Consider the following 72,089-nt stretch of genomic DNA (forward strand, 5'->3'; position numbering starts at 1 on the left):
AGTCCAGCACAACCTGAGCCAGGAATGTCACAAGAGGTGAGCCAGGAGGGTGAGGGACAGAAGGCAGACCACTTGAGGTCTTTGGCTGTACATGTCTTTTCTTTAGGCCCCTTGAGCACGTCATCTAACCTGTCTAGGCCTCAGTTTCCCCTTCTTTAAAGTAAAGGGGATAGAACTATCTCCTAGGCTTGCTTGCGAAGATTTAGTGTGTTAATCGATGTTAGGTGCTTGGAAGAATGTCTGTCACTTAGTAAGAACTATATGTGTTATCTATTATTATTATGTATTTATGTACTTTCCCCCTAGCTAACAATTTATTGCTCTGATAGATTTTTAAAGCTAGACTAGGTCTTGGACATCATATTAAATCTTGACATTTTACAGACGACACTTTAGCTCAGCGAGGTCAAATGGTTGATACAAGTTCCCAAAACTGGGGAGTAAATGTTTAGACTAGAATCTTGGTTTCTTGACTCTCAGGCCAAGAGCTTTCTACTATTAAATAGTGTTGGCCTTTAGCTATCAACCTTATGGCTTAGAATTGTTTTCCTTAGTATTTGCCTTATATAATTATATTGACGATGGTATTATTGAAGCTGTATTTTTTGGTAGAGACTGAGATAGTTACCACACTAGTAGTGAATTTACAAGCTAATGACTTACTGATAACTGAAAGATATTTGGAAATAATTAGGATCTTGCCATGAGGTTTATAACAGCTTTTGCCCATAGTAAAATAGTAATATAGGCTATTATTTAAGATTATTCTATTTTATCTAATGAATTAACCACAGATTCAAATATCCCATTAGTAGCTTTAACTTTTGCACCTTTTGAATAAGATGAATATAGGAAAATTATTTTATTACATTTTTTCATTCATCTGTTACCTCAACAACTACTCTGTACCCTGTACTAATCTAGAGACTAAAGATACCATTGTAAACAATATAGAAGAGTATCCTCTCATGGAACTTATACTCTAGTTAGGGGAAGCAGACAATAAACACATGAGTGAATTAATAAATAATGAAAAGGGTAATTTTAGGGTAGTCCCTAAACACTTTAAAATTGGGAAATCAGGCAATCAGTGTTTTGTCAGTCTAATAAATAATCATGGTAAAACTAAAATCAGAAGTGTTAATCACACTTTAAGTGATTAGCCCATTTAAACAACTTATTTTTCCAAGCCTCAGTTCTCTAGCCTTACTACCCACCAATAAATGAGTTAATAGGTTACATAAATTAAAATGTAATTATGCACATAGTGTTATTAAACAGTGGGGTTAAATTAATATGTGGCCAAAAGAATGCTAAAATTACTTTACCTAAGAGGTATGATGTGGTGTCTCAGGTTAGTTTTCAATTTTAACTTGTCTCTTTCTACAACCTTATAGATTTTCCCAGATGTAGGAAAATTGGTTCCTGGGATAATCTTTATTTATTTATTTTTCATTTGCTTCTCTATAGAAAGTCTCTTACCTACAAAAGGTTTTGTTCCCAAAGTTAATTTGTACACCATTCTGAACTCGTTTACCATAGAAGCGGTGCTTAGCATAGTTGTTAGGTTCAAATGTTGGTTTACAGAAGTTTATTTCACTGTTCTTGAAGCTGAAAAGTTGCACTTAATGGTGCTCCCTTGAGTACTGGCCCAATTTGGTTGCAAGGAGTAAACAAAGGAGGTGTATTTTTCTCTTTCCCTGAGCACAGACCTGGACCCAGTCCATCCTGGGAAGCAGATGAGATTTCCTCATGGCCCCCTCTGGTCTTGCCTCTCACACCCCTGACTGCTCATGGCACTGTTCTCTTTAGGCGTCAGGACAGACTTTTTTTTTTTTTTTTTTTTCTGGTAAGAGCTATGTGTCCTCTATTTACTTTTTTCCATCTTATTGGAAGAATACCAAAGTTGATAATTGAGTAAACAATATGGATATTTGATTTTTCTAAATGCCAAATAGATGTATCATAGTGTCAAAATGATTTCCTTCATCTTTTGTTCAAGTATCTGTTTTTAGGGGCCAAGAACCTCCTCAGAGTTACCTTCTTTTGCTTCTGAACAATACCCTCTTCTTGGTTAGAGCTGTCACTGACTGGCCCCCAGATGTTCATAGAATATTCTTGCTTCTAACTTTGAGATGGTACGCGGAGTTAAAATCTATGTGATTTAACCCAAGGTAAGCTTAGTCCTGTTAAAAGAGAAAAAAAAAAAAGGCTGAAAAAGTATAGCAGTGTTAATTGATTAGTTTGGGTTCACCCTGCTGTGGGCATTTACTTTATTCTCTATATTGTCCTTGTATACTTTGTTGTCACTTTAGAGAAATATGCTATATGAAATCCCAGCATAAGCAAAAAGCAAACGGAAGCAGTGAGCTTGTCCCATACCACTGTCAAGACAGTGCATAGGTCTGCAGCCTGCCAAAAATAGATGTGGTTTATAGTATGTTCAACTCCATTGCTCATATTTTTTCATTTCCTCTTCCCAGCTGAGTAAATGGAGGGGGGAAGAGAAAAAAATTACTGCCATAAAAAGTACATTTTCCCCTCTATGTTCGATTATGGAGGGACATCTATAAACGTGGGCATAAAGCCCAGAGGAAAGGAGATATTTCCGAAATATTGTCTGATAGTCACTTTAGTTTCCAAATAAATATAGTTTGAAAATACATTGAGGACGTCTAAGTAGAAATATTGACATATGGCATGTAATATTTGGCTGAGTTTGTGGATGAGAAATGAGCTTGCGTCCAGGAGCTTTGCTGGTAATTGTATAACCCAGGAAGGGACTGACAATCAGTCAAGAAACACAGAAATTTAGGAAACTGTGGAACCTTAATGATCATGTAGAAGAATTTATCTGGTAATTAAAACACCGAAATAAAACTACTGTAAAATATGAACAAAATTAATGTGATCATTTAGAAATAGCTAAACTATTCAGTTTCAGCTTTTGCAATTTCCAAAAGGTGTTATTTGCTGGGCTCCAGGGTGCCATGGCAAAAACGGGATCTTTCTTTGGTGAGTACCTACAATTGAAATCTCATCTCCAGGCTGGCTGCTTAGGGTGTGGCATTTGTTTGTTCATTGTGATTTTACCGTCAAAGCATATGTCACATATGCTTAAGTATGTTTAACATTATAAGGCACATATACTTAATATGGAGAGCAGAATTTGCAGCAGTACATGCTCGAAGTAGCATTTACTTGAAAAACCAGTTTCGAGGAGAGAGCATGGTTTATTAGATGCACATTAGATTGGAATTTGGAAACTTAATCTTTGTTTCTACTTTTGGCATCTGGCTTTATGAGTTTAGATAAGTGACATTCATTTTCAGATTTCGTTGTGTAGCTCTCTAAAATGGGAAGACTAGTTGATTTCTAGGGTTATTTTATAAATATCCAATAAATTCCTTTGAACAATTTTCTCTAAGGAACTCATTTTTTTAATGCCAAGGGAATTGGCCAAAATTTATACAAAATAATATAAAAAGTAAAGAAAAATATTGGAATCTTTTTTTGTACTTATGTTTAGCTGATCCTGTGATACCTGTGGATGTTTTTGTGTTTATGATTTTGTGGTCAGGAAGAAAGATGCCACCCTCCTACTGAAGGCACATTAGTGACGGTTCTCTGAGGGGCCATCACCATTTAGTAGTTCTGTAGCCATCTACACCATCAAAAACAAGATGGCACCCATTCCAATGAAGAAAATAAAGAGAGCTAGAGCTCAAAGGGCTAGTTAGAAACTATAGTCAGAGTTCGGGGTAACCCATAAGGAATGGCAAAGATTCCTTTGGGACCAGTAAGAGCAGGGAGATCTTAGCACCTTTGGGCCTGCAGGAGCAAAGGGAACAGCAGATATTGGAATCTGTAAAGAGATCACTAGTTTGTTTGTAGCTATGGGAGAGGGTCTCCAACCAGAGCTCTGGGCTTTAGTGTGGAAGAAGCTTGGCCACTTTCCAGTAGGAAGGGAATCAGAAGAGAGAATAAATATATGAATCTCTTTCTCTCCTGACTCTGTGATCTTTTGCTAGTGCCAACCATTGACTAAACTCAAGTGGAAGCCAGAGGCCAGGGGAGCCAGGTGGATCTAGTCTGGTAAGTTCAGCCTGTAAAAGCCCAAATCTTGATAGAAAAGAGTTGGATGGTTCTGGAAGGGCAAATAGAAAGCATCAAATACATTCATAATTTTATGCTATAGAAATGTTTTTCTGTCCTATAAAAAGTAGTCATGAATTTTTGATAGACATTTAGAATGACTCTTGGCATGATTAACTTTAATGGAAAAGGTAAACTCAAAACATTGCTTTGATCTAGACTTTGGTATCTGTTATCATATTGCTGCAATGATAATATTTTTACTAGACCCCCTACTGACTCTATCACTGACTTAGTTAAACTTTTTGAATTGATACATAGTGTGACCAGACCTCTATGTTCAGGGTCTATGTGTATGCATTTTTGGATTCCGTTTGCTGTGTGTGAGACTGAAAACATTTGTATCTAAATTTACGAGAGATATTGGTGTGTAGTTTTGTTTTCTTTTTTTTTTACTACTTTTGTTTGTTTTTAGTATCAGAACAATACTAGCCTCACCAAATTAGTTAGAAAGTGTTCCCTTTACTTCCATTTTCTGAAAGAGAGGTATAAAATTGACATTAGTCTGGGTGCAGTGGTTCCTGCTTGTAATCCCAGCACTTTGGGAGGCTGAGATGGGTGAATTACTTGAGGTCAGGAGTTTAAGAATAGCCTGGCCAATGTGGCAAAAGCCGTCTCTACAAAAAAAAAAAAAAAATATATATATATATATATAAAGTTAGCTGGGTATGGTGGTGCATGCCTGTAATCCCAGCTACTAGGGAGGCTGAGGCAGGAGAATACCTTGAGCCTGGGAGGCAGAGGTTGCAGTGAGCCGAGATCATGCCACTGCACTCCAGCCTGGGCAAAAGAATGAGACTCTGCCTCAGGAGAAAAAAAAAAAAAAAGACATTAGTACTTCTTTAAATGTTTCGTAGAATTCTCCAGTAAAAGCATCTGGAACTGCATATTTTTTTTCCAGGAAATTTTGTATCATAACTTCAATTTCATCAATGGTTAAAGGACTATTCAGATTATCTATTTCTTCTTGGAGTTGTGGTAATTTGCAAATTTTGAGGAACTATTTCTTTTTGTTTCTCATTTGTCTAACATATGAGTATAACATTGTTTGTCATATTTTCTTGATAACTTTTTAAATGGCAGTGAGATCTATAGTGATATCCTGTTTCCTTCCTAAGATTGGTGACTTGTGTCTTCTCCGTTTATGTTTTGTCAGTCTTGCTAAAGATTTGTGAATTTTGTTGATTTATTTGAAGAACCAGGTTTTCGTTTTAATTATTTTCTGTATTTTCCTAATTTCAAATTTATTGATCTCTACTCTTGTTTTTATTATTATTTTTTGTCCTTTTCAACTTTTATTGTAGATTCAGGAGGTAGATATGCAAGCTGGTTACCTGGGTATATTGCATGATTCTGAGGTTTGGGGTACAAATGATCCCATCATCCAAGTACTGAGAATAACACCCAACAGTTAGTTATCTAACCCTCGCCCTCCTCTGTTTTCCCCCCTCTAGTAGTCCCCAGTGACTATTGTTGCCATCTTTATCTCCATGAGTACCCAATATTCAGCTCCCTCTTACAAATGAGAACACACAGTATTTAGGTTTCTATTCCTGTGTTAGTTTGCTTCATACAGTGGCCACTAGCTGCATCCATGTTGCTTCAAAGAACGTGATTTTGTTCTTTCTTCATGGCTCTATAGTATTCCATGGTGTATATGCACCACCTTTTCTTTATCCAATCCACTGTTGATGGGCACTTAGGTTGATTCCACGCCTCTGCTATTGTAAATAGTGCTACAGTGAACACATGAGTGCATGTGTATTTTTGGTAGAACAATGTATTTTCTTTTGGATATATACCCTGTAATGGGATTTCTGGGTCAAATGGTAGTTCCGTTTTGAGTTTTTTTTAGAAATCTCCAAACTACTTTCCATAGTGGCTGAACTAATTTACATTCCCCACAACATCGTATAAGTGTTCCCTTATCTCTGCAACCTTGTTGTTTTTCGGCTTTTCAGTAGTAGCCATTCTGGTGTGAGATAGTATCTCATTGTGGTTTTGATTTGCATTTCTCTGATGATTAGTGATGATGAGTATGTTTTCATCTGTTTGTTGGCTACTTGTATGTCTTCTTTTAAGAAGTGTCTGTTCATGTCTACTGCCCATTTTTTAAATGCGGTTGTTTGTTTTTTGCTTGTTAATGTAAACTTCTTATACATTCTGGATATTAGACCTTTGTCAGATGCATAATTTGCATATATTTTCTTCCATTCTGTAGGTCATCTGTTCACTCTGTTGATAGTTTTTTTTTTTTTTTTTTTTTTTTTGCTGTGCAGAAGCTACTTAGTTTAATTGGGTCCCACTTATGAATTTTTTGTTTCTGTTATAATTGCTTTTGATGACTTATAAATTCTTCCCCAAGGCCCATGTTCATAATTTTTGTAGGATTCTTATAGCTTGAGGTCTGACATTTAAATCTTTAATCCATCTTGAGTTAATTTTTGCATATGGTATATGTATATGTAAATTTTGTGTATGGTAAAAAGTAGGGGTCCCGTTTCATTCTTTTGCATATGGGTAGCCAGCTATCTCAGCACCATTTATTGAATAGAGACTCCTTTCCCCGTTGCTTTTTAAAAATCAACTTTGTCAAAGACTAGATGGCTGTAGGTGTGTGCCTTTATTTCTGGGTTCTCTATGCTCTTCCATTTGTCTATGTGTCCATTTTTGTAGTAGTATTGTGCTGTTTTGGTTACTATAGCCTTACGGCAGGGATCCTCAACCTGTGGACAGGTATCCATCCATGGCCTGTTGGGAATCAGGCTGCACAGCAGGAGGTGAGCGGCAGGCAAGCATTATCACCTGAGCTCCACCTCCTGTCAAATCAGCAGGGGCATTAGATTCTCACAGGAGGGCAAACCCTATCGTGAACTGCACGTGAGAGGAATCTAGGCTGCGCACTCCTTATGAGAATTTAACTAATGCCTGATGATCTGAGGTGGAACAGTATCATCCTGAAGCCATCCCCACCCACTTGTCTTCTGCACAACCAGTCACTGGTGCCAAAAAGTTGGGGATCTGCTGCCTTATAGTGGAGTTTGAAGTTAGGTAATGTGATGTCTCTAGCTTTGTTCTTTTTGCTTAGGATTGCTTTGGCTATTCTTTTTCTCTTCTCTTTCTAGTTTCTCATTTTTTTTCTAGTTTCTTGAGAAAGGAATTTTGACTATTGATTTCAGACCTTTCCTTGTTTCCATTTAGTGCTATGAAATTCCTTTTCAGCACTGCTTTAGCTGCATTCCACAAATTTTGATATGTTGTGTTCTAATTTTTATTTAGCTTTATGCATTTTTTACTTCTTTTGAGAACTCCTTTTTGACCCATGGATTTTTTTTTTTTTTTTTTTTTTTTTTTTTGAGACTGAGTCTCACTCTGTTGTCCAGGCTGGCACCCACACCACACCAGACTAATTTTTGTATTTTTAGTAGAGACGGGGTTTCACCGTGTTGGCCAGGCTGGCCTCGAACTCCTGACCTCAAGTGATCCACCCACTTCGGCCTCTCAAAGTGCTGGGATTACAGGCGTGAGCTGCCATTTAGAATGTATTGTTTAATTTACATATATTTAGATATTTTCTTGTTTTTATATTGTTGATTTCTGGTTTCCTTCTGTTATAGTCAGAGAACACACTATGTATAATTTCAGTACTTTTACATTTGTTGAGCTTTGTTCTATGGATTGGGATATGCTGTATCCTTGTGAATGCTCCATGGGCACTTGAAAAAAACATGTATTTTGCCGTTGTGTTCTGTACGTGTCATTTAGGCCCTGTTGTTTTGTTATTCAGACCCTCTATATTGTTGCTGATTTTCTGCCAAGTGATTCCATCAGTTTCTGAGAGAGGGTGTTGAAGACTACAATTGTGGATTTGTTTATTTCTCCTTTCAGCTCAGAGTTTTTTGCTTCATGTATTTGGAGGCTCTGTGGTTGGTGTGCACCTATTTAGGAAGATATGTCTTCCTGATTCATTGACCATTTTATCCTTATGTAATGTCCTATGTCTCTATCTCTGGTAATTTTCTTTGCTTTGAGGTCTACTTTATCAGATAATAATATAGCTACTCCTGCTTTAAAACAAATGTTTGCATGGTATACCATTTTTAAAATCCTTTTATTGTCAATCTACCTATGTTATTAAATTTGTGATGAGTTTCTGTGAAACAATATATAATTGTCTTGTATTTTTAAATTCACTCTGCTAATCTCTGTGTTAAATACACAATTGATTTAATTGGTTTAATTGTGTTTTAATTAGATCATTTCTATTTCACATAACTAATGATATATGTTAATGCTTAAGTCTTCCATTTTTATTATTTGTTTTCGGTTTGTTCTTCTGGTTCTTGTTTCCATGTTTCTCTTTTCTTTACTTCCTGGGTTACTTGAATTTTTTTTTTTTTTAGGATTCCATCTTGATTTATTTATAGTGCTTTTGAGTCTCTACCTTTGCATATTACAATATACATATATGCCTTTTCACAGCCTACTGATATCAACAATTTGCCACCTTTAGAGGAGTGTGAAATCTTCATTTCCATGGAGCGCTCTTTCTCTTCCCCAGATTTAAATATAGTTATTGTATCATATGGTATTCTAATTTTTATTTCAATCATTAAACATGATTTATAAAACTCACGAAGAAACTTCATAGTCTATTATATGTACTCATATTTTGGCATTTTCTATTATTTTCTTTTCTCCTAATGTTCCAAGGTTCTTTGTTTTATCATCTCCTTTCTGTTCGAAGAATCTATTTGGCCAATTTTAAGACTGGGATCTGCTAGCAACAAAGTCTTTTATTTTTTCCTTCATCCGAGAATGCTTTTATTTTTCCTTCATTCTTGAAGGAGAGTTTGTGTATAGAATTTGTGATAGTTCTTCTCTTTGAGCATTTGTCACTTTCTTAGCGCCTCCATGGTTTCAGAAGAAAAATCTACTAACATTTGAATTTGCATTCTCCTGTAGGCAAATCACCATTTCTCTGTGGCTGCTTTCAGGACTTTTTTCTGCACCTTTCATTTCCTGAAATTTAATTATGTTCTGTCTTGGTGTGGATTTCTTTGGGTTTATCCTACTTGAAATGTTGAGCTTGTTGAATCTGCAGGTTTGTGTCTTTTTCCAAATTTAGAAAGTTTTCAGTCATTATTTCTTGGAGTAGTCTTTTAGCCCCATTCTTTCTCCTCTTTTCATTTTGGAATGGGATAATGTAATTGTTGAACTTTTTCTTGCTGTCCCATAGGTCCCTGTGACTCTGTTCATTTTTCTAAGTCTATATTTTTCCTGTTGTTCAGATTGAATGAATTCTGTTGATCTGTCCTAAAGTTCACTTATTCTGTGCTCCATGATCTCCACTCTAAAATTATGCCCATCCAACAAGTGCTTTTTGTTGTATTTTTTCATTTATATAATTTCCATTCAGTTCTCTTTTAAACATCTATTTTTTTTTTTTTAATTTAATTTTAAGTCCTGGGATACATGTGCAGGATGTGCAGGTTTGTTATATAGGTAAATGTGTGCTGTGGTGACACACTTACCAATCTATCACCCAGGCATTAAGCCCCTCATGCATTAGTTATTTATCCTGATGCTTTCTCTCCCTTGAAGCAAACCCCCAGTATATGTTGTTCCCCTCCCTGTATCCGTATGTCCTCATTGTTCAGTACCCACTTATAAGTGAGAACATGCTTGGTTTTCTATTCCTGTGTTAGTTTGCTGAGGATAATGGCCTCCAGTTCCATCCACATCCCTGCAAAGGACGTGATCTCATTCCTTTTTATGGCTGCATAGTATTCCATGATGTATATGTACCACATTTTCTTTATCCAATTTATCATTGATGGGCATTTGGTTGATCCCATGTCTTTGCTATTTAAACATCTATTTCTTTAATGAAATTTTTCAATTGTTTCCAGAGAATTTGTAATTTTGTTGAAGTTTTTTTTTTTTTTATTATAGCTGCTTTAAAATCCTTGTCCGATAATTACAACATCTGATTAATTTTAGTGTTGACATCAGTTGGTTGTCTTTTCTCAGTCAAGTTTTAGATTTGGTTCCAATATAACAAGTCATTTTACTTGTTGCCTGAATATTTTGTGTTATATTAAAAGTCTCTGGGATCTTACCTAAATCTTTTATTTTAGCAGGAACTCATCCCATCTATACTTAGCATGTGGTTCTTAGGCTACTATGTGGGTTGTGGTTCCAATGGCAGTTTCATTTTTAAAGACTTTCTTGTGTTATTTTGGTCTGTTTGACTTATCTGATGTTTCTTGGGCTCACACTGGTTCCTGCAGAAGGGATTTCTCCAGACTGGGTCACTGGGTGTCCCTAGGTGAGAGAAGGCAGTCCCAGGCCTACAGGTAGAAAGAGGCTCCCTGACCGGATCTTACAGCCTGATCTCTCTACTGTGCCTCTAGTTGCCCCAGGATCTCTGGGCAGAGGAGGGGAGTATTAGGCCTAGGAGAGGAAGAGACTTTGCAGGTCCTGCTGCCTCCTGCGTCTGGGTCCCTCGTCCTGGTTTCACCCACTCATCCTGGTATCCCAGTATGGATGGGAATTCCAGGCTTGTGGCAGCTTCCCTAGAAAATACTTGTTCTGACAAGTTCTTCTCTTCTTTGAGGGCTAGAGTATTTCCCAGGCTGGGCTACTTGGTGTGACCCCCTTGAAGGCACCCTCTGGAGGACGTCACAGGCCCTCAGAGACAAAGAGGCTCCAGGAGGAGACCGCGTGTGTAGTTTCTTGCAGGCGCTATGGGGCAACCTTGGTGTCTCCCCACTGGAAGGAGAGTGCTTCTCCTCATTCATCCCCTTTGATGATTCTTCCTGGCTTGCCTTGTGCTTTCTCAGGGGTTCCAGTTCCATCGGGGAAGGTGTGGACTTACCCAGGCTGCTTTCTGGTGCTGGGTTGAAGGAAAATGCTGGCCCTGGGTCACTTTCTTCTACTGGGTCACTTTGTTCTACAGGGTGTTTCTCCTTTAGTCTTTGGGTCCTAAACCAGCTCACCTTCTTCTTCTTCTTTTTTTTTTTTTTTGAGACGGAGTCTCGCTCTGTCGCCCGGGCTGGAGTGCAGTGGCCAGTTCTCAGCTCACTGCAAGCTCCGCCTCCCGGGTTTACGCCATTCTCCTGCCTCAGCCTCCGAGTAGCTGGGACTACAGGCGCCCGCCACCTCGCCCGGCTAGTTTTTCGTATTTTTCAGTAGAGACGGGGTTTCACGGTGTTAGCCAGGATGGTCTCGATCTCCTGACCTCGTGATCCGCCCGTCTCAGCCTCCCAAAGTGCTGGGATTACAGGCTTGAGCCACCGCGCCCGGCCAAAGTTCTCCTTCATTTGCTTCTTGCTATTTTCAGGGTGAGGAGTGGGTACAAATACTACGTACACCATCTTGCCTGGAATGGAAGCCCAGGGTCTGTTTTAAACCAAGGGAAGACGTTTCAGGGAAGAAAGATGTGGAGGAAAATGAGAAAGACTGCACAGCAGGCAGAAGGAGATGGAAGCTGTGAAGCCCCCTTTCATTGGAGGCCAAGGAAAGCTGAGAAACTACTCTAGACAGCATGCGTATCTATCTCTGAGTTAGTATGCTTTCTTCTCCCCTCCCCAAATTTCAGTCTTTTGTATTTCTTCATTAATTCTCTATACAAATGGATATGTGTAATGACAACCACACTAACTTTTGTTTTTGTTTGTAGGCCATTGCTTTGCTTTCAGTGTGCCTTGAGGTTTAAACCCCTGAAGAAAAGGAATCTATTGTGAAATTTGGGATTATTATCTAGCAGTAGATGAATTGATGATGGACTAATAAAAAGGTTAATGACGATTACTTAATTGAGCCTACAAAATTTTATATATGCATATGAAGAGATATATTCATGTATAATTTTATTTATAGCCCCTTGTGGTATTATGAGAGCTTCGATTTAAATTATACATAAAATAAATTGTTTTATTATGGTTGCTAAACAAGCGTGCTGCAAGTATGTGTATGGATACCTAATCCATTAGCCCAGAGGCCCTAAAAGTGAGTGTTCTCAATCCTTTGGAAAGAAAATATTAGCATTTCTATTTCTAGTTATTTTTTAATCTCAGTGTCCTTTCACTTATATTTTGTGTGTATTTTAAATGCTGTAACATATTATACAGCAATACATATATAAAATTTTTAAATTATATAAATTTGGGCACTGATAGGGTGCTGTAAAATCAAAATCATTTGGAGATTAATGCTTCAGGCAACAGAAGATTTTCAAAATTCACTGCATAAAAGAGTACTTAATTTGGGGGCATTCTTCCCAGAACAATTTATAAAATCTTAAATTCAACTGAGGAGAGGCAGAATGTTCACAATATTCATGTATGGATATGTTTGAATAACACATTTCAATCTCAGAACCTCAGAGGAAGAAATGTTTTTGAAAGTGTGTGGAAGAGAGAGAAATCTGGCAGCTCAGGACAAAACTTGGATCTGGGATGCAAGGGAGCACAGGTTTGCATGATTTAATGGAGGAAAGCCAGCTGCTACTGCTCTGAGTAGGTTCTAACCTATCTTTTAAAATCTCTTCTCTTTCTCCACCTGTGCGCCTAGAGCTCCTTATCCTACTTTCTTTTTTCTATAGTGTGATTCACCTGCTAACATACTATACAACAAACTAGTATTAATGTTTATTGTGGGTTGCCTGTCTTCTCCCAGCTAGAATGTAAATTCCATGAGGTCATGTGTCTTCGTCGGCTCATTGATGTAAACCAAGCACCTGCAACAGTGCCTGGATAAAGTGATGATTAACTATGTATTTGTTAAATGACAAATAGTAGGGTCCTGGGCTGGCTTACAACTTTTAGGCCTTAGTGGTTTTTATTAGCATTACAGCTAAACTGCTCTGTGGTTAATGTCCCAAGGTTAAGATATTCTGTTCTCTGTCAGCATAAACATAAACTACATTTGGAGATTTTTTTTTAGACGCAATGTGCTAACTAGAACGTGCCTTTAAGAACATAGTATTCTTGTTTTTTTATATATAAAATACATTACTTTTTTGACTTAGTGCAATTAAATAAGTCTTACAATCAGAGAGTTATTTTTAACAGTTGAGTTGAATAAGACTTCTCAGTGCTAATTCATATAGAGCCTTCCTCAAAGAAGCCACTCCTGATTAGGCTCACCTGGTTCCCATCACAGTTGTATGTCATGCAATCGTGCATGTGTCTTTAAAATATGGATCATTCATTGCTTTCTAAATGTCTTTCGTGGCTTCATTTGTGTTTCCTGTCTTTACTATCCAAGAAAATGATAATCATTGCAGAAGATGTCGAAGTAGAAAAGTTGTACTTGACTGCTCCTGAGCATTTTGGAAAGATGTTGAAGAGAAGTCATTTCACTATTAGGGATTTGTGTTCAGGGGATGAGAAAGCTTTTCAGCTTCAATGGCCCCTAAGTATGAATTTACTTTGGAAGTGGACTTTTAAAATATGTATTTAGTTAGTGACTAATTGACCATCTGCTAAGAGCAAGGCAATGAAGGAACAATAAGCAAGGATGGATTCAGAAGAAAAGAAATAAGCAAGGATGGACGGATTCAGAAGAAAGAAATGAGAAATTCTTGGAGAAAGTAGACAAATGTAAGGGGAGCATTATTCATATTTTGTTTAGGGTTAGCTCTGTAAATAAATAGATTGCTTTGATTTTATTTTGATTCATCCATCCTGCTTTACAAAGTATGTCTTATTTAACTGTTAAAGGAGACAAGTGACTTACAACTTATTATTACTAGGAAGTATACATTCTTTTGTTCTTCTATCTTATATAATCTTGTAGAGGTTCTTGAATATAATCATTTCTCTGGTTTGCTTAAATAATTTTTGATGATTTTTTTCTGGTCCAAATTCAATGAAATACAGGAAAACAAAGTTTATATGCATTTGGAAAGAACATTTACCTCATCCTGTCTTCTCTCTGACTTTCACATCATTTGTTGTTCTTGGGTGTCTGTTTGACTCTTCTGTCTGTATCATTTCCTCCATATAGTCCAGGCCTATTGATGTTTCTATACATCCCATGTCCTTTACTTTTTTTTTAGATGGAGTTTTGCTCTTGTTGCCCAGGCTGGAGTGCAATGGTGAGATCTTGGCTCACTGTAACCTCCGCCTCCAAGGTTGAAGCGATTCTCCTGCCTCAGCCTTCTGAGTAGCTGGGATTACAGGCACATGCCACCACACCTGGCTAATTTTGTATTTTTAGTAGAGATGGGGTTTCTCCATGTTGGTCAGGCTGGTCTCAAACTCCCGCCCTCAGGTAATTCACTTGCCTCAGCCTCCCAAAGTGTTGTGATTACGGGCGTGAGCCACTGGCTTTACTTCTTTCCTCTTGGCAGAGCCCTTTTTGATTTTCTCTTAGAGTATACTGATATTATTTCAACTTGTTTCTGGACCTCTTATTTTTTCTCTACCTGTCTCACACTCCCACAACCTCCCAAACTAGATTAATATTTCTGTTTTCCAATTCTGCACATATTGCTCTCTCGTACTAAAATTTGCTATTTTATTGTTGTCTAGTAGAAATAGTACAAACTCTCCAAATTGGCATGAATGATTCTCCTCAAAGCATAAACAATCCTACTAGGTTTTCCCGCGTTATTACCCTATAGCAGTGCGTCTAGCACATAATAATGAGAGCTATTAAAAAAGTTTGTTTAAAAATGAACATTTCTTATGTTTCAGCCAAAGTTAATTATTATTAGTGATACTTATAATGCTATATGTACTAACATCTCAGTTCCTTTGTTCGGGCTATAGGGAAATCTACATCATAAAATGCATAAGCTAATTGGCAGATAGGCTGTCTTCCTATTTTTGCCTTTTAGTATCCCATCAAGCCTTCAAAACTTCATTGTAAAGCCGTCACAACCATGCCACTTTAGAAACACTTCCTTGTGGCCAGGCACAGTGGCTCACACCTGTAATCCCAGCACTTTGGGAGGCTGAGGTGGGAGGATCACTTGAGGTCAGGAGTTCGAGACCATCCTGGCCAACATGGTGAAACCCTGTCTCTACTAAAAATATAAAATTTAGCCAGGCATAGTGGCAGGTGCCTGTAATCCCAGCTACCTGGGGGGCTGAGGCAGGAGAATTGCTTGAACCTGGGAGGCAGAGGTTGCAGTGAGCCAAGATCACGCCACTGTACTCTAGCTTGGGAGATAGAGCAAGACTCCGTCTCAAAAAAAAACCAAAAAACAAAACAAAAAAACCTTCCTCGTTCTCACATCCATGTCTCTCAGCTGTTCTTTGAGTCACTGTAGCAGTTTGTTTAGCATCACCTATCATACCATTTCCTCTACCATGTAGCATAGTAATTTACATTTAGATAACCATCTTTCTCCACAACTTGAGAGCAAACTCCGGGAAGACAGATTTTTCTTACTTCTCTGTTAGACCTTGTAGTACCCGTGACGAGTGATTTATTAATCTATGAGATCAATACCTTTCAAGGGTTTTTGGTGTTTTCTTTTTGTTTTTTTTTTAACCACTGCTCTTTTTGCCATAGCAGGGCCATTTCATCAAATGTAATCTTGCATGGAATTCCACAGAAGAAGAAAAAAATAAATTCCCTCTAGTTGGAAGAGACGTGATTGTTATATTCTTCCCAAATATCCTCTTCCTGCTACTCTTTGCTGACTGTACAGAACACCCATCGCTGTGCTCAATCTTATCTGAAAACTACAGTATTTAGTTGATATGTCACAGCGAAACAGGGAGAGGCCTTTTACTGTCACCCCCTCAGTGGTTTACCAGAACTCTAAATTTGTGCTTGGAATAAACACTTAAATAGGGAGGAGCACCTGAAGTCACGTATGGTTAGTGGTTACCTTATATTTCTTATAATTGCATGTCCATTTATTGCCAAATTTTACCCCGATAAAACCCACCCTACCTGTTGGAAATAGCTAGAAATTGAAGAGAAAGAACTTAAGTGAGTAACATAATAGGATTAGATATTTTCAACAAATGACTTAGAAATAAAGTATATGCAGGTTTTCCTGTGCTCTTTTGCTTTTTGCAAGAAAAAGGCTGAAATATGAGCAAGCTGACATTTTGCATGATTTAGGAGGAAAGGGAGGGGTTGATAGGATTGGTTTGGGGCAGAGTATTCTGTTGTATTCTGAAAGGTTTGGTTCATCACAGCTAGAAGCAGGGGCAGGAAGGATTCTGATAAAAACAACCCTGGCTATGGGGAAAGATAACTTTTGTGGGGTGGAGGGGTTGGGGTAATGTTCCAATGAGCACGGGAAAGTTTTCTCTGAAGAGAGGTGGAAAATTGCCTTGAATTCTGATCTGAAGACGTGCCAAGTTCTGCTTGTCTCTAGAGTTACAGCCACTCACATTGGTAAGGGCAAAGAATGCTCCTAATACAAACTAGAGTTTCAGGAAAGGAAGAAAGAAAAGGGAAGTGAAAGGAGTATATGAGATCATATTTGCTTTTAGGGTGTAAAAATTAAGGGAGATTTAGGTCTTCACCAAGGGCAGTATTCTAATAACGTCTTAAAGACCCAAGCCTTTTGTTCATTTTTCTTCTTCTTATCTTTCCTCCCTTCTCTCTCCCTTCCCCTTTGTTCTGCCCCCTCACCTTTTTATTTAATGTCTATCAGAAAGTTGAAAGTGATGTTTTCCATTGTCTGTTTTCTAGAAATCCCTGCTAAAGCCCAGAAGCTGCTGCAAAACCAGCCTGATAATACCGCTGCCTTCTAAGGGGAGCTTGCAATGACGTTAGCCTCATTTTAGGTTCTTTAGAGGTCACTAAACAAGCTTAGGGACCCTCATCCAGTCACCTCCCTCCATATTCAATAAATAGAAGATTAGGTGTTTGAGGAGGGTGTTATAATTCAGTGACCTAGTAGAGAATGTTCGTGAGGTTGACTCTCCAAGATAATTGCTGATAGAAATAATTACTCACTATGTTTTAAAGAAGGAAAGACTAGCATCTCATTCCTGAGGTGAATGTCTGCTAATGAATCCAGCTTCTGATCTACTCTGTGTCTATGTCAATGAGAGAAGGGAACTGGTAGAGACCCCGGGAAGGAGTCAGCCATGACCTAGTCCTATTGCTACTCCATTGCTTGGAGAGGTTATGATGCATGAGTTTCCTGTGGGGTGGTTGACACATAGCTGACCTCATGCCAGTTTTCTTCAACAGAGTTCCTGCAGGATAAGGGGAACAATAGCAGAGGCCGTGGAGAATGCTACAGATGGCAGAGCTATGGGGCGAATAGGAGAATCAAGCCAGAGCATTTCCCCTGGGAAAGAAACTATACTGTGTGGTGTCCCTACTAGTTGGTATCTTGGAAATTACAAATCAACTCCACTAGAAAGACACCCACTACTCAGAGAAAATCCAAGGTCAGTCCCTGTCAGCAAGGGGAAGGGCACAATAGTACTAACTAAGTCAGTGATGTTTGAACTTTTTCATCTCTCCTAATCCTCTATCCCATTCCAACACAGGTAAAGGAATCCAGAATAGAGAGGGGGAAGAAAAGTTGCAGGAACTGACCACATCTGCTTTCTCTGTTAGGTCCTTTGATCCATCACAGCAGGAGAGAAAAGCATTAAATAATTTAAATATAGAGCGCGGTGGCTCACACCTGTAATCCCAGCACTCTGGGAGGCCGAGGCTGGTGAATCATGAGGTCAAGAGATCAAGACCATCCTGGCTAACACAGTGAAACCCCATCTCTACTAAAAAATACAAAAAATTAGCTGGGCATGGTGGCGGGCACCTGTAGTCCCAGCTACTCGGGAGACTGAGTCAGGAGAATGGCGTGAACCCGGGAGGCAGAGCTTGCAGTGAGTGGAGATCGTGCCACTGCACTCCAGCCTAGGGGACAGAGTGAGACTCCGTCTAAAAAAATAATAATAATAAATAATAAATAAATAAATAAACAAGGAGTTGAAACCTGACTGGACTGGACTTGTTAGACCCAGAATTGCTAGAACATAAAATGTGTGTAAGATAATGCGAAAGAGATGGGAATTTAGTAGAGAATGATTGAATACAGCTATTAGAAAAAGAGAAAGCTATGTCATGTTTATATCCGAACAGTTTTTAGACTGCTCAGTAAACTTCATGCTATTTGGAGGCACTGCAGTTGCACAGCTGTTATACTGTCTGTCATAACACTGAAAGTGAACTCACAGAACAGGCCTGCTTTCATAAAGAACCCCGAGAATTCAATCTTCTTTGTAGAATGACTGCATGATTAACAATCTAACTCGAAGATTCTAATCACTTGACCCACAGTAATCTACTGTGATTTTAAAGTAAGCTGTTAATTGTCTTATGTGCAAGGCTAGATTCTGTTTTTTGTGACACATTCTGATAAGAACTTCTCAATGGGAGTGATAGATTTTCTTTGGATTTTCTATTAAATGAAGTGAAGAAACTTTGACAAATCGGCATTTTAGATGTTGATGTCTCTAAGGAGTCAGTTTTTATTTTTTAAGAGGAGACTTGTTACACCCAAGCATGCATTCAAAAGAGATAAAACTAAAAGAAGCTTGCAATGGGATGGATCATTAAGGACCTTCTCAGAAATAGATGAAATGGATGTGGGCTTTAGCAGTTGTTGTTGTGGATGATTCGGCACTTCAGGAGCTTGAGATAATTGTCGATCTTATGTGAATCCCTGCGTAGGCAGTGGAGCAGGTTATAATAAGCAGAAAGGCGAGACTCTTCATCAGCCATCTGCAGGGATGGAAGTCCCGACCAGACAGGGTAGATCTCATTTTCTTTGGTTTCAGGATGAACCTAATCACAAAAAAACAGTGACTTATTCTTCATATTATTAGCATTTGTATGTCCTTGTTCTTTCTAACTGTTGGATTAAGAATTGAGAATGAGATATGAATGTAAAGTTTTAGACAAAGGCAATGATGTTTGTATATCTGGGCCAGTGTATCAGAAACCTATTCATCTAAAAACTAGAAGCAGAATACACGTTTAGGTTTTCTGACGTCTATGTGATCACAGATGAAGTATGTTTTTGCAGGAGTAGACAGATGAAGAACTGGAAAGGTACTATGTAAATATCGACAAAGATTTGACCAAGAGACAATGGAGTAGCTCGCTTCGGTGCTCTCACTCGAGGAACTATTTCATTTCCCCATTTCCCCAGTCTTGTCCCTGATGTATCCTTTGTGCTTTATTCTTCCTGACATCCTTTATTTTCTTCCTGCTTTGAACTCAATCTATTCCCTATCTAGTGTATGTTCCAAAAACTTTAAAAAAGATGTACTTGTACTTGATGCTTTGGGGTACAGATAATTTAGTGATGATCATGACTAAGAAAAGCTGCTAAGCAGTCAGGAGATTTTCATTTCCTCAAATTTCTAGGGGAAACAATTGCTTTCTTTTGAGGTCCCTGGGCTGGGAGGTGCTGGGAAAAGCACCTACAAGAAAGGGGTACAGGCCGGGCAGGGTGGTTTACTCTGGTTCACGCACTTTGGGAGGCTTGAGGTCAGGAGTTCAAGAACAGCCTGGCCAACATGGTGAAACCCCATCTCTACAAAAAAAACACAAAAATTAGCGAAGCCTATTGGTGCACACCTGTTGTCCCCGCTACTTGGGAGGCTGAGGCATGAGGATCGCTTGAACCCGGGAGACAGAGATTGCAATGATCAAGCCACTGCACTCCAGCATGGGTGACACAGTGAGACCTTGTCTAAAAAAAACAAAAGGTCAGGGGGTTGCTGGCAGCAACCCTTCAGTGGTGAGGGCTGTGTGGTAGGGTTGGGGGCATGGCTGTGATAACAAAAGGAGGCTGAACAGCACAACAGAGGGCATGCTATGTTTCTTCACACTCTGTAAGCCTTTGCAAACCAGGAAAGCCCAGAGTTCTTAGAGACCAAGTAACCATTTTAGCAACTTTAGGGATGTCAGCTAGTTTGGAGAGCTATTAGGTATAAATCTGGATGTAGACACGGATCTACTAAACCTTTTTCTACAGAGTGAGAATATTTTTCAAATCTGGGATTCCCTGTTGGAATTAAAGTGTGTGTGTGTGTGCACGCCTGTGTGTGTGTGCATGTGTGTGTGTGTATTCATTGACTGGCTTTATGTTTTTAGTTTTAATTTTTGGTACTTGAGCCCTAAGACAAAATTTACTGTGTAAGGGATAATGATATGAACAAGAATAAATAAATAAGTGGTAGAGAAAAAAGAACAGAAAATGGAGTACTATAGAACAAATTAGTGACCTCAGAAATTAGGTTTACAGTAATCATACATTCCAAGGTTAATATGTACTTTGTGTTTGTTTTAGATATATTTTCTCCCATGAAAATAACAAAAATGATACATGATAACATGTACTTAGTACACAAAAAGAGAAATACAAAATTGTTCCTGTTATTATTCCTATAATCATATATTTTTCTTTAGATGGTACATTATCCCTGAAAACCTCAGAAGCTGTTTAGGTATTATCTCACTAATGTTGAAATTATCCCATCTGAATGGAGATATCTACTGCAAATACTAACACAATCTAAATATGACAGATTATTTGGGGAAGATTAAGTACAATGACATGAGTTTTGATTTTGGAGTCCCAAGAAAAAACAAAATTTAGAATGAGGCAACTTTCTATAAATTACAAAACAAAGACATTCCAGAAAAGATATATCCCCTTCTTTTGTGGCTCCCTGCCATCTAGTGCTTGTGGGATCCCCTGAAATCAATGCAACCTGTGTGCACTGATGTCATTGTCTTGTCATGTTAATATCTGCTCCTCCCTGACAAGTCTGTGCAGCAGATCGGGGTGAGTGGCTGAGGGCCCATCTAATCTGATTTTGGTTTTCTTCTTTCTCCCTTCCCACTCTCATCCTCTGGTAAGGGGAGAAAAGAGAAAGCATCTGACCAGAATTTTCAATAGTGGGTGTCCTGGGATACTCTGCAGAAAACATGTATCTTGCAGATTCTATTCTCTAGTTTTCTCTCCCTTGAAAACACGTAACTTCCTGTCCTCAGGAAGGGGCAAGTCTTTTGTGGTTTTGCATATAGAGTAGGGAAAGTGACATTCGTCAAATAGCATTCTAAGATTCATTTACATTAGAATCTATGACTATGAACGACTAGGCTCTTGCTTTATTTAATAGCGGTCTAGCATATGGAATGCTGAAATTTTCTTCTTTCAAAGGGAAATATTTCTTATCACAGAGGTCACCGCTTATATTAATGAGAAAAACAAAGAAGCACCAGGAGGCTACTCACCTGGCTGACTATCAGCTCCATGCCCTCTAGAAGCCGTTTGGTTTGCTCCTCAATCTCTACGGCTTTGGATAAGATAGCCTCCGGGGCTTCTTGCATACCACGTACCTCTGTGACTAGATGATACAGGGGCTCATTCCAGGATCGCAAAATGCTGACTATCAGGCTCAGAAAGTCTTTTTGCTACGAAACCATATAGAATAATTGCATTAAAATAGGTAAAATACAATGGGGTTAGTTACATGTGATTTTTGCTTAGACAGGCTGGACGAAAATATCTCTTTTTATTTCTATGTGTAGGTATATTTTTCTTTAGGTGATAGAAGTTTAGAAATGTAAAATTTAAACTATTGGCCTAAACTTTGCTAAAATTAAAAAAAAAAGTCTGGCTTATTTCAATAACCACTTTTTCTAATGAGAGTTCTAATTGATAAAATGAAGAATTTTGTCTTTCCTCTGAAATTCTACCATCTGTCCACTTAGCAAGATCTTTTGTATTTGATTGATTTGCTTGTCCTTGGGGAGAAACTAAAGTTTTGCCGGAACTCAGTAGGTGCCCAGAGTATCTGACTTGTGAGAAATATATTCCACTGGGGTCCATGTCAAGGGGCCCAAATCACGCTCATCCAAGCATTCATTCATACTAATGAATCAAATTGTTCATCGAACTATTCATAATTTTTGATTTGTAGTTTTATTTGGGGATCCTAGAACGAAGAGACAATGAAGGTGACATGGAATTCATCAACATGCTTTCCTTGATCTATGCAACCCCTGCCCCATGCTGCTGGCAGAGCAGTCTGTTCTCTTGGCTTATGCAGGTGAGTAAGATGGAACCAATGTTATCTTGAATAACCATGGAATTCACAATGGAGTTCTGGCTGCCTAGTTTTTGCTTACTACCAGGATCGTGTAGGAGACTCCAAGTAGCTGATTATCTCTGATGTAAAATGCTTACTTTGTAGAAGTACGTGAACTAGTCTAGTGGTAACAAAAAGAATAAAGAAGAAATAAATGGACATTGCAATGGAAACATGTATGAGGATATGAAAGAAAGGAGCTATAAAGAGGTACAGGCCATAAAGTGAGTATCAGTGTAGTTTTTCTAGGAGCATTGCAACACAATGATTAAGAGTAAGGGTTTTGAATTGAATGAAGCCCAGGTTCACTGCTTATTAGCCATGTGACTGGTATAAATTCCATAGCCTTTCTGAGCCTCAGTTTCCTTATCTCAGTAAGTGTAATAACAGTACCTCATGTTATAGGATTTTTATGAGGATTAAATACAGTAATGCCCATAAAGTGCCTGGCAATGTAGTACAATTTAAGCATTCCTAATTTAAAAATCTGAAATCTGAAATACTCCAATGAGCATTTTATTTTTTTAGCATCATGTAGGTGTTCAAAAAACTTAGGATTCTGGAGTATTTGGGATTTCTGATTAGTGATAACTCAACCTGTAGATCTCAATAAATATTTCCTCTTCCTCCTCCTTCTCCCCTTTCTCTTTCTCCTCCTTCTCTTATTATCATAATTATTATTAATGAACATAGCAGACAGAAATGTTGGTGCCATTCCTAAAATTGTAAATGGAGAATACATTGAATTTGTAGGGGGCATGTATATAAAGATGTTTGTTTTAAATCATGTTAAGGCTGTGATTATGGTAGACAACCAAAAGGGAGAAATTACAGCAACAGAAGATTGAAGCTGAGATACATGATTGGGGCTGATACACAGACTTGGTAGTCATTAGAACAGTGGCAATTGTTGTAGCTGTGAAAAGCAAAATATTATGTTTTACAGGATCTGTTTTTTGTGTGTGTGTGTGTGAGGGGAGTGGTGACTTTTAACTAAGAAGTAAGAGAGGGCAGAAGAGTCAGTGAAGAATGAAAAAGTAGGTGTCAGAGAAGCAGAAATAGAACCAGAGTAGAGTCTTGAAAGTCCAGAAAAGATGGCTCCAATAGTGCAGGGGTCAGTAATGTAGCATGCTGTTGATATAGGAGTCACGAGTAACATGTAATAAATACAACTGCATTTGTTTTTCTTACATATGCATAAATGTATATTTACCCACAGAAGTTGAATTCAGTTCAAACTTTCATATAGTATATATACAATCCTAGCAACAAGGCATTGGTTAAAATAATTTTATCTGCAAGGACAATGTACGGATCTGCTATTTAGATTGCCGCTACCATCTTTACTTAGCATTTGATTTGACTCATATTTCATCAACCACATAATGTAATTTTTCGATTTCTTATTCTTCCTATATTTTTCTCTGCGTGTACAATTACCACTGTATTACAGCACCTCTAATAACCTATCACCATGATAATACGGTGTACTGCCTTGGTTGTTTTGGTGCAAAGCCTGGATGAAGGACTCACATTGATCTGTTGGGCTTGCTCCTTGTCTTCAGGGGTGGGAAGGGAAGAAGTGTGGCAGCTGTTGATGGTCCTGGTAATGAATCCCCGGCCATGGGTATACCGTTTATCCTGGAAATGATGAGACGAATTCAATTAGTTGGGGTTGTTTGGGCATTGAATAAATGAATCCATTACCAGAATACTAATACATTTGACAGATGTGTAATTTTTAAAAATTAGAGCTACATAAAAATGAAAACTAAAGAATTAAGAAAGTAACCCTTTTGCCTACTTCTCCCCCATTATCTCTGTAAACTCATTTTTTCATCTAGCTTTCATAAATCTCAATCTTTCCCTTCTTTGCAATTCCCTTGTTGTTTACTTTTACCATTCACACAAATCACACAAGTTACTATTTGGAAAGCAAATGCTAAAAATACCAAAAATATGAAACAATACATTTTGTATTGAGAATCATCTTTCTTCAGCATTTGAGCCAAATGACATAGTGCAAATGTATTTACATGTATTCACTTAATCTCTTATTTACTGTGGGCCTAAACTGATAGACTTCTCTTAATAGGCATTATAAAATTATAACTTTTCTCTAAAAAGTTTCTCAGAGTCCACACACCTGTACCTTACTAAGTTCATGATAGACATGGAATACAACTTTTTTTTTATTATGACAAAATAAGTCAGAAACACAGGGCACACAATTTTAGGAAATATAAACAATGGACTGAGGATAAGAGCAAAATAAAAAATGAGCTAACAAATTGACAGGAAAGACTAGTCTTTAGCAAAACTTATAAAAGTCCAAAGGAATTACTAGGAAGATTTGGAAGACAAAAGATGGCCAGTCAAAAATGGAGGATGAAAGAGAAATCAGAGAGTAAAAATAATTTTATAAATGTACATTTATTCTCTATGGAGGCCCCTGATTTATTAAAGCAGTAATCTATTGTCTGCTCCTTGATTGACCTAGAAGAGTTAACCTATGATTTCCAAAATAGGTTATTCAGACATAGAGTACATATTTCTGAAAAAGAAAAGAAAGAGGGGGAGGAAGGAAGGAAGGAAGGAAGGAAGGAAGGAAGGAAAGAAGGAAGGACGGAAGGAAAGAAGGAAGGAAGGAAAGAAGGAAGGAAGGAAGGAGGAAGGGAACTAGGGAGGGAGGGAAGTAAGGAAGGGGAAGGGAAGGGAGGAAGGAAGGAATGAGGGAAGGAAGGAAGGGAGGAAAAGAAAGAAAAAAGCACTGGTTTCCAATTCTAAACTAGCCCTTTATTGTAATTATAAACCCATACAATGAAAATCCCAGAAAAATGATTTCTAGCATTTTGGGGTTTTTGAAGTTATTAATTGTTTATTTTCTCCAGCATGGATTCAGCTCAGTTTAACTCTATTCAATCCACCCAATTTGCTGCAGTGCAGTTCTTCATTATTGGATATCTATTCTGTGCTAAGTGAAGAATGCCTGTGGAGTCTGACCCCTACATTCAAGAATAAGAAATCAACACTCTTCCTTCTCCTCAGCCCCAGCTAAGCATGCTTTAGGTCAGGTGTTTAAATTTTGTTTATTTTTTAAAAATAAAGTGAATTAAAGAAAAAATTTAAAAGTCATTACATTCTTTGAGAATCTTTGCGATTTCATGGCACTGTCCCTTTCTTCTTGTTCCACATCTTATGAGCTGGTGTCTTCTTTCACATGTTGAAGTGTAACATTTGAAATTTGGCTTGGGAGGTTTTCTAGGTTAACATGTAGTAGAGCCCAATAGATCATGGGAAGTCTCCTTCAGGGAGGAAGCCAGAAGCATGGTACTTACGAATTCGCTGAACATTTCTGAGGAGAGGTTATGGATGTAGTGGGACAGGACGACTGCGCGGTCAAACAGGTCTCGAAGGGTCACCTGGCATCTGGCAGCCCCACCAGGACAGACGGGCAAGGGGGCCACGTTCTGGCACAGGAGCAGGTTTGACACCAGCAGCAGCAGGAGGGACCCTGCTTAAATAAGAATGCGAACCACTCTGAGATGATCTATTCCACGGAGGTTTTCAAAAGTAATCCTGCCGAGGAAAGCCTTATTGCTCCCCACTGCCCTGAGCTGCCTGATTTGGTACTGTAATGGCTGGGATGGGGGAAGAACTAATGCCTTCCACTGTGTAAATGTAGATATATATATATATAATTATGTTTGCACAGATATATAGTTTGAGAAGTGGGTTACTTCTGCATTTTTGTATGGTTCCCAGAAGTGCTTCTGTACTTTGCAAATATTTGGAGCTTAAATTAATTCTGAGCTAGGGTGTTCGGGTCATTCTCTTAAGATAGTTTAATGTCTTGTGAGTTTCTGCAGATTTTCCGCAGTCAGGCTGTCCAGGAGTTTGTCATTTTTTTTTAACTAGGTGTGTCTGATAATTTACATTTTAGACACTGATATAACAAAAACAGCACTGTTGATCCTTTCAATTTATCATCCTGCTTGATAAGAATAAACACATGATTGTTTGATTGCTAATACTGAGTATGAAGAGAATTCTGACATAAAAATAATGCTGTAGCTTAGATCTGCTAACTCACCGTAATAATCCCATGTATTTGTTTGACACTGCCAAAAGCATTAAATTTTTTTGTATATTTGAGCTTCATAATAACCTTGTGAGATACACTGGGCCTTTGTAATTATCAAATTATATTGATGAAACAGATGGCTTAGGGAAGTTAAATGATTTTTCCCCAAGTCGTATTATTAGTGGGTGAGAGAGGCATGATGCCAATACTGTGGTCTTTGCACATCGTCTTGTCACGTCACGTACACCTGTGGGCTCTCAGTCTGCATCTGTGTAATGGGGGCCGCATGAGTAGCTGTGATGGCTCAGTGTTTACGTAGGTTGTTGCCATCGCTTATAAAGAACAACAAGTTCTTTGCCTTTGATTGATTGCATCGCAACAGAGGCCCCAGAAAGCTTGATTTTTTCCACTTTTCCTGCTCTAATTACAAAACACTCTGATCATTGTCGAAGGTTTTCAAAGCTTTGCCATCAATTTGCTATCTCAGCAAATGGACAGTTACAGTCCTGTAACATATCAATAACTTATACTTTCAAAAGGAAAGAAATGATATATAGCTACCAAATTTAAATCACTTGTTAACTTCAGTGACACTACCCCAAAAGAATGCCCAATATAAAACCGTGTTTATCACAAAACTTAAGTCCGTCAAAACCTTTAATAAATGCAATCGGAAATATCCAAGATAAAACTACGCAAATGCTAAAGATTAGTTTGTGAAAAAGTACCTAAACCTAAACACTTAAAAATACCTGAAAAATTGTTTAGTGTAGGAAGTGACCTTTTAGTTGTAAAATAAAATTTTTGTTTGAGATGATTCCTATTATAGACTTTTAATTTTTCAAAAACATGATGCTTCCAAAAAGTTTATTTTATGCATACTATAATCATATGATGAAACCAAATGTATATTTTATCTGTATGTGTAAATAAAATGTGCTTTGTGGATACAGAAATTGGAATAGCAGGTCTAGGAAATTCACAACTGGATAGATGTTCTGTATCTCTGAGTACATTTATCTGCACATTTAGCATGGAAGGGATTTTTAAAGCCCAAGATGAGATAAAATAGACACATGCTTTTGTTCTTCATTTCATTAGAAACAAATTTTGTGGTTGTTACTAATTTATTTTCCTTGCAAATGTCAACCAAGAAAGTAAAGGTGATTAGTTATTACTAGGCAGCCTGTTTTTCCTTTTGAAATGTCATTTGGCTTGAACCAAATTGACAAAGAATAGAAAAGACAATTCTGCTATTAGTGTCTATTTTATGGCTTCACAATTGAAAGTTTCATCAGGTTGATTTGAGTTGGCCAATCCACATTAGAGGCCTGATAACCAGAAAATGTTACTTTGTCCCTTTGAGAGTTGTGGCAAATTGGACCCATAGACTCTTTGAGTCTTATTCTAGTCCAGAGTTTCTCAATCTTGATATTATTGGCATTTTGAGTTGAATAATTTCTTGTTCTGGGGGCTGTCCCGTGCATTGAAGGATGTTTAGTAGCATCCCTGATCTCTACCCATTAGATACCAATAGCACTTTTCCCTCACTTCCCCACCTCAGTTAAGACAACCCAAAACACCTCCTAACGTTGCCAAATGCCTCTGGGAGAAGAGAGGATTTCCCTGTTTGAGAACCATTGTTCTGTTCTATGGTGCCCTTGTATAATTGCTTCCTAGAGCAATCATTAGATTGCACTTCTAAACATTGTAAGCCTGCAACCTCTTATTAGTTAAAATTTCACATTAATCCCCCCCACAGGAGTGTTGATACAACCAACAACCCAGTGAGTTGTCACACATACCTTTCCATGGCGATCCTTTGATGTTCATGTTGGTGATCGTTGCGGGAAACACACTTCACCAGAGGAGATCCGGAAGTCTTACGGTTTTCTCTTTCCCAGATCTTGGCTTTATAAACCTTTGACATCTTCATGAATATAATGAATCAGGCATTCGTTTCCCTTTTCCTGGTTATCTATTTCCGTCACTGAGATTACCCCCATAATTTCAAACATCAAATGGTATTTTATTTCTTATTCATATTCAGGAAGACATATTGGCCAGAAATGAACATTCTAGGAAGGACTTTGATTAATTAGGCCAAAAGGAAATGAGAGAGATGATGAAGGTGAGATCTGAGACTAGTTTGGTTTGGAGGATCTATAAAACTACAGAAGTCATTTACTTTAAAATTTATCTTGTTTCTCTACAGTTTGTTGAATATATAGGATTATATTTCGCTGAAGTAACAGTCTCACGTATTGTCAGTTATCAAGTTTCTTCCTCAAGATTGCTAGGTAAAGATTTAAACATTTTTACACTAAATACCAAGAGATATAGAATAAGGATTGAGAAATCAGAATTTTCAGTCCCTTGTTACACTGTCATTAAATTTCCCTCATTTTGTTTCTTTTTACATTTTGTCTTTTAAAAAATACATTTTCTCTTTTTAAAAATAGCATATCTGTATGGTACTTTCAATGTACATCTTCATCTGTTTATTTCTTTTGATTTTAACATATGTGTTAAGTGGTATTATTCTCTCCAGTTTACAGATGAAGAAACAGAAGCCTGGAGAGACTAAAGGTCAAGAATACGAAAGAAGTAGTTCAGTGCAAAAGTAATTGCGGTTTTGGGCTTTACTTTTAAATGGTAAAAACTGCAATCACTTTTGCACCAACCTAATAATTCTACAGTTGAGTTAAATGAAGGAACAATTATTACTTCATGGAAAATCAGGAGTCATGTGAGGAAGGCTGGGAAATGAATTCTCTTGTAAACATCCTGTGGACCCACTTCTAAGACAACAAGCTATAACCCCTGATTTAAGAGTTTATTTTGGGGAAGTGATACAGTAGTTTTCCAGGGCAAACACACACGTGCGTGCGCACACACACACACACACACACAAACACTCTTACACCCATCATCCTGTTATACCATGTAATAAACTGAAATTCTAGCCAGTAATTTCCACTCTTTTCAAGGATAGGAGTGTGTAAACTGTTATTAACTTATGATCTCTCTACCTTCTCTGACCCTGAGCCACTCTGGGGTTAAGGTGACAAAAATTCATCTTTCATGGGCTTAAAAATTCCATTCACCTTTTGAAAATTTCCTGAATGAAATGATTATAATGAATAAGAACTAAGTTTTATTGATGACTTTCTCTAATTTTTAAGTCCATGCATCTAAAGCAGCCTGTGACCTTTAGTTTCAAATTTGCTGTCTCTTACAATAGACTGATGAATGAGGTAAATTAAAAAATAATCTTCCTATGGCATTTACTTTTTCCATAGTTCCTAGAGCCACATATGTGCTTTAGCAATTATCTGACTAAGTGCTCTTATGGGGACCTAGAAATCTTAACGAAGACTAACGTCTCTGAAAAACTATCTTCCTAATTGCCTTAGTTTAAGGCAATCCTGCATTTTGAATCATAAACATCAAATGTGATGATTCATAGACTCTCTCAATCTGAAAGCTGGGTCAGGATTCCATATATTCACATTAGGTATTCATTTTTTCCCTGGATGGCGGAAGTCTGAATTATTAAGAAAGCAGAGCTGTGTGGCAGAGAAATTTACATTATTCTATATTCTCCTCCTCTCCTATAAACTTAAGAGTAAGAAAATCTGTTACAAGAACTGACACTGACAACTTAATCTTAAAATTTAAAGGTGTTGCAACATTTGTAGATAGCCAGGATAAGAGCAATCTAAGAAAACCTAAGCTGTGTTTATTCAGTGGCAGTCAGTCGATTTATTTGACTGCAAAGAGGTACATGTTTCTCTGTAAAATTTATTGTGTGTTTCCTTGCTGCTCCACAGCCCCACATTTCCTGTGAATGGAATATTGTAATATATAAATAATGCAAAGACATATTTTATGCAAAAATCATAGTTGTCCTATTCTTTTAACTGCCGTGCATGTTATCCCCTTTCACCTTAATTTTTATGTGTGCTTTTTTGTCAGCCTTTCTCTTTATCAAACTGTGCCCTTAATTTAGAACAATAAAGAAGTTCAGTAAGAATCGCGTTGTATGTTTTAAAACTTTACAAAACTTCGTTTGCCATTTTTAGTCTGAGGTCTTGTGATGAAACTGGGGGCTGATGATTGATTTACGTCAAGTAGCTGAATAAATAGCTCAAATGATGCTAAAATTCCCATACTATGTTTAGTACCTGAAACTAATAAACAAGTTTGCCATCTTTTCTAAAGAACTCTAATTTTTAACATTAAGTAACATCAGATTGGTTTTTATTCCTAATTTGGAACAAAGGTTGTATTTTCTTCTGTTTATCTGTTTTTAAATTTGGAATAATTTTGTTTTTTCTTCTGTCATATATGAAGCAAAGTATATTTAAAATCCTTCACAGGTCGGGTGCGGTGGCTCACGCCTGTAGTCCTAGCACTTTGGGAGGCTGAGGCAGGCAGATTAAGAGATCAGGCAGTCTGACCAATATGGTGAAACCCCGTATCTACTAAAAATACAAAAATCAGCTGGGCGTGGTGGCAGGCACCCACCGAGTAGTCCCAGTTACTCAGGAGGCTGAGCAGGAGAATCACTTGAACCCAGGAGGCGGAGGTTGCAGTGAGCCATGATCGTACCACTGCACTCCACCCTGGGCTACAGAGTGAGACTCCATCTCAAAAAAACAAAACAAAAAATGTCTTCACATAACTTAAGAGGTGTCTACTGCAAGATATGCTAGGGGATATTAAAGAGTGAAAGAAATTAAGAGTTAAAAAAATCCTCAGAATAAATGTATCACAAAGATATTTCAATTTATATTAGTAGTGAATTGTCTTAAATAAAGTGAAATATGAAATGATTAAAGGTGTATTGTTTATGAATTGAAAAATTCTGAATAGTCATCTTCTAATGCTTGGACTAAAAAATTAAATAGTATGTGTGCTGTTTTCTGTATAAAATATTAGACAATGTAAAGGGCACATTGGAGAAAAGATCAATAGTGTTTTTTTTGAATGGCACTATTTTTAGAATAAGCAAAATGCAATGACTTAATTACATCTTACTATTTAGATTAATTTCATACATATTGTTGAATTGAATTTGGCCTAATGCTGCCCCATTTTCAGTAAACTGCAATCTAACTTAGTATGTAAACAAACTGCAACCTAAATTAAGAATATATTCTTGTAACAAGTAGCTGAATCTTGGACAATCTTAGCAGCTGAGCTTTCAGCCAATTACAGGCTACAAACTGCTCAGATATGTCCAAATAAGGCAAAGGAGGAGCTGTAATCAATGACACTATTTCTGTTTGTCATTTTATTTTTCTGTCTGTAAATACTGCCCGCCCACTTTGCAGGGAGGGGCTCTCTAAACCATTACTCATTTAGGGTGCTGCCTCATTCATTAATTGTCTCTTTGTTCATTTACACCCTACTAAAATCAATTTTTCTAAAGTTTTTTCTTTTAATAATAATAAGACATGCTTTTGTTTTCTTTTGGAAGTGTTCATGTTCAGTGTTTGTTTTTGCTAGGGCTTTGGAAATCATCAGTTTCCCTTAGTGACCCCAGAATGCAAGTTCTTAATCTCTTGTCAGTTCCTTGAGGGCATTTACTCCTTAAATAAGAAAACCATAGTGGAAGCATTTGGAAATTTCCCCTATAATTCTTTTTTTTTTTTTTAATTACTGCTATACCATTCATATCATCTGGTCTAGTTCTATGAGATCTCTATGAATTATATGTCACATGCTTGTTCTGAGTCATGTGTGCCTTGGGACAAATTTTAATGCCTGATATAAAATAATGCCAGATTTAAGGATGATGCATCCAGAGACTTCACAAATGTAAATCTCACTCTTTCAGAGTTATTTTTTTTTTTAGGCAAAATAATTAAATATTTAGCTGTATGCTAATCAGAAGTGAGGTGGATAACTTTCCTTGTGAAAGGTTCCTCACACTTTAATATTATGTGTATGGGCACAGGCACACACAATTCTTATCTGATGGAAAGTAGAGCTGAAGCATGCCTACTTCTAGCTAGGGATCAACTGGTCTATCTATCTATCTATCTATCACCTGTCTATCTGTTAATCATCTCTTATTATTATCTAATAGGAAATGGGACTCTCAGCCATGCTTACTTCCAGGGATAATTTTAAATTTTATAATTTAAAATTCTAATTAGCACAGACACCATCAAATAGAACAGAAAGCTATAGCAATAGATCAGGGTGCCTGAGGCCCCCTGAAATGATAGGCATTCATTTTTTTATTGTTTCATAGTGGTGACACTGTAGGGGTTGACCTATGCGAGGGGCTGGGGGAGTCTAGAGGAATCAGGGCACTTGGGAAGTCAGGGAGGTGGGTCTGTGCTGAGAAGCATTTTGATATTGTAACAACTCTTAGGGCCATGCATGTGCTGACACACTATCACCCCTAACTTCCTCCACTGCCAATTTTTTTGCCTATATTGAAAGATGCAAATTGAAAAGTAGAGCAGGCTCTTCAGAGAAAATGCTACCCTTCAAATCCAGCCTACATACCCTTTATCCTCCAATACATTTTTCTGTTAGAATTTGTCTAAAATATCTTAGCTGTGACATGTCTGCTTAGCTTTTTTTTCTTATTTATTCATTCATGTCTTATCAGTATAACCAAAGGAATTATTTTTTTAGGAAAGCTCCTTACCATTGCGGTTGATCTAGAAGAAAATGGACACATAAATAAGAATTAATTCTTTGATGGAGTGCTCTATTGTCCAACAGTAATTAAAACATGTATAATACTAGGCTTTTAAATGACATATGGGAATGTAGAAGTTCAAGGTGATGAAGAAGTCTTGTGGGAAAGGCAGGTCACAGAATCATGGATCTCACTAATTCTAATAAAATAAATGGAAAATAAGATTAAAAAGAAACTAAAAACACACTTATCAAAAGTGGAAGGAAGTATGAACATGTTCATTTTAAAAAATGGTTTATATCTGAGAATCAATAGATATAGTCAAGCTGATTTTTATCAGTTACGATTTCAACAGATGATGCAAAGTTCTGACTGTAACCCTTACAAAAATGGAAAACAGATTGTAAACCTTTTAAGTTGTCAGAAAAAGAAAATACACATACACACACACACACTCACACACCCAAAACACAAGACATTCCGTTTAACAGAAAATAGAAAAAAAAAGGATATGTAGGCAACAAAAATATGCAAGTAGGGGGCAGAATAAAATCAAGTATATTGAGATAAATCTACTTATTAAAAGAAGAAAATGACTCAGTTTCTCTAAAAATGGCAAATTCCAATTAAATGCTTATATACAAGTGACACATCTTGTAGGGGAGAAGAGATTCCTTTTCTTGCCCATAGATAAGTTCATGCCTGACAGTCCTATAACAAAAGACAGTAACAAAATAAAAACGTACAGATTTATTCAGTATAAATTTACATGAAAAAGAGCCTTCAGAAATGAAGAACCAAAGAAACAGAGAAATGTGTATTTTTATGCTTAAGGTTGATAAAAAGTGGACAGTCATGTAGAAATATAATTGTACAAAAAGGAGTATGATCTAAGATATTATAGGGAACTTACCAAAGCCTGTATGTCCCGATTCTTCTGGGTGTCTCTGTCTTTGAGGTTACTTCTGGAATGAAGGTTCTTATGAACTACTTTATAGAAACGTCAGAGGATTCTTTTATGGCCTGCTTCAGAGGAGAAGGGTGGGAAAAGCTCACAGAGTGAACTCCCTGTTTCTGCTGTTTTCTGAAATGCCAAGATGCCATATTTTGGGGTAGTGTGTTCTGAACCCCATCAATCTAAAAGAGTGGTTTTCAAAGGTCAAGTAGTTAGGTGGTGATTTTGCCTCCCAGAGACATTTGGCAATGTGTGAAGATGTTTATGACTGTCATAACTGGAAGTGCAGGTGCTGCTGGTATCTGGTGAGCAGAGACCAGACACGTTGCTAAACATCGTACAACACACAGAGCAGCTCTCAGAACAAAATATTATGCCATCCAAATGTCAGTAGTGCTGCTGTTGAAAAACCTAGATTAAAATGGAGTGTCTAAAAAAGTTAAAGTACCAAAATATCACATCAAGCAAATCAAATTGTTGGAGTAATAAATTTATTACTAGGCAAAAATGTTAAAGCAAAGTACAGTACTTTGTGATATTGTATTGACATGCAGTCAACAATGGAGATGAGACTGTCTATAGTCTTTTTGCATTCAATAATAGGATCAAAAATATTAAGCATGTATTAAGCAAATGTGAGGGAAAATTAACCAAGACACAAGATATGGGTGTGTGTATTTCAAGCACGTAGAACATCTACAATAGAATATATGGCAAAAATAATATATAAATAGTTGAGTTTGTTTTATTTTCTCTTACTGGTTACCATGATTGTTTAATGGCTGAATCTAAATAATTCCTTGAGTTCTTATCTATGTTAATTTTTGTTGCCATTCAACCTTATACTGCCCCCTTTGGCTGTCTTATTCAAAGTCATGACTTCACTTGTCACACCCAGGAAGATGATCCCAGCTCTGTTTATCTCTCCCTAAGTTCTCTTCTGAGTTACTAATTACCTGATAGACATTTCAATCTATATGTCTACAAGTAAGATATACTGAATTATTAAAGAAAATCCTTAACGATTCATCTTTTCTCTCAAATAGCTTCTCAGTCAACACTTAACATCTCAGAGTTATGTTTATTTCTTTTTCTTTTGTTTCCTTTGCATCACACTCAACCAGTTGGTGGGTGACAATTATCCTGTCTCTCTAATTCCATAAAATTCTCTTTCCTCCTCTCTCCAGGTTATCTTGACTTGCATATTACAATAGCTTCTCTTCCAATTTCTCCTGCCTATGTTCAATTCAATTTCAATCTGTTCATCCATTAAGAAGATTAACCACCCTGAAGCTCAGCTTCTGGACAATCTCTAATTTGTCTAAATCACAGTATTTTAGAGGTAGAGGAAACATGGAGTAATTCTAACCAAATATCACATTACAGAAATAAAGAAAGTGAGGTAAATATATTTAATTACTGAAAGAACTGGCACTGGAACTCCAAATCTTTCTCCTGCCATACTGGTAATATTTCTTCTTACCTTCTGTCTGCCCACTTCTATATGCCTTTTTATGTGCCCACCGAGCTTCTTATGTAGCTGATGATAAGTCTTCGTGAGGAGATAAAGATGTGACCTTGAATACACATTTTGAAACACATTATTACTTCAAGGAAAAATGCCAAGGTAATTGGGTTTCCAAAGAGAGGAGAGATAAATGGAATGTTCTGAAGAATTCAGTGTCTTTAAGAAAACATGGCCACTGTCAAAGAGAATTTGAGTGTGATTCTAAATCATGTTATAAAAACAATACGTTTGTTAGACTATTTCTTAATGAGTTATGCAGATAAGGGATGAGAAGCTATTAATTTTTTTCATCTTCAAATTGGTCTTTGATTTATCTGCCATTTTGGTCTCTAAGAATTCTTTTACTAATATGAGTCTTGCATGTGTCATAAAATTTTCATTTAACTTTTTCACTTGTCACTTCTACATCATTAGCGGAATGAAAGTCAAAAAATTCTTGTAAATTAAAAAAAGAGATAAAAGGTTATCTGTCGACCACTTGAGAGATGCTATGCTATTATTACCATTAGAGGTGATGTGGCATTTGAATGTTCTCTTTTCTACAGGCCATTTGGTACTGATATCTTATAAAATTAACTTAATAGATGAGAAATAGTGTGTTTCATCCAGAAACAAAGTGAATGAATATAAGTTATAAGTTTCTGTTACTAACTGCAGAATAACAGATAGTCTTTAATTTCAGCTACATTTGAAAACAGAGAAAGTATCCATTGGAATAAGTGGAAATCATAGGTACATATGTAGGAGACAGCTATGAAATTATGAAAATGTTTTCATGTTTGATTTATAAAAAGCTTTCTCATTGAGGTTATGTCAATTATATAGGAGTACATATTTTATCATTTAAGAATAATTTTTGAAGATAACTATATGAAATAACTGTCTTCCAAACTCTTAGCTACATGAATGAAGTTAACAGTGAAATAATTATTTATGTGTTTTAATCTAAAGAGAACTTTAATATCAAATGTCAAGAAAGAATTTCTTTTTCCATTTCCAAGTAGTTTCAAAAAGCGTTCATTGCATTTGCTTGTGTAGATCTGTATCTCATTTTTGTTGAAAACCTTTTAAATTTTTGTTTATAGGTTAGCAAATTAGACGGTTAAAAACAGTCAATCACATTGTAGGTTTTGTAGGCCCTAAGCAATTGTTGGTGAAATTATGAATGATTTTTACCTTTCAAACTCCTTGATGACCCAAACAATGATGAAAATAATGAAATCCCTTTTTTCAGTGCTCTGATCAAAATCCTATAACATGCCATTGGTGTGTAGATTTTATCCATATTACTTGAGTGGTTTAACTTTAAAACTTGTACAAATTTTACTCACTGTGTATGTGTTGGCAGCCACTAGATATGTACATGTGTTTGTTCTGACTTACTCAGATAATTGTCCCAATCTCACTGTGTGTCACAAAACTTTACTACATGCAAAATATACTTTAATTCCTCATCAGTGTTTTAACATTTTTGGAAGATATATTTTTTAAAATTACATATAATATTTTCATTATATGAAGTATTTCTAGCAATACAACTCAAAATTTCAACTCCCATAAAAATGATTCCATTAGAGCTTTTAGTAACTTTGCAGAAGGTCTAGAATATGAAAGTGAAAATAATGGACAGCTTTTAATGGACTAAAAGATTTCATGTTACATGTATATAACATAAAGGGTAAAAAAAATAAGTTCTAGATAGCATCTTATCACCCAGGTCCATTTCCACTGATAACCACTGCTTCAAAGGTTAAATTAAAATGCACACCTGCAGAATAAATGTGTGTTTAAAGAATTCATTAAAAGTGGAATATTCCTTCCTGTTTGGCCAATTCCTTAATGAATATATTTGCATTTAATAATAGCATCTTACCTTTAGAGCTTTCTTGCTCATTTTCTCTGCCTTTATCCTAAGCAGTCAGATTTCCAAGGTTAAGACCAAAGGCTTTGTAAAAATGTCATGGGTTTGTCCTTGTCAAAAAAAAAAAAAATCTCAAAAGTCTTTTCTGGCAGTTTACTTCAATGTCATTTCAAGCATAAGAAACTTTATATGATCCCAGACATAAAATCAAAAATATTATTTTGTACTGTTATGAAAGATTTTATTATGTATATTCTGCCTTTGGACAGACACATTTCAGGGCAGTTCATAAAGATGACATTACAACTGTTTGACTTTCATTACAACCCCAAATTACAAATTTATGTCTTAAGCCTTGTCTTTGTAGAAAGGGTTGTATGGAAGCAAACTTCAAGATTTTAAATTAAGCAATATGCTTATTTTTAAGAACAAATTTTATATTATTGTTTGTTAAGGAGTTATACAGACCTATGTATACATCATTGAATAGGGGAAATAACTTTTAAATTAAATTATTTGCTCCAATTCTGGCTTACTCCAGCAGTACCTACGTGAACCAGATAGTTACTTTATTACCAAATTTGACAGATATGATGTGTCCTGCTTTGTGAAAATTTCTGATGCCTCCACATTTCCTGTTGCTCATGAAGCTTCATAAACTTCTATAGCTAGCAACTTCCAGTGATACCTAATCCTGCCAAGGTATTATGAAATCAAACAGGCCAAGTACTCATTTGCAACAGTGGCCTCTCTGCATAGGGCTGATTTGGTGATACTTTGACTAATGTTAGAATATCCTCAGTGAGATAGACTATAAATAGTTGTTTTGATTATCTATGGCTGCAAAAAACAAAAACAAAACAAAACAAATTACCCTCAAATTTTGTGGTTTACAACAACAACAAACAATTTGTTGTTATTGCTCATGGCTCTTGCTTGGGATCTTTCATGTGGATTGCAGCCAAATGGTGGCTTGAGCTAAACATACCTTGAAGGCTTCTTCACGCACATGTTTGTTAGTTGATATTGGCTGTCAGCTGGGATTGTCCATCAGAATTCCTACTCAGGGCCTCTCCATATGCTCGGGGCTTCCTCACAGCATGGTGGAAGCTCTCTAAAGCAACTAACCAAAAAGACTAGGCAGAAACTCTACTTCCTTTTATCAACTGCCTTGGAAGTTACATAGTATCATTTCCTTCCTGGTTGCTGGCAGGCCTGGATTCAAGGGATAAAATAGACCCAACTCTCGAACTCTCGCTGAGAGAGGTTTCAATATCACCTTGTAAGAAAATTGTGTGGAATGGAAGATTTTGTCCTTTCCATCTTGAAGAACATATCTGTGATAATCATTGTACTCCAGTGTAATATCATTATCTGCTTCTTTAATTATTCTGCAATGACCTTTGAAGTCTACTACCTTTTTTTTTTTTTTTTTTTGAGACGGAGTCTCACTGTTGCCCAGGCTGGAGTGCAGTGGTGCGACCTCAGCTCACCACAACCTCCTCTGCCTCCTGGGTTGAAGCGATTCTCCTGCCTCAGCCTCCCGAGTAGCTGGGACTACAGGTGCATGCCAACGTGCCCAGCTAATTTTGTATTTTTAGTAAAGATGGGGTTTCACTATGTTGGCCAGGCTAGTTTTGAACTTGTGACCTCATGATCTGCCCGCCTTGGCCTCCCAAAGTGCTCTGATTACAGGCGTGAGCCACCGTGCCTGGCTGATGTCTACTATCTAATTAATGTTTTTTTACTCAACAGCAACACATTTACTTGTATTCTACTTCAGGGCTGCCAGATATTGACAGATTCCTCCTTTGGCTGAAATAACTTTTTTTTTTTTTGAGATGGAGTCTTGCTCTGTCACTCAGGCTGGAGGGCAGTGGTGTGATCTCGGCTCACTGCAAGCTCTGCCTCCCAGGTTCACGCCATTGTTCTGCCTCAGCCTCCTGAGTAGCTGGGACTACAGGTGACCACTACCACGCCCAGTTAATTTTTTGTATTTTTAGTAGAGGCAGGGTTTCACAATGTTAGCCAGGATGGTCTCAATCTTCTGACCTCATGATTCTCCTGCCTCGGCCTCCCGAAGTGCTGGGATTACTGTTTCTAAAACCATTTCTTCTAACCTGGAACACAAGTCTTGCAAAGGAAAGAATACCAAATAATTATTTTGTTTCCAGAATCTAGATCAGGCATTAGCAAACTTTTTCTTAAAAAAAGCAGATAGTAAATATTTCAGGTTTTGCTAGCCAAGAGACAAAATCAAGGGTAGTATGTAGGTACTTATATAACTATTTAAAATGTAACCATTAAAAAAAATGTAATTACAATTCTTAGCTCATGGGCTGTGCATGAGCTAAGAATTCAAATAGCTAGTGGACTGCCTTTGGCTGGCAATCTATCGTTTGTCAACCTCTGGCCTAGAATCTTAGGCAGTGGTGCAAATCAAAATTTGTAAAGCCAGTGAATGACTTTTCATTTAGTTTTATGAATGTATGTAGATGTTGAAAAAATCTGACTCTACACCTATACTGGGCATTGCAAATTTCTGCATAAAGCTTTCAGTTTTAATTGCAAATAATCTGCAGCATAATTTGATGGGCTTTTTGAAAAATCTGTCAATCAGTTTAAGTTATAAAACAAGGCCGGGCGCGGTGGCTCAAGCCTGTAATCCCAGCACTTTGGGAGGCCGAGACGGGCGGATCACGAGGTCAGGAGATCGAGACCATCCTGGCTAACACGGTGAAACCCCGTCTCTACTAAAAATACAAAAAACTAGCTGGGCGAGGTGGCGGGCGCCTGTAGTCCCAGCTACTCGGGAGTCTGAGGCAGGAGAATGGCATAAACTCGGGAGGCAGAGCTTGCAGTGAGCTGAGATCGGGCCACTGCACTCCAGTCCAGGCGACAGAGCGAGACTCCGCCTCAAAAAAAAAAAAAAAAAAGTTATACAGCAAATCTCTAGATAGCCAGAGTAAGGTAAAAAAGTATTCAAAAAATTCGATTTCTTTTCTCTTCCTGATGGACCTTAGTGAAGAACAGAGGCAATGTATTCATTTGTTATATTTTATTGTCATTATTGTTCTATGTGTAGCTACTCCCATTTTTTCTTTCTTTCTATCAGTCATCATCTATCTGCTGTTATCTCCTGAACTCCCTTTCCTTTTCCCATCAACATTATTCTAACATGTTTGAATGAATGAATTTGTATGTGTTGCTGCAAAATATGCACTTTTTATTGAGTGTGCGTATATGTTTAATTTACTTAGGTATTGTTTTAGAGACCTCTGATCTTTGTCTTGGTTTTCCTTCTCTCAGTTATATGTTGATGATGTGTTCATGGTGCTATATTACATCTAGTTTGTCATTTCTAACGCCTTTATTATACTTCAATGACTGCATCCACATTTTACCTATCCACTCTTCCACAGTGCATCTACTATCTGTCCTACTATACACAATACTGTGATACACATTTCCATCTGTACCTTTATGTGAAAGAGTGATAGAACATTCTCTTATAAAGAAATTGAAATTGGAGGTCTAGTGACAATTGTGACTAAGTCAGTGATTTACAAATCCTCTTGGACTATTACAATTTCTGTTGTACAATTCAGTGATAACACACACAGAAGATACTGAAAAGAAACAATGCAAAAGGATTTCATTAAGAGTGCAATTCCAGTGATTATTCTATTGGAACTAAATTTATTCACTTGTTTAGATTTGATTGAGGTGACTGTCTTAAAAATGAATAGTAAGGCATTTGAGTTTTTGTCAACATTTTAGTAGTTGCTCTAGAGATTATAGTATATACCCATAGTTTTTCCCAGGATAGTTAACATTAATAATGTTCCATGCCACATAAAATATAGCAACTTTGCAATTGTATAGGTCTATTTACCTCTCCTCATCCTTTCTATTATAGTTGTCATATGGATTAGATATATATATATGTATGTGTATATATGTTGTGCAACTCATAAAAACTACAGTTTTGCTTCACAGACTGTGAAAATAGTTTTATATATTTACCATTTCTGGTGTTTTCCATTCCTTCCTAAAGATCCAAATTTACTTCTGCTATTATTTTCTATAGGCCGAAAAACATCCATTAGCATTTCTTATATTACAAGTGTACTTATGACAAATGCTCTCAGTTTTTAAAATCTGAAAAAGGATTTTGTCTTTTTTTTGTTTGTTTGTTTTTTGTTTTTTGTAAGATGGAGTCTCACTCTGTCATACAGGCAGGAGTGCAGTGGCACGATCTCGGCTCACTGCAACCTCCACCTCCCAGATTCACACCATTCTCCGCCTCAGCCTCCTGAGTAGCTGGGACAACAGGGGCCTGCTACTACAACCAGCTACTTTTTTGTATTTTTAGTAGAGATGAGTTTTACCATGTTAGCCAGGATAGTCTCGATCTCCTGACCTTGTGATCCTCCCGCCTTGACCGCCCAAAGTGCTGGGATTACAGGCGTGAGCCACCACTCTCAGCCCTTGTCTTTATTGTTAAGAGATAGCTTTGCTAGATAAAAATTATTAGTTCATTTTTTTTTCTCTTCGAGCACTTTGAGTATGTTATGCCAATGTCTTCTGGCATCCATAATTTAGGATGAGAAGTCATTCGTTAGCTAACCATGGTCTCCTATGTGTAATTTATTGTTTTCTTCCTGCTACTTTCAGATATATTTTCTCTTTTTGGGTTTCAAATAGTATGACTATTATGTTCTTAGACATGCTTGTTTTTGAATTTATACTGCTTGAGTTTCACTGAGATTGTCATATCTGTACGTCTACTATTTTCACCAATTTGATAACTTTTTGTTTATTATTTATTTGAATATTTTTGCCCCATTTTCTTTGCTTCTTTAGTAAATTGGACTTTTGTTTTTGTCTCACAGTCCTTAAGGCTGTGGTCATTCTTCAATTTTTTTCTTTCTTTTTCAGATTAGATAATTTCCATGATCCTATCTTCAAGTTTACTGTTTACTTTGTCACCCCCATTTTCCTGCTAAGCCCTTTCTCTGAATTTTCTTAAAAATACAGGTGCTAAACTTTTCTGAAATTTTCATTAGGTTCTTTTCCATTCCATTTTTCTGCTGAGATTCATACCTTTTCATTCATTATGAGCATTTTTTTCATGTCATTTATCATAATTGATGATTGTTTTAAAATTTTTTTCTTATAGTTCTAACGCCTCAGTCATCTAGAGATTGAAGTCTGTTGTCTTTTATTCTGATAATGAGTGACAACTTCTTATTTCCTCATATGTTGAGTAATTTTGGATTGCATTCTTGTCATTGTAAATATAGGTTGCTTTAAGATTTTGTTATGGTCTCCTGAAGAGCATCACTGTTGTTTGCTTGTTTTAATTGGCAATTCATTTAACAAGATTCAAACTTCAAATGCCATTTCATGAGTGGCAATTCAAAATCTCAGTTCAGGCATTCTGCTTGGAGTCTGACACACACACACACACAAACACACACACACACTCTCTCTCTCTCTCTTTAGCCAGAAATTTGCATGGAATTTATACATAGAATTTTGGGCCCCTCCTCCTTTCTGTTTTCTTCCCATCTTGAATTATCCTTTCACTTTTCAGTGGCTACAATTGTACAGAATAATTCTGGGGTTCCTAGCAGAGTTTTAGCCACTGTGAATGCTGTTATTATAATCTGTCCTCAGGCTAAAAACCATGCAATATAGGAAAATCATCCTTGCCATTCCTTTTTCTGAATGTTGACACTCCTCTAGAAGGTCCCTGCCTTTTTTTTTTTTTTTTTTTTTGGTGTCACTCTCCAGTATATTTATGTAGATTTCGACTTTTCTTTTCCTTCCTTTCCCCTTTTCTCCTCTCTCCATTCCTCCCCTCCTTCATTCTTTCTTTCCTTTCCCTTTTCTCCTCTTCTGTGCTCTTTCCTCCCTCACTTCTTGCTTCCTTCCTTCCTTTCATTCTCTCTCCTTTCTTTCTCTGTTTCATTTGCTTCATTCCTTCCTTTCTCTCTCTTTCCTTCCTTCCTTCCTTCTTTCCTTCCTTCCTTCTCTCTTTCTCACATTCCCTCTCTTCTCTGTTTCTTTCTTCTTCTTTTTTTTTATTTCACCAGAATTCATCATTGTTATCAGCATAAGGACTGGGTATGGTAGGAGATTCAAGTCCATGCACATTTTAGGATGATAACCAATGCTTCTTTGAAATCCAACAAAAACAAATATTTTAATATTCTACACTGGATAATAGATATGTTCTTGTAGGTATAAGATAAACCACGTGTATTAGTCCATTTTCACGTTGCTGATAAAGACATACCCAAGAGTGGATAATTTATAAAGAAAAAAGTTTAATGGACTCACAGTTCCACGTCGCTGGGGAGGCCTCATAATCATGACAGAAGACAAAGGAAGAGCAAAGGGACTTCTTACATGGACATGGATAAGAGAGAATGAGAGCCAAGTGAAAGCAGAAACCCCTTATGAAGCCATCAGATCTCGTGAGACTTATTCACTACCATGAGAATAGTATGGGGGAAACCACCTCCATGATTGAGGTATCTTCCACTGGGTCCCTCCCACTACATATGGGAGTTATGGGAGCTACAATTCAAGATGAGATTTGGGTAGGGACACAGCCAAACCATATCACCATGATCTATTTTATATCAAATAGTGTTTTAGTTGGATAAGAAATAATTTCCAATAGCATTTTTAAAGTTTTACTAGGTTGTTCTTGCATCACTATAAGGGAATACCTGAGACTAGGTAATTTATAAGAAAGGAGCTTTGGGCTGGGCACAATGGCTCACGCCTGTAATCCCAGCACTTTGGGAGGCCAAGGTGGGCAGATCACAAGGTCAGGAGTTCAAGACCAGCCTGACCAACATGTTGAAACCCCATCTCTACTAAAAATACAAAAATTAGCCAGATGTGGCGGCGGCACTTGTAATCCCAGCTACTCAGGAGGCTGAGACAGGAGAATCGCTTGAACCCAGGAGGCAGAAGTTGCAGCGAGCCGAGATCGTGCCATAGCACTCCAGCCTGGGCCACAGAGTAAGACTCTGTCTCAAAAGAAAGAAGGAAAGAAAGAAAGAAAGAGAGAGAGACAGAAAGAAAGTGGGAGGGAGGGAGGGATGGAAGGAAGGAAGGAGGGAGGGAGGGAGGGAGGGAAGGAAGGAAGGAAGGAAGGAAGGAAGGAAGGAAGGAAGGAAAGAAAGAAAGAGAGAGAAAGAAAGGAGCTTTAATTGGCTCACAGTTCTACAGGCTATACAGAAAGCATAGGACCGGCATCTGCCTCTGGGCAGTCTCAGAAGCTCATAATCATGGTGGAAGGTAAAAGGGGAACAGGCATTTCACATGGTGGAAGCAGGAGCAATAGAGCAAGGGTGGTGGTGGTTGGGGGTGGTAACACGCTTAAACAACCAGATCTCAAAAGAACTCACTCAATATTATGAGTACAGCCCCAAGACCTTAGGGATTTACTCTCATGGGCTAAATACCTGCACCAGCACCCACCTCCAACATTGGGAATTGCATTTCAACGTGAGATTTGGGCAGGGACAAATATCCAGACTATATCATTCCATCCCCTGCACCCCAGTCTCACGTCCTTCAATGCAAAACACAATCATGCCTTCCCAATAGTCTCTCAAAGTCTTAACTAATTGTGGTGTTAACCAAAAGTCCAAAGTCCAAAATGTAATCTGAGACAAGGCAAGTCCCTTCTACCTATGAGCGTGTAAAATAAAAACAAGTTATTTACTTCCAAGATACAAAGGAGCTAACAGGAACCGGGCAAACCTTCTTGTTCCAAAAGGGAGAAATTGACCAAAAAAAAAAAAAAGGGGGGGGCCTACAGACCCCATGCTAGTTTGAAATCCAGCAGGTAGTCATTAAATCTTAAAGCTCCAAAATATTCTCCTTTGACTCCTTGTACCACCTCCAGGGCACACTGGTGGGAGGGGTGGTCTCCCAAGGCCTTGGGCAGCTCTACCCCTTTGGCTTTATAGAATTCAGACTTCTCCACTGCTCTCAGAGGTTGGTGTTGAGTGGCTGTGGCTTTTCCAGGCACAGGTTGTAAGCTGCCAGTATATCTACGGTTCTAGGGTCTGGAAGATGGTACTCTTCTTTCCACAGCTTCACTAGGCAGTGCCCCAGTGGGGACTTCGTGTGGGGGCTCCAACCCCACATTTGCCTTTGGCACTGCCCTAGTAGAGGTTCTCTATTAGGGCTCTCCCCCTGCAGCAGACTTCTGCCTGGGCACCCAGGCTTTTTTATATATACTCTGAAAATCTAGGTGGAGGCCATCAAGCCTCCTTCACTCTTGTACTCTGCATGCCTGAAGGCTTAACACCACAGGGAATCTGCCAAGCCTTATAGTTTGCATTCTCCAACGTGGCAGCCTGAGCTATACCTGGACCCCTTTGAGCCACAGCTGGAGTTGGAGTGGCCAAGATGTGGGGAGCAGTGTCCTGAGTCTTTGCAGGGTAGCAGTTTCCTGAGCCTGCCCCTGTCCCCCAAAAGCATTCTTCCTTCCTAGGCCTCTGGGCCTGTGATGGGAGGGGTACTGTGAAGGTCTCTGAAATACCTTTGAGTCCTTTTTCCCATTGTCTTGGCTATTAGCATCTGGCTGTTTTTCAGTTATGCAAATCTCTTTAACAAGTGGTTACTCCACAGCCTACTTGAATTCCTCTCCTGAAAAAGGTTTTTCTTTCTCTGCCATTTGGCCAGCCTGAAAATTTTCAAACTTTTATGCTCTGCTTTCTGTTTAAATATAAATTCCAAGTTCAAGTCACTTCTTTGCTCCCATATCTGTGTGTAGGTTGTTAAAAGCAGCCAGGTCGGCCGGGCGCGGTGGCTCAAGCCTGTAATCCCAGCACTTTGGGAGGCCGAGACGGGCGGATCACGAGGTCAGGAGATCGAGACCATCCTGGCTAACACGGTGTGACCCCGTCTCTATTGAAAAAAATACAAAAAACTAGCCGGGTGAGGTGGCGGGCGCCTGTAGTCCCAGCTACTCGGGAGGCTGAGGCAGGAGAATGGCGTGAACCCGGGAGGTGGAGCTTGCAGTGAGCTGAGATCTGGCCACTGCACTCCAGCCTGGGCGGCAGAGCGAGACTCCGTCTCAAAAAAAAAAAAAAAAAAAAAAAAAAAAAAGCAGCCAGGTCACATCTTGAATGCTTTGCTGCTTATAAATTTCTTCTGCCAAATACCATAAATCATCACTCTTAAGCTCAAACTTCCACAGATCCTAGGGCATAAACAGAACGTAGCTGAGCTCTTTGCTAAGGCATAATATGTGTGACCTTTGCTCCAGTTTCCAGTAAGTTCCTCATCTCCATCTGAGATTTCATCAGCCTGTACTTCACTGTCCATATCACTATCAGCATTTTGGTCATAACCATTTTACCAGTCTCTAAGAAGTTCCAAACTTTCCCTCATTTTCCTGTCTTCTGAGCCTTCTGCACTCTTCCAACCTCTACCCATTACCCAGTTCCAAAGCTCCTACCACATTTTCAGATTTCTTTATAGCAATGCCCCACTCCTCAGTACCAATTTTCTGTTAGGCCATTCTTGCATTCTTATAAAGGAATACCTGAGACTGGGCAATTTATAAGAGAAGAAGTTTAATTGGCTTACAGTTCTGCAAGCTGTACAAGAAACATAGTGCCAGCATCTGCTTCTGGGGAAGCCTCAGGAAGCTTCGAATCATGGCAGAAGGCAAGTAGGGAGCAAGTGTCTCACATGGCGGCAGCAGGAGCAAGTGAGCGAAAGTAGGGGTGGTGGTGGTTTATTGTGTGCCATGAGAGAATGGGGGAATTGTTCAAGTGTATGACACACACTCAAACAACCAGATCCCACAAAAACTCACCATCATGAAGACAGCACCAAGCCATGAGGGATCTGGCCTTATGGCCCAAACACCTCCCACCAGGCCCCACCTCCAACACTGTGGTTACATTTCAACACAAGATTTGGGCAGGGACAAATATCCAAACTATATCAACAACCATTTACTCATTTTCCTTTTTATAGAAAAGATACCAGAGGAGAAGCAAACTTTTTTTTTGCTATCTGAAGTATGTAATATTCTTCTTTGTTTTAAATACCCTTACTTTTAAAGCCTCATTAAAAATATCTCTGAGAAAAAAATTTTGAAAATACGTCTGCCAAAGCTACCACTGTCAGGTCAGCACTAGTTTTCAAGCTGCCATCAACTTTTAATAAACCTTGGTATACTTTTTGCCCCTAAAATTAGAAAGACAATATTAAGAAGCTGATTTTAGGGTAGAAAACCTAGTGATCTTTGTAAATAAGCAGAATTTAAGACTTAAGTGAGCAAGAATTTAACCTGGGCAAAGATGGATGGATAAAAGAAATTTTATCATCCTTGATGAGATTTGATCATGGCTATTCTTCCAATTTATTAGAAGAATAGTAATTAAATTAAGGATAAAATATTAGCACCTACCAAGGTTTCTGTACTCTTAGTCAATTGGGAATGGCCATAGTATCTAAGAACAACATTGTTATTTATCATGGGGTGATAAAAACAAAATTAATGGCCCTCAAAAGAAAGAATGAGTTGTGATTAAGGTCCTTGACATACTAAGAGCTCATTGTGCAAGCAAAGAGGCGTGAGAGTTCATGTAGCATAGACAGGTTGGTCCCCGTATATTTCTGTGTAGATATATATGTGCTGTGCCTAAATATAAATATGCATTATATTCTTATATGACACTTTGAGTCTCATCTAAAGTAGATTTTATATGTGGCAATAAATATATCAAAATATCCTAAGTCCTGATGTAATTAATCATTTTATTGGCAAATGTGCAAATGTATAACTTTGTCCCATGAAAATGTTATCTTATTTATTTATTTATTTATTTATTTACTTTTGAGACCGAGTCTCGCTCTGTGACCCAGGCTGGAGTGCAGTGGCACAATCTTAGCCCACTGCAACCACTGCCTCCGGGGTTCAAATGATTCTCCTGCCTCAGCCTCTCCAGCAGCTGGGATTACAGGCCTGCGCCACCACGCCTGGTTAATTTTTGTATTTTTAGTGAAGATGGGGTTTCACCATCTTAGCCAGGCTGGTCACGAACTCCTGACCTCAAGTGATCCGCCTGCCTTAGCCTCCCAAAGTGCTGGGATTACAGGTGTGAGCCACCATGCCTGGCCGAAAATGTTATTTTATGAACAAATCACATGTATGAGTAGCTAATATATCACCAAAGATGGTCTCAATGGCTCATCCAGACTGTAATCTACAGACTTCAATAATCATTGGATAAATATGCAAGATTTCTATAGTTTAATGAGAAAAATAAACTGACAAATACTATTATCTTTGATTCAGTGTCACAGCGAGATTTAATCCCTGCCTGCCTTCATTTGCAGGTGCCATAGTACCCAAGTGTTAAAATTGTGGTGGATTCCAGAAGAAGTGTGCAGACATGAGTATTGTTTCTCAGTGTTTGCTCTGGGTACTGGAGCCTCTTCTGTTTTCTGGTCCATCCAGTCCCCACCTTTCACTCCTCAGCATCCTCTGGTTCTGCAGCAGCCTTTGTATTTTAGCTTTCCCTTTGTCTCCTCTTATTCTTTAGATGAGACTAATGAGCCTATTGATGGTTTACTTTTCAGGCCCTTTTGTACTTTGATATTCTTGATACTCATTAGTGTAGTTGGTCTCAGATCTGCCTCTGCTCCTGAATTACAGTATTTACATAAACCCTGCTCAGCTTCTGTTATTCATGTAAATTTTGACTTTCACCTTCATCATACTTTTTTTTTTTTTTTTTTTTTTTTTGAGGCGGAGTCTGGCTCTGTCTCCCGGACTGGAGTGCAGTGGCCGGATCTCAGCTCACTGCAAGCTCCGCCTCCCGGGTTTACGCCATTCTCCTGCCTCAGCCTCCCGAGTAGCTGGGACTACAGGCGCCCGCCACCTCGCCCAGCTAGTTTTTGTATTTTTAGTAGAGAAGGGGTTTCACCGTGTTAGCCAGGATGGTCTCCATCTCCTGACCTCGTGATCCACCCGTCTCGGCCTCCCAAAGTGCTGGCATCATACTTTTTATGGACTTAGTTTTCCTTCTGGGGCAGTTTCTGATATACATGCTAAGCTTGTCCCTCACTCCTGGCTTGTTCTCGGCTTCTCAAGAAAATGTGAGAACTTTGCTTTGTCTTTAGGCTATGCCATCCCTCATTCTGATCCTACTGCTGACTCTGTAATTCCATTTCCTGCCTCTTATACTCTGTCTTTGTCTTTCTTTATCACCATAACTTCAATACCATGTGCCTCTGTTTTGGTATTAGTTTTTGGTATTTGGTATTAACCTGATGGGCCAGATAATTAAAAGTAATAAAAAGTAGCAGTCATAATACATATCCTCCAGAATGATACAATCCATTTGCTACATTTTTGTCATGATTAAGTATCCATCTATATTATTGATGTCCCTTGCTTATTATCCCTGATTGTATGACTCAGTTTGGAATAGAATTTAGAGAACAGTGGATTGTTAAACTGTTGAAATTATCTTGCTTTTTATGTCTCATTAATAATTATGTGAATATTGGTTATTGCCCAATTTGGGGATGCCCTGGGGCCCCGTTATAGATCATTGTAGGGTGGTTGCTATTGAGTGAAGGAGGTACACTGTGGGCTGCCAGGCAGTCACCAACATTCTTTGGTGCTTGGGAAGGAAGAGCTCATCATGCCTCTCATCTGGAGTTTACTTTTCAGACTTATCAAAATTCTTACTCTTCTTCCTATGCACAATTTGTGACTGTAGTTATATTGGTGTTGGTGTCTAAGTAGGAAAAAAGGAACTTGTAAAGGCCTGGTATGGTGGCTAGCTCCTATAATACCAATGCTTTGGGAGGCCTAGTCAGGAGGACTGCTTGAGGTCAGGAGCTTGAGTCCAGCCTGTGCAACATAGTGAGACCCCCATCTTTACAGAAATAAATAAGTAAATAAATAAATAAATAAATAGATAGATAAATAAAAGCTGGGCATGGTTGCCCATGCCTGTGGTCCCACCTACTTGGGAGGCTGAAGTGGGATCAGAATTTGATTCTGCAGTGAGCTATGATTGTACCACTGCACTCTAGCTTCGGTGAAAGAGCATGACCCTGCCTCTAAAACAAACAAACAAACAAACAAGCAAACAAACAAAACCCTCTTTTTCTTGGAAGCATCTTCTTGAGAGACAGAATGCAGAAGTTATTGAATGATTTAAGCAAAAGGGTTAATTATTTCAGTAGTTCCTGATGGATGCAGGTGGATGACTGGCAATTTACTTTGCTTTACATAGGACCCTGTTGTTTGGTTGGTTTGTTTGTTTGTTTGCCTTTGTAATGTATTTGTAGAAGCCATCTCTTTCAGGGCAAATAAACATGCCAGCCTTCCTAAAAATGGTCATTGGTATTACTGGGTGGCTGATCCCCAGAAATGCCAAATCCCTTATTATTTGAAACAGCTTGCGTGGAATAAAAACCACCCACTCTCTCATTTGTGTTTTTGGGGAGATCATTCTTGGGGAGGTGTTTTGTTTTCTCAGCTGAGGGCCTCCTCCTGTCAGGACGAGGTAGATGGTATATGAGATTTCTGAAGCTGTTTGAGCAGCAGTGGAGGCTGTAAGTATGGAGATGTGTGCCACTTATACACTCACACACACGTCTCATAATAAAGCTGTTAGCTTGGGACTGGAAGTGAGAATCCCACTTTCCACTCCACAAAGAGACCTAAAATTTACACTCGCTTCTGTGGATTTTTGTTGTCATCCTAATTTTCTTCTTTTCAGGGTACAATCTGAAAAGAGAGAAATGAAGATAACATACCAGAGAACATGGAAATCAGGAGATAATTTTAACTTTCCTTCCATTCTCAGAAAAGATACATAAATAAAAACACACAGTTGTACATACATACACATATATGTAAAGTGTAGCTGAGAGATCTCTTAACAGGGATGCCAGGACTGTGACAGTGTTTATGATGACCAGCCACTGCAAGGATAAAAGCTTTTGATTTGCCTGAACTAGTTTTTTTTCCCTGGACACATCAGGTTCTAAAGGCTTTGTGGAGCTACAAATAAAAACAGATAACCTTGCTGTTGCATTGCTATGATCATCTCTGTAATCCAGTTTTGAGCTCTTTGGAGATTCTTGTAAACAGAAGTTTCATCTGAAATGGCTGCTGTTAAGGTTGCTATTTATCATGTAGTGCATATTTTATTTTAAAAACAATTCCATTGTGTGTCAGCATAATAGATGGAATTTTAAAATGATTTTCCAGTAGTAGGAGATATATTATTTTTTGATGTGTGTGTGCATATTAAAGTGATAAGGACTTCACATAGTTTTTTTTTTTTATAACCCTTTGACCATTTGGAGCTGGCAAATACAATTGGGGTGAGCTAATCGCTCTCATTCCTTTCGCTTGGTCACACAGTATGAACCACATCAGACGGTGACCATTCTGCCCCTTCTAGAATTCCTGGGAAGATCACACCACAGTCTCCTTTAATGATTCATCCACTCTTGTGCTCAGCAAACCAGACTGTTGGAATTTCTTATTACATATACCTTGAAGCTTGAACTTACCCCATATCTCTTTTCCCTTCTTTTCCACAGTTTGAGAACCTACTTACTCTAACAATTCTTTACATACTTAAAGGTTGTTTTAAAATTGTACTGCTATGATTAAATTTTTAATAACAATTTCTTAAGGTAAGCAATCTTAAGCATTTCAACATTTTTTGTACGTCTTACTTTCCACTTACTCTGTCTTGTGTCTTTTTCAGTATATGATTAATAATCATAATAGAAATTATTATAAAGCTTCGTAGTTTGCAAGGCACTTTCCTATTCATGTTCTCTTTCATTTGATCCTTCCAAGAACCTTGTGATACACAGGGAGATGATAGGTTCATTTGGTTAGGACAGAAAGGAAAGAATCTGGAAGGAGGGTGAAGTTATTCTAATGTGAAATGAAGAATCTTACAGAGAAAGAGATAGATATGATAGCATGAAATAGTGCTACAATTCTGTATTTCTTTTGCCAAGCAATGTAGGAGAGATGTATCTGCCTAGGGTAGTTTCCCTTTTTGGATCCACTAATTTTCATATCAAAATCAAAGCCCATCATTTTTGCAGACTCTTCTAGTTGGGTGGACACTAAATTCCATTGTAATTGAGTTGGTGCACAAATGTACAGCATGCTGCGTGTACACATGCAGATCTTTATAAATGAAATGAGTTGGTTACCCACATTGTGGCTACTTAGGTGCTCTTCATTCTCCCCTCCAATTTGTTTCCCTCCCGTTTTCTGTCCAGTTCCTCTTTCGCTAGGTGGGTAGGGAGAGAGTGGAGTTCAGACATGTCATTATATTAAGATCTCTGGGATAAAGTTGGCTTACAAAATGTTGAAGTCACCTCCATGTAGGTAAACCTCAGATAAGTCATTTCTCCATTATTCTTTTCTAAGCAATGCTGAATATGATTTAAAAGCTGAATGTTCTATGTTGTATCAAAAAATAAGAATTATTTGCTAAGGTTCTCACTAAAGAATGAACAGATAAACTCAGTCCCTAAATATTTAAAACCCTAGAACTTCTTTATGTTATGATGAGACCAGGTTGCAAAACAGAAGTTCAGGTCTTGTTTCCACAGTGAGTTGACTGGCAGATGAGGGGTTGTGCTTTGAGCTTGCTGGGGACTGTCTGCTTGTCTCCAGCTGGAGGAACAAGAAAGTCTAACAGGTTATTAGGGGTTTTCTGTTAGATACCCAATGGCAAAACTTCCCCCAGTCCCCAGTCCCACAAAGAAAACAACCCGTTTTTGAAATTGGAAACTTTGAAGGAAGATTTATGAACCTTTGGGTTTATGAAACCTGAAAGCACCATCTGGTACTTTGGAGTTTGCAGGCTGGTTGCTTTGACAGTCCTAAGTTTGGGCTGGCCCCCATTCCCTCTTCTAGAATTCAGTCTCTACATTGATACCAAAAATGCTAGTCTTCTAAACTTATTGGATAACTTGTAAAAATCAGTAGGATTTAGGATAGTATACCTGTGACTTTGAAAGGGCAGTTTTATGGTTTGTTACATGCTGCATTAAGGAGTCCAGTTTGTGAACTCCGAGTCTCCACTCTGCTTAGCTTCCTTGCAGGAGCGCTGTGTAATTTTGGTTTTGTTTTGACAGTTGGTGACCTTTGACCCCTCTGAGTAAAATGTTTAGGCTGAGGAGGACTGAAAAGAGCTTTCAGATGGGATATTTCCAACCTCTTTCAAGCTAGAGCAATCTTCCCCTCAGCACAGCAAACCCTTATATAGAAGTGGTTTCAGCCTCTCTACAATGTTCTGGTGGAACAAATCAGATCAAAGCCTTTCTTAATATGTTTGAAAAATGCACATCCGCATTGCAGAGCAAAAACATGTTATGGAAATCAATAATATCATATTCAGGCAGCCCTAACTTCAAAGTGAATCCTATGTGTGTTCTCAATTTCAAAAGAAAATGGAGAAAATGAGAACAGGGTGCATAAGTTTTCTCTGCTTAATTCTATTTGTAACTGAGCTGAGATCTCGAATGTCTCTTTACTGCTTTTTGACGGGTCCCTAAGGACTCTGGGTGTAGGGAAATCTGCTTATTAATTGCCTGCACCTGTGATAATCTTGAACACTTAGGTTAGAAGAGTGGCACACTTTCTTCCACCTCATGCTTTGGAATGCAAATTATTTACATTTTATTGGAAAAGTAGCATTTTGGGGAGAATATAAAATGAGAAACACAAAGATAATGTAGATTAACCTTGCAGATTCTTTTATTGAAAAGAAAATCACTTTGTATTGATAGTTTTTTTTCTATTGTTAGTTATACTATTTGTTGTGGTCCCATTATATGGCTATCTGTCATTTTCCCAGGGACAGTATGATTATATATTTAAATTATACAATGTTTTCGGGGTGGGGCTGAATTTTTTAACACATTGAACATGCTTTATGATAATATTAGAACATATAATTGTATGTGTAATTTTATGCATTTAATTAGTATATAATATCAATATTTGACACCTGTGTCATACATGCATATATTCTTTTATTTGTTGGGAAGTAAATATTAAGTATATCTTACTGAAAGGAGTGTCTAAAAATTAACTCACTGGCCTATTCTTCTTTTTTCCTCCGTGCATCTTTCCTGCAGTGGTGATGGTAAACTGTAATACTGTGGTGTTCAGCTTCAGGATTTAAAACTCAGACGGAGATGCCCAGGGGCTGAATCTTGATATCCAATCTCTTTCTTAACTTTGCTGTTACCTGTTGGACATCATATCAAAGGTCGGGCAAAACAATATGATTCTTTCCACAGCAATGTCTCTTATTTTGCTTCTCATTATCTGATACATTTACTTGCTTACAACCTTTTCCCAAAATAGTGTAAACATGTCAAAGTTTATGTGATAGACTGAAATGAAACTGTTTAAATTGTGGGTTTTAAATGATACTACACCGTCATTTGTTTAGAAAATGGGGAGATTCCAAGTTGACCAGATATGATATACTCAGATACTTGTCTAAATTGATCCTGGTCCTGACTCATCTGTGACTGAATTTTGGTTACCAGAACTGCCTTTCATTTCAACTTAAACTTCAAAAATGCATCAAAGATTTTGATAAGCTTTCTTTGAGTTTACTTTTAGATAATTCCCCTAGATGTAGCTTATAGACTAAAGCATGCCTCTTGACTCTCTACAAAAGAAAATTTCATAGCCTGAAATGGTTCCTTCTTATGCTGCTCAGTGACTGGGATTGTAAAGAGGCAGACTGACTTGGACTGCTTTCCTCTGGACCATGTTCGAATTGGTAGGAAAGAAAAGGTAAGTATTGTTAAATGAAGACACAGAAACTCAGGACTTTGGGGCCACCTTTCACCGGCCCCTCCCTTTGTTTTTTTTGTTTTGTTTTTTTTTGTTTTTTTTTTGTTTTTTTTTTGTTTTTTTTTTTTTTTTTTTTTTTGAGACGGAGTCTTGCTCTGTCGCCCAGGCTGGAGTGCAGTGGCCGGATCTCAGCTCACTGCAAGCTCAACCTCCCGGGTTTTACGCCATTCTCCTGCGTCAGCCTCCCGTGTAGCTGGGACTACAGGCGCCCGCCACCTCGCCCGGCTACTTTTTGTATTTTTTAGTAGAGACGGGGTTTCACCGTGTTCGCCAGGATGGTCTCGATCTCCTGACCTTGTGATCCGCCCGTCTCGGCCTCCCAAAGTGCTGGGATTACAGGCTTGAGCCACCGCGCCCGGCCTCCTTTGTTATCCCTGTATCCTAGCTGTCACCAGTTCTCTCAGACTTTTCCTGAAAACAGCAGGGATTTTCACTTGACTCTCACGTCAAGTGTTACAAAAATATTTCTGAGTTTTGACAGAAGTATCAACTTCAGTTTTTCTAACTAGTAGCACCAAATAAGCTCTGTCCTGGGAATTACTGCCCTTCAGTCTCCTGATTAGTTTGGTCAGTGTCTGTCATAGTTTTTTAGAAAAACATGTTAAAAAAATTACATGATGTAGAGTTAGATGAACCCTCAGAATCCTGACTCAGGGACTTATCTCTGAAATTGTGATATATACACCTTTGAGAGATATCTCTCTGTCTCTCAAAAAAAATTATATATATATATATATGTAAAATCATATATATGGCTATTGGTGTTTTAAAAAACCTTTTATTTTTCATCAAGAAAGAACAAAAACAAATTCTGCCCAACCTTTCAAGTTAGCACATTTGTCCTTTCTCCCAAATTCATGAATCAAGTTCTAATTAGTGCCAATAAATCTGAAAAGGGTTTTTTTTTTAAAAAAAAAAAAAAAAAAAGGAAAGAAATTTTATTCCAGAGAGGTTTGCAAACTGGGGAGATGTAGCCTTGGGTACAAAACAAAGGCGTGCTCCAAGAGAACAAAAGGGGTTTGTGTTGGGTTCCTACCCAAGTTCCCACTCTGGACCACTTTCTTAGTCGTGACTGGTTGGCACTCATTGAATTCTGATTGGTTGATGCAGGTTGCACTCTAATGGCTGATTCAGGTGGTGTGGACCAGAATAGAAAGCAATGAAAGTCCTAAAGTTTAGTGAGTGTAGGGGTTACCCACAAATGTAGAGTGCATGTGTGACCTCTGGTCAGCAAATGGCTGCTTGGCACTGTTTTGGATTTAGGTCCAATTAGCCACTCAAGATCTATCTTGAAGGATTGACTCCTTCAGGATTCACATTTGTAAGCTCCAGAAAAAGTTTGTTACTATTCCCTGACTCATTAAATGCTTCATCCTGGGGTCTTCTTCATTTGTTTTTTGACCACTAAATTTCACCAGTGCAAACCACAGCTTGCTTCAAACCCATAACAGGAGTTTTCCAGCCTTGACCTCTTGATCAATGGTTTGGGATTTTTATACTCACATGTAACCATGCTTTTCTGCAATATTATGGTAAAAATCTCAGTCCAGTTGTTTTCAAAAGGGAGTGAGGAAGCTGTATTTTTAGTATTACAGTGACCCCTGGGTCCTGGGTAAAGTGCAGTTGCAGGAAAAAAGACACGACCAGTTGAGGAACTTTGGCCTTTGGCTCAGAAATATGTCTTGATAGTTCTCTGGCTGAATTTCCACAGAGATTCTTAGCACAATAAAACTGACAACCATGAAGTTTTCTCAAATGTTTCTACTGTAGTTTCTCAACAATATGTGAACACAATCGAAGCATTAGAAATGATCTTGAGATTCTTGAAGTTCACAAACATTTGTCTGACCTCAAAAATGCTATAAGCAAGAAATGTTGAATCCCTAGTTCGGAAAAACCAAATTAAATGAGATAATGTATGTGAAAGTATTCTGTGGTTTGTAACTTCCATACAGATGTCATATTTATAGTTTGATAATCTTCTTTTTCTTCCATGAAAGAAAGTTCAGGTTAGGTCAGTGTTATTTGATTTATGTATATGTCGATAGTAAAACACAAATTGAATGGGGTTTAGAATAAGAATTGACTCCTTTCTTGTTTCTAAATACCAGAGATATCTGTTGTTTTTGCCTATGCAGCATTCCTTTTATTCCTACTGCTGAGATAAGTTGTTTTTATTTCAAGAGTCATTGATTCTCTGTCTCAGTTTTTTGAGTGTGGCTCATTCTATTATCCAATTCCAGGGATGGACAGTAATCTTAACCTGACCAACTAGAATTCTCTGTGATTAGTTCATGGGTGGGCACAGGACTGCTGCTAGCTCAGTGATAATCATCTAGGACTTCCAAGAGAAGTAATCTTATAGTTTCTGGCACTTATGTTTTTGATTGTGTGGGGACAGCCTGCCTGAGAATGAAACCAACATGGAGAAGAAAGGGATGTAGAAAGGAGACACTTTCCTGTTGACGAAAGTCAAGCTCCTGCATCTACCAGCGCTCACAGTCAGTTCTCTTGAATTTCCCAGCTATGGGATCCAACAAACATCTCCATTTTTTGTCTGTTTAGTTAGTTCCAGAGAAGTTTCTGTTACTGGCAGCAGAGTGTTCTGTTTTAGCCCCTCTCTATCGTTCATTGACTGGCTAAGTAGCTGTGTTCCCTTGTGCATGCCACCTAAATTTTGTCAGATTGTTTCTCCATCTGTAAAATTAAATTGTATAATTTAGATCTCAAACAGAAAGCAGATGGCACACTGAAATTAGAATAGTGCAAGGAGTGTTTATTTATAAAGGTGTGGGAATTGGGTAGTATTGGATGAGCTGCTAACACCCCAGCTCCAAAAGGATGAGAGGAGGAGACGTATCAGATAGTCTCGCAGAGGACGACACCTTGAAGGAATAGTGAGTTGTGTCCTGGACAAACTTAACAGGATGGAACCAGGGGAAAAAATTCACTGTCTTCTTTCTCCTTCCTTCCATCCACCTCCTGCAAGGGTTTCCCACTTGCTAAACACAGCAGGAAGGCAGAAGCAAGAGGGCCTGTTGATGTGGTCCATGGAGCTCACCCAGTGGAGTAAAACAAAACAACAATGATAAAAAACGGGAGGCAGGGAGAGTGGACCTGGAGGGACATAGCAGATAACCTTGAACTTGGCTGCTATTTCCAAAATTAAATAGGAATCAATGAAGGAATTAGAATAAAGTGAGTTTGAAATCAATTTGGATTGATGTACATATGTAAGTGAGAAAAGAGGAGGAAAATATTAAAATTTGCTTTGTTGTGTGTGTTTTTTTTTTTTTACACTTAACATTTCAATTCATTAAGAACACAAATAAGCTGGGCGCGGTGGCTCAAGCCTGTAATCCCAGCACTTTGGTAGGCCCAGGTGGGCAGATCACAAGGTCAGGAGTTCGAGAACAGCCTGGCCAATATGGTGAAGCCTGGTCTCTACTAAACATACAAAAATTAGCCGGGCATGGTGGTGCGTGTCTGTAGTCTTTCAATAATTAGAATGGGATTTTATCTGAGCATCAATTTTTAAAGTGGAGAAAAAAAATTTCATTTCACCTACAGTGGAGTTATATGGCTTTAAATTGCTCAACTACATGGACTTAATAAAAGTACAAAAAACAGACATTTTTTTTTCCTTGTTTCCAATATAGCTGTTAAATGCAGGCCTGGTATTTCATCTGGTTTCTCTATTGAAGAAACAGTAATTTGTTTCAGTGCTGGAAGAAAAGCTAACTGTGTGAGGTTTATTTAAAGACAGTGAAGTATGTGCAAAACCAGGGATATTGTTCTTCATAGGCAACTTAAGGAATGTTCGAGAGTGACTTTGACTCTAGGCAGCTTTTTCCCCACTGACTTAGTTGTTGAGTAGGATGTGTCCCCACTGCGTGGCACATAGAATGCTGAGGGAGAAAATAATACTTTTGCATAATGTTATGCAGGTCTTATTAATCTAGAAAATACTCACTCAATTCCTGTTCTTTTATCAGAACTGTGTAGCATAGAAAGTTCACCTCCTCCTTGTTGGGAGCGATGGCCTGTGTCTCTAGTAAAATGAGCAGATCAGGCTCCTCCTGTCCTGCATTGCTGTCTTTCTCCTGTACTCTGATCTGGGGGAGTCCATATATGGCCAATGGCAGAAGTGCCCACTCAGTATACATGCACCTAATGCACGGTCCTAAATGCAGCTCTGCAGACCCCCAAGACTCTGTTTTGGCCACTGTGGGTTGCAAAGTATGCAGTATCTCAAGATTTTATTCATTCCCAAAGGCTTTCCCCATGAGGGGTTCTGCCTACTGCAGTAAAAATAGACTTCATTGGAAAAGAATGCAAACATATGGTCTTCATTGTCTTCACAAACTTAATTAGAAATCTTACCAAACTGATGAAGATAAATTCTTAAATAATATTTTTTATTGATTGCTTAAGGAATATCTGCAACATGTAAAGGAAAACAATAACTAATCTGGAGGACTCGCTATAGGCAATTTCTACATAGTGATAGACAATGCGACACTGGCCACACTTATTCCCTTTTGCATTGGGGCAATTTCCCATCACTGCCATTTGCATTTGTGCACTCTGTCCTTAAGCACAATGGAAGAGTTCAAAGCTATTGGATATGACCCAGAAGAAAATAATCCAGCTTGCTTTACTTGTGAGAAGCATGAAGTTTGGTTTCAAACTAAAAAGAGCTATTTTCATTTTTTTTTCCCGGATTATCTGTTACTGCAGGAGATATTGAATACACGTTGTCACATTTACATTTCTATTCACACAACAACATAGGTTAGGGTTAATATCCTTATTATTGTTATTATTATTATTTGAAACAGGGCCTTACTGTGTCACCCAGGCTGGAGTGCAATGGCGCGATCTCGGCTCACTGCAACCTTTGCCTCCTGGGTTCAAGCAATTCTCCTGCCTCAGCCTCCCAAGTAGATGAGATTACAGGCACAAGCCACTACTGACTGGTTAATTTTTGTATTTTTAGTAGAGATGAGGTTTCACCATGTTGGATAGGCTGGTCTCAAACTCCTGACCTCAAATGATCCACTCGCCTTGGCCTCCCAAAGTGCTGGGATTACAGATGTGAGCCACTGCGCCTGGCAAATATCCTTATTTTATAGTTGGAGAATCTCTTTTTCTCTTGCTAGTCTTGTCTGCCCCTGTGTCCCAAATATAATGTTATACATTTTGGTCATTCTTTTCCCTAAATCTCTCACAGATTTCTCCACTTCTTTCCTGATCCTCTACCACAAACGGATCTCTCCCTCTGCCTGGATAATCCACAGTTCCCTAACTAATATCTCTGTATCCACTTTGCTCCATTGTATGCTCTGCTCTGCAGCTAGGCTAAACTTCAAAGATACACATCAAATTATGTCTTTAGTCATTAAATTCTGGGATGTTTACCCCTTGTCCCTAGAATAAAGTCCAAGTTCCTGTAACATAGTTCACGGGTCTCTTCTAGCTCTGGCCCATGGCAGCGACTTTAGCCTCACTCTTGCTGCTGTCTTTTGCCTTCTCTCTTCAGTCCATCCATCCACACATGACTTCATAATTTCCTTGAGCACCCCCATCATCCTGCACTATCTTGCCCTCTTTTATTTCCTCTTTGTCTGAATGCTTTTTCCTACAATTCCCTCAGCTTTCTCCCATGTATCCCTTAGGTTGTAGCTTACATAGCAGTTCCTTAGACAGTTACCCCTAATCCTTTAAAGTGGATTCCCTTGTTTTTGGTCCCACACAGCGCATCCTTCCCTTTTAAGATACTCTTCAGGATCACAATTGCTTTTTAAAATAGCTCTCATTTCCTCTAGAATATAATCTTCATGAAATCAGTGTGCTTGTTTTGTTATCAAGGTATTTTCATCTCGTAATGCAGAACCTGGCACAAAGTAAGCATTCAGTAAACATGTTGAATAAGTAAATTTTTTTTTTTTTTTTTTTTGAGACGGAGTCTCACTCTCTCAACCAGGCTGGAGAGCAGTGGTGCAATCTTGGCTCATTGCAACCTCCTCCTTCCAGGTTCAAGCAAATCTCCTTCCTCAACCTCCTGAGTAGCTGGGATTACAGGCCGCGCACACCCCGCTACTTTTTGTACTTTTGGTAGAGACAGGATTTCTCCGTGTTGGTCAGGCTGGTCTCAAACTCCTGACCTTGTGATCTGCCCACCTCAGCGTCTCAAACTGCTGGGATTACAGGTGTGAGCCACTGCGCCTGGCAAGATTTTTTAAGAAAACAAATACACTGAGAGGTGAAATCACCTGCCCGAAGACACATGGTATAGGTGGCAGTACCCAGATTAGAACTCAAGTGTGTTTGATGACGCACAGAGCTCCAGCTTTATCTCCATTTCACTGCTGCCCAGTGGAAGGGCCTTATGTATACTGGGAAAGTTAATTTATGTTGTTTTCATATTTTTCTTTTAGGAAAAGTATTTGGGGTTCAGTTTTATATAGTGTAAGTCAAACCTCAGCCTGAGTTAACCTAGTTTTTGCTGACATCACAATAGAAAGAGACACCTAGGCATCAGTTGTACTCTGAGTTCTTTATGATCATATAACATTTTTATTTTATTTTTTTAAATTTGCTTAGAGACAGGGTCTCATTCTGTCACCCAGGCTGGAGTGCAGTGGTGCAATCATGGCTCACTGCAGCTTTGACTTCCCAGCTTCAGGTGATCCTCCCACCTTAGTCTTGTGAGTAGCTGGGACTACATGTGTGTGCCTGGCTAATTTTTTGCACTTTTGTAGAGATGGGGTTTCACCATGTTACCCAAACTGATAAAAATATATTTTAAAATGATTTTTCGAAAAATATAGTTGACTGGTTAGTGAGAAATCTGCATTGTCTTAAAAAGTCATGTAATCTAAAACCCTCCTCTGAAAAGCATTATAGACTACTTTTAGTTTTTTTTTTTAAATTTTCTGTTGCCCAGGCTGGAGTGCAATGGCATGATCTTGACTCACTCCAACCTCCACTTTCCAGATTCAAGTGATTCTTCTGTCTCAGCCTCCTGAGTAGTTGGGATTACAGGCGCCCACCACCTCGCCTGGCTAATTTTTGTATTTTTTTAGTAGAGACAGGGTTTCACCATGTTAGCCAGGATGGTCTCGATCTCCTGACCTCGTGATCCATCTGCCTCGGCCTCCCAAAGTGCTGGGATTCCAGGCATGAGCCACAGTGCCCGGCCGAAGCTTTTTTTTTTTTTTTTTTTTTTTAACATTCGTTGATTATGATTATTGCCTTTGATAAACTTTTTCAATAAAGAAAGACACTACTGGTGCTGATCAGTTGGTTAAAGGAGATTCTACCATTAACTGTAGTTTCCTATGAGATAGTTACAGAGTATATACGTGTATTAAGCTTCTGATAACTTCTGTAATAAAGAAATTCAATTATGTTTATTTAACTCAGTGTTTCACAAATGTTTGGATCTTACAACTCTTTTCTGGCTCACATTTTGGGGAATTATAATTCTAAAGTAAAACGTTCAGTTCTCTACTATTTGTGATATATTAGCGTGTTAAAAACTATCCTATGTCCTATGGGGAAGATAAAGTTAACTCAGATATAGCCTTAACTCTCAGGAGTTTATTATTTAATGTGAGAAAATATATATATATATATATAATTAAATGTAATATGCTGAGACAGACACAAATATGTTAAAATAGATTAAAAATCTTAACTTTATATTTGAAGATACTGAGGCACAGAGAGGTTTAAATATTAGTTAAAGTTGAGCAGAGTAGCATGAACTAGAAGCCTGATACATCTGACTCCTAGTTGGATATTCTCTTTAGTTCAAAATGATATAACATATACACATAGAGTCTGAGAAACAGGAAGCAAAGTTTCACAGTTTTCACTGAAATTAGTTATTTTTAAGATAATTGGATTATAAAAATAATTTTATCACTGATTCAGGTTCCTAATTTTGTTTTATGGAATGTAGAATAATGAATATAAGAAGCAATTATACCATTTTTAGTATGCTTCCTTTTAGGTACCTAATTTTTTAAGCATTATTCTTCAGTAAACCATTCAAACATTCTCCCTGCCCCCAAAATTAGTATAAAAGTGTTTTCCCTGGAAAGATAGTCTGTATTGATAGCCAGCCAGTCACTAAAACATACAGAATGCCACCTATGACTAGAACAACTACAGCCTCATCTTCCATGTTATAATACCAAGAAATTTTGGCCTGGAATGGTGTCTCATGCCTATAATTCCAGCACTTTGGGAGGTTGAGGGAGGCAGACCATTTGACGTCAGGGATTCAAGACCAGCCTGGCCAACATGGTGAAACCCCATCTCTACTAAAAATACAAAAATTAGCTGGGCATGGTGACTCATCCTTGTACTCCTACTCGGGAAGCTGAGGCAGGAGAATCGCTTGAACCCAGGAGGTGGAGGTTGCAGTGAGCTGAGATGGTACCACTGTACTCCAGCCTCGGTGATGGGGTGAGACTGTCAAAAAAAAAAAAAAAATTTCAAAAACATGTTTTTATTGAAAAACATATTTCTGGAAAGTCTTTTAATCATTTGTTCCAATTTATTGGATTAAAAGATCAGAGAAGAGAATACAGATAGTTTTTTAAGAAAAATCTGCTATTTATATGTATTTAGAAAATATATTTTATGAAAATAATATTCCTGAACAATACACTTATAATGATTACTTGTTGAGGGGTTATTCTTGGACAATTAACTTATACAATGACAGAATATCATCTATTCCTTTTTCCTTATTGCAGTAAAACTTTCTTCCTAGAGACAGAAAAAGGATGCATTAAAAAATAAAACACACGCACAACACCACCTAAGATGTTATTTACAGTAAATACTAATGTCGTTGTTTCCCTTTTTCTCTTTTTTAGAGATACTGTCTCACTCTGTTGCCCAAGCTGGAGTGCAGTAGTGTGATCATAGCTCACTGTAACCTCAAATTCTTGGCCTCAAATGATCTTCCCATCTTAGCCTCCAGAGTAGCTTGGACTACAGACATGCACCATGATACTCAGCTAATTTTTAAATTTTTTTGTGGAGATGGAGTTCTCACTATGTTTTCCATGCTGAGTTTGAGCTCCTGGCCTCAAGTGATCCTCCCACTTCTGCCTCCCAAAGCGCTGGGATAACAGGTGTGAACCACTGTGCTTGGCCTGTTGTTTCTTTCTAAAATTCAGTGTAGATGTCTAAAAGGCAAGAGATAATCATGTACATTTAAAATCAATATTTTCAGTTATAAAATTGGAGGATTAAAAATCCCCTTACAAGTTTAAAAGCGCATTTGAATTTTTCATTATTTTGTGACCTTCCCTTTTAATCTCTTTCTCTATCTGAAAATGCTTCTTTATCTGGCAGATCTGTTTGGTTGTAAAATATAATTCTAGGGTTTTAAACATATGTCCTTATTTTCTGGAAGCGACGTCCAAGAAATGCCTGCATAACTGAGCAGTTTTAGAAGTATAGGAATGGCATGTCAAAAACACGGAGACATGAGTGAGTAAGCTTTGTCCAGAGAGCAGCTGAAAGTTGCAAGTTCCTTTTAGCCCATTTTGCCTGGAGCATGGGGTATGTGGTTGGGGTGTATAAAATAATTTAAGGTTAGATTGAGAAGGGACTGATGTGACATGTTGATGACTTTGAGTTATTTTCTTAAAGAATGGTAAACTTTGAAGGAGGTTGGAAGGGAGGAAAATTTTTAGGAGGATTATGAAAGCAAGGTTTTTTTCCCTAGAAAAGCAGAGACTAACATAGTTACAGACTATGAGTTTTTTCTGTTAGAAACCGGACATCTGAACTATCATTGCCTTAGGTGTAACTACTGTTCCTGTAAAATAAAAAGAAGAAAACTATGTATAGTTCCTCTTGCATGTCAATTACTCATTTTAAAGGTGATGTATAGTTTTTCCTGTGTGTCAGTTACTCATTTTAAAGGTGAAGCAGCTGCTTTAAGTGTATGTTTGTAAGAGTGTTTCACTGCAGCAGGATTTTGTCCCCTTGGACAATCTTCCTTCTTTCAGAGATCTTCAGTGCTTTTCCTTTATGAGAGCTCAAAAAGAGTACTGGGTATTGAGAAGACAGAGAAAAGGCAGGTTTAAAACAAGCTTTGACGTAGTCTGAAAGTGTAATGCAACCTAAAGAAAGGCAAACCAAGGGAGAGAAGACAGGGGGCTCTTGCGAAGTCCAGGCAGGGTGGCTCCATGATGTGGATAGATCCAAGAGATGTGTTGGTAGAATTGCCAGATTTGGATGACTGTAAGGGAGAGGGAGAAAAAAAATTAGTGGAGTTTTTGATTTGGGCAACGAACTACATGGTGAGACAGGAACACTGGACAGGTCAGAGAGAGGAGAAGTAGAGTGCCTTGCAAGTGCTTGGGTGTCTGTTTCCATACTAAAGAGTTTGAAGCATTTTCAAGAGAGAACGATCTCCCTGCTTATCAAAATTACAGGTTCATCAAGAGCTATGATCCCTGCTTCCTGTTAAAGTTGCCTAATGTGATTTTTAGTATAGCTGCAAACAGATGAGCTTCTCCTTTGATTTGGGCAGGGTAAAACAACCCAGGAGCATACTTGTGGTTTTTGTATGTCTTTATTTACTGGTACTATCACTTCGGTAGCTCAATACCATTAAGTTAATATATGTAGTGTTATTTAAGAGGAGATGTGTTACCCAAAAGATAAATTCAAATCTGTATAACAACAGGCTGATATATTGTATCTTTTAGTAAAGGAAGTAATTGTGTCTCTAATTCTGCCTCTACTATACAGGAAAATAGCTATTCCTTACCATAAGAAATATTTGTTTGAAGGAGGTTGAAGACATATATTTATGTATATAGTTGGTTGTGAGTGACACAAAAAATGAAGTTAGTAGATATCTGTTATGTCTTCTACCAGAAATTTGACATTCATTGTAAATTGGGCAATGCTATTTTACATTATTACTGAAACGAAATGAAACATGTAAAATGAATGAGTTATATTTTATAAGGTAGGACCACTTTGTGGGTGATGTATTTGTAATGGTATTTTATTATATGTTTCCTGATGTGAGGGAAATATGCATTGTGACATAGTGTTCTGAGGTGATTTAGATTTCTATGGGACAAATGAACTGGGATTTTTGATTGAGATGAATACATCAAATTGTTTGGTTTAACATTTCATTTTGCTTTACGTGTAGGCTTCATAATAGAGTTTCGAATATACAGAAGGGAATAATTCAGTTTTATTAGTGTGACACTCTGCATTGCCAATAAAAAATTGACAAGAGCCTCATCTGTTTTTTCCCTTTTTGGATAGTATTATTTTAGATTTGTTTGTTCTGTGTTTTTATAAAGTGATAAATACTAATTTCTTAAATTGTTTTTCCACATCCAATGAAATTACCAAGAAGAAAAGCAGTAAGAAATTTGAAGCATTGAAATCAACAGGATTTGCCTATTATGTTACTCTGCTGATTCAGAATCTGATATTTTATGCTCACGTCGCTAGAGAACATTTGATTCGCTTTCCTCTCTCTATGGTACTAGGTTTTGCCAAAATACTGAAACTGTTTCATGTCCTAGGACTCAGGCGAGGACACAACAAAGCTCTCAATTGCACTGGACCTAGGGGCAAAGAGGGAGTGAGGCAAGATTGTGGTCAAGCCAACAGTGAGGAAGAATGAAGAGCAAATTGCATGAACAACACCACTCTCCACATTGTGTTGACTGTGAGGAGTTTGTGGCAAGTGAAGGAACCGCAGGTTTATACTTCAGAATTATGTAGGTATTCCTAGGGTACTGGTTATAGAAATACCGTAGAAATCAGAGCGAGACTTTGGCCATGTATGTGAGTCACTGTGGCAATTCATATTCACATTCTACCTATACTTATTGATATAAGAATCTATGCCCATGTAGTTCTGGACAATTTGATGGCTTGAGAAATTTTACTGACAAGATGAGGGAAGAGGAAGAGAATACATAGATAGTAATATTTGCCCAACGGGCAGCAGTTAGCTCTGGGTAGCAAAAGATATAGTTCTCTAGAGTCTCCTAGCTTATTCAACCTGCCCACAGGCTGCATGCAGACAAGGATGGTTTTGAATGTGGCTCAACACAAATTTATATACTTTGTTAAAACATTATAAGATTTATTTGTGATTTTTTTTTAGCTAATTAGTTATTGTTAGTGCTGGTGTGTTTTATGTGTGGCCCAAGACAGTGCTTCTTCCAATGTGGCCCAGGGAAGCCAAAAGATTGGATACCCCTGCTCTAGACTCTCTGTATGAATCCCTGCCCTATGTCCACTGGTAATCAACCAGAAAAGTTACCGTTAAATATGCTTCTGAATATGTTTTTGAGATAATAGATGTGGATCATTGTTAGCCATCTTCTTTAATTTTGGAAAAACAAATTTAATTCACCAAAATTCACCCCTACTTCTGTCAGACTTTTCAAGACTTAGCATCACAGGCTATGGGAAAGTAGGAAGTTATGCTGAAAAATGCCTTGGATTTTCTGTATATTGTTGAAAGTTGGAAAGTTATTACCAAAGTTGAGAACTGAGCTTCCCATTATGGTAATCTTATGCAGTTATTTAGATTTAAGTATAAATGAATTAAAATTAAATAAATAAAAATTTAATTCCTTCCATAGTCCTGTGTGATTCACGGCTGCCATGTTGGATTGTCAAAAATGTTTCCATCACTGCAGAAAGTTCTATTGGGCAGGACTGGATTTGAAATTATGTGATCATGTTGCCTAGAAAACAGCATTCTTACATAGGGTACTACTAGGCACAGTGACAAGCAAAAGCCTACATCTCTGTTCTGATGAGCATTGCTCATTCATTAACCTTCTAATGTAGATGTTTCTTGTTCTCAGGTAGCTTTTCTCCTTGTGGTGAAGGTCCAGGCTCCTTCCATCCTGTGACTCTGCTATGTCCTAACTCCCTGGAGTTCTGCTACCAGCTGCTGGAAGGGGGGAAAAAAAGGGCACTGGCTTCTTAACTATCTTGGCCTGAAAGTGATAAAAAATCATTTCCTTGTAATCTATTCGTGAGAGCAAGTTTTATAGCCCGTACACTTGCTACTGAGGCTTTCCAGTAGCAATTCTATCTTATGATAGAAGCCGTTGAGAAACCACCACAGACGGTTTCTCAGTGGTTGAGAAACTGTGTAAAATAAATGTGAAATTTCAATGGAAAAGTAACTAATGGTCAAGGGATCATTTTGTAAATTGTTAAACTAATTACATTCTTTCATCTTCAGCATCTATTTAACTGTTTTCTACCTTTTAAAATGAATTGGCTTTCACATTGTAATTTGATAATCTCTAGGAACCAATGAATATTATTTTCATATTCTTAGTCATGGAAACTCTGTTTTACAAACTAAGAACAACTCAGTAAGACAACCTCATTTTTACTCATTCTTATAAAAAGTTATAGATTCACGGGAAATTTAAATGAAATTGATTATATATAAAAACCTACATATATTTGTGTAGTTTTTTTATTTTATAAAAGCAATGGTGATACTCTTTGTTTCTAGAATTTTTCCTTTGTACATTTAAATATTATATAATAGAAAAGAATAGAGTTTATATAAAATTATGATTTCATGTATTATATGGAGTAAAGTACACTTGCAAAGGAGCATCCCTTATTGTTATATATATGGAGTTGTTGGCAGAACTCTCATGAAATCGTCTCTTGTAAATCAACACTCAAGTTAAAGATACATTTCCAGATGACCCATACCCAAAGTGTGCATGTTTTATGATTGTAAATATGAAAATTGGATATCCAGTGTAAATACATACATCCTCAGTGAATTATGAGGTCCCTTATTGACTTTGGCACTTGGGAGCACACACACAAAAAGACAGTGGTGCAAAGTTACCACTGTATCCAGATTCAGTTTTAAGCATTTTCTTCTCTCCATCCCTCTCTCCCATCTTTTATTTTTAAGTTTTATTTTGAATTCAGGGGTATATGTGCAGGATTGTTACATAGGTAGACTTATGTGATGAGAGTTTGTTGTACAGGTTATTTCATCACCCAGATATTAAGCCTAGTACTCATTTGTTACTTTTCCTGATCCTCTCTTTCCTCCCACTCGTCACCCTCTGATAGGCCCTGTTGTATGTTGTTCTCCTCTATGTGTCCATGTAATCTCATCATTTAGCCTCCACTTCTGAGTAATAACACGTGATATTTGGTTTCCTGTTCCTGTGTTAGTTTGTTAAGGGTAGTGGCCTCCAGCTCCATCAATGTCCTTGCAAAGGACATGATCTTTTTCTTTTTTATGGCTGCATAGTATTCCATAGCATTTATGTATCACATTTACTTCTATCCAGTCTATCACTGATGGACATTTAGGTTGATTCCATGTCTTTGCTATTGTGAATAGTACTGTCAGGAACATACATGTGCATGTGTCTTTATAATAGAATAATTTCTATTTTTTGAGTATATGCTCTATCTATCTATCTATCTATCTATCTATCTATCTATCTATCTATCATCTATCTCTCCATCTATCTATCTACCTACCGACCTATTATCTATGTGTTTATCTACCAGCAATCATTGCTTTGCACAAGTGTGGGATTGTAAAAATGACCTTTCAAACTGAAATTGCGCAAAGCAATGTTAATTATCAATGGGAAAATTTAGTATTTTTCATGACCTTTAAAATTTTTGTCAAAACATTAAAAAAATTCTTTCAGTCTTAAATGTGTAGGAAAATTAAAAGTCTGTAAGGGTATCTATTTAGTATATTATGATTTAAAACAGAAATATGGAGAATTAAAGTGTTTTATTTATTTGTAAAAGCTTATCAAGGGTAATTGGAACCATGGTTGCCTTCTTTCTATATAACTTATGATATGGAGCTAATATCTTTTCTATGCCTTGGTGAATTGCCATACTCATTTTTAAGTTTAGGTCAGCTTACAACATTTTATTCTTTATGCATGCAATGTCATGAATTATCCCCAAGAGTTTTTTAAATGTGAATTTTTTTCTGACATCTCTTCCTCTGGGACATCTTTCTTTTTATCACAATCACTTTCCTCATTTATGTTGGTAAGTTCTCTTTCACTAAGTGTTCATGGATACATGTCTAGAGTCTCTGGAATGGTGGAAGGATCCACAATCCCATGGTCAGCTATTTATGAAATGTTCTAATTTCATGTCCAGTTCAACACTTTCCTTTATTCGCTGTAATTTCATCTTTGTCAGCCAATTCTCTCTTTTGATTGTCTATTTTGTAAAATATCGTGTGGGATTATCAATGGAAGACAAGAGGGAGACATAATTACATGCTTTTCTGTCTATGCATGCAGTGAGTAACATAAGGACAACAACCAATCACCAACAGACTTTGAGAGATGCCCATGAATTCTTAACGTACTGATTTGTTGACTGAAGAGCTAGCTGTGATGTTTGACCTTCAATTATTACTCCCAGTTAATACATTGTATTCATTGAAATTTGAATCATACTGTTGGAGACTGGTGGTGTTAAAATAAATCATGGTAAATTCAATTTGTATATATTGGAATCATGCAAACAAAGACTGCCTGTGTGTGTGTGTGTGTGTGTGTGTGTCTTCTCTTGTTGGAATCTTTCTCTGGCCCTTAGATTATTTCCCATTCTCTGCTATCATTGCTAGTGCTACATACTGTATAAAATGAAGCCCCTGAATCCTTTTATTTACTCTCCTGCAATGTGTCTGTGACATATACAGGGGCTGGTTTGAGGAAAGTAAGCACCAGCATTGAGTGAAGTTCATAAAACACTTACCTTTGGAAATTGAATATTGCATTAAATTGTAGAAGGTTATAGAACACTGCAGTCTGTAGGGGGTGCCACACCCAGGTAAACCTGTAGAATCTGTTGATGTGATAGCATTCTAATTCAAGAGTAAAATGTTCACTACTTGAAATAGAAGTATAATTTGAAACTAGTTAATTATTGGCTTTGGGAAAGAGCAATGCTGATATTTACAAATAAACTAGATATGTCTTTGGTGTGTCTACAAAGCAAATTAAAACAACTTTAAACTACATTTTAGTAGATAAGTTTTTCCTTTGGGTCATCTCTAGTGGAATTTAGATCAGTGCTTTTTAAACTTTAAAATGTATTTGAGTCACCAAGAGTTTCTGTTAAAACACAGATTCTGGGTGGAGTGGGGTTTGAGTTTCTGTATTTTTTACTGGCTCGCAGGAGATGCTGATGCTGCTGACCAAACATTGAGTATCAAGGATCCCCAGCAACCTAGGTTCTGCTGTATGAAAATGTAGGAAGCCAGTGGCTTGACAAAACTGCCTTATTTAAAATTGCTTTATCTGACCATTTTCCTTTTTCAAGAAGTTGGAACAACATTGGAACCTTGCCTATCTCCCAAGCTTCCCCCTTGTGTCTCTTTCTTTTCAACACCCTCTAAAAGACTCATCTTTGTCTGACTCCTACATAATCACCTTCCATCCATTCACCAGCTCACCAAATCAGGCTTTCATTTGCATCTAAACTGTCTGATAAAGACTTTCTAAATACAAATAGGAACCTCTCTGTGCCAACTTGTATGGTGTGTTTATAAGGTCTGATAGACACTATTGAGCTGCCCTAATGAAATCCTTCCCTCTTTTGGTTTCTGGAACATCAGTTCTTCTCTTGTTTCTTCTTCAACTTTTTTGGTGTTACCTGCTCCATTCCCTGCATGGGCACCTCTGTTTGTCCAATCCCTTCAATGCTGCTGATCTCCCTGGGATTCATTCTTTTCTCTTCTAACTGACC

At 37.8% G+C, this 72,089-nt stretch overlaps 1 protein-coding gene across 2 annotated transcripts; it reads right to left on the reverse strand.

Moving 5' to 3' along the window:
- Window positions 1-18,590: 18,590 nt before the first annotated feature.
- PRL (prolactin) lies at window positions 18,591-34,186 on the reverse strand. 2 transcript variants are annotated; one of them, XM_033216367.1, is made up of 6 exons: window positions 33,921-34,186; window positions 28,149-28,273; window positions 25,598-25,773; window positions 23,793-23,900; window positions 21,403-21,582; window positions 18,591-18,939 (listed from the first exon to the last, which is right to left on the reverse strand). In XM_033216367.1, the coding sequence occupies exons 2-6, from the start codon at window positions 28,174-28,176 to the stop codon at window positions 18,748-18,750; spliced, it is 684 nt and encodes a 227-aa protein (XP_033072258.1). In that variant the 5' UTR covers window positions 28,177-28,273; window positions 33,921-34,186; the 3' UTR covers window positions 18,591-18,747. The 2 variants fall into 2 exon arrangements, with proteins under 2 accessions (XP_033072258.1, XP_033072257.1); XM_033216366.1 differs by having other exon boundaries at window positions 25,598-25,776.
- Between the last annotated feature and the right edge of the window lie 37,903 nt (window positions 34,187-72,089).

The sequence above is a fragment of the Trachypithecus francoisi genome, unplaced genomic scaffold, assembly GCF_009764315.1.
Source record: "Trachypithecus francoisi isolate TF-2019V2 unplaced genomic scaffold, Tfra_2.0 Lachesis_group10, whole genome shotgun sequence".
In the NCBI taxonomy this organism is placed as follows: domain Eukaryota; kingdom Metazoa; phylum Chordata; class Mammalia; order Primates; family Cercopithecidae; genus Trachypithecus; species Trachypithecus francoisi.

Bases quoted from the DNA above. Each gene is read 5' to 3' on its own strand.
- PRL (XM_033216366.1), bottom strand. From the start codon at position 28,176: ATGAACATCAAAGGATCGCCATGGAAAG. The intron at 25,777-28,148 runs GTATGTGTGACA...TTCTTATTTAAG, and splicing joins CAAAGGATCGCCATGGAAAG to CAGGGTCCCTCCTGCTGCTG. The intron at 18,940-21,402 runs GTGAGTAGCCTC...TTTTGTGATTAG, and splicing joins TGGAGCTGATAGTCAGCCAG to GTTCATCCTGAAACCAAAGA.